Below are 69,753 nucleotides of genomic sequence, written 5' to 3'. Positions count from 1 at the left end.
AAGTTTCTTTTACGAAAGAGGGTGCCCTTGCATTTGGAGCATAGATGTTCAGGATTGAGAGTTCTTCTTGTTGTATTTTTCCTTTGACCAGCAAGAAGTGTCCCTCAGAGTCTCTTTTGATGACTTTGGGTTGAAAGTCAATTTTATCTGATATTAAAATGGCTACTCCAGCTTGTTTCCTGAGACCATTTGCTTGTAATATTGTCTTCCAGCCTTTTACTCTAAGGTAGTGTTTGTCTTTGACCCTGAAGTGTGATTCCTGTAAGCAGCAAAATGTAGGGTCCTGTTTACATATCCAGTCAGTTAGTCTATGTCTTTTTATTGGGGCATTGAGGCTATTGATGTTAAGAGATATTAAGGAATAGTGTTTGTTACTTCCTGTCATTTTTGACGTTATTTTTTAAATTTGATTGGTTAACTTCTTTTGGGTTTGATGAAAGGTTACTATCTTGCTTTTTCCAGGGTGAAGTTGCCCTCCTTGTATTGGTGTTTTCCTCCTATTATCCTTTGTAGGGATGGGTTTGTGGATAGATATTGGGTAAACTTGGTTTTGTCATGGAATATCTTAGTTTCTCCATCTACGGTGATTGATAGTTTTGCTGGATATAGTAGTTTTGGCTGGCATTTGTGTTCTCTTAGAGTCTGCATGAGATCTGCCCAGGATCTTCTAGCCTTCATAGTCTCAGGTGAAAAGTCTGCTGTGATTCTGATAGGTCTTCCTTTATATGTTACTTGGCCTTTTTCTCTTACTGCCTTTAATATTCTTTCTTTGTTTAGTACATTTGGTGTTTTGATTATTATGTGACGGGAAGTATTTCTGTTCTGGTCCAGTCGGTTTGGAGTTCTGTAAGCTTCTTGTATATTCATGGGCATCTCTCTCTTTAGGTTAGGGAAGGTTTCTTCCATAATTTTATTGAAGATATTTGCTGGCCCTTTAAGTTGTAAATCTTCACTCTCATCTATGCCTATAATCCTTAGGTTTGGTCTTCTCATTGTGTCCTGGATTTCCTGGATATTTTGGGTTACAAGCTTTTTGCATTTTGCATTTTCTTTAACTGTTGAATCCATGGTTTCTATGGTATCTTCAGCATCTGAGAGTCTGTCTTCTATCTCTTGTATTCTGTTGTTGATATTTGCATCTATGTCCCCTGATTTCTTCCCAAGGCTTTCTATCTCCAAAGTTGTCTCCCTTTGAGTTTTCTTAGTTGTTTCTACTTCTGATTTTAGATCCTGGATAGTTTTGCTTAGCTCCTTCACTTGCTTGTTTGTGCTTTCCTGTAATTCTTTGAGAGCTTTTTGTGTTTCCTCTTTCATGACCTCAGCCTGTTGACCAAAGTTCTCCTGTATTTCTTTAAGTGTTTTTTGTGTTTCCTCATTATTGGCTTTTGTATTCTCCTGGCTTTCTTTCAATGATTTTTGTGTTTCCCTTGCAAGGGCTTCTAACTTTTGATCCATTTTCTCCTGAATTTTTTTAAGTATGTCCTTCATGTGTTCCTGTACCAGCATCGTGACCAGTGATTTTAAATCCAAATCTTGTTTTACTGGTGTGATGGGGTATCCAGGACATGCTGGTAAAGGAGAGTTGGGTTCAGATGTTGCCATATTGCCTTGATTTCTGTTAGTGACATTCCTGAGTTTGCCTTTTGCCATCTACTTCTCACTGGTTTTAGTTGGTATTGTCAATGCTGGACTCACCAGTGCAAGCTGCCCCTTCCCAGGTGGCCTCTGGTGCACAGCTTACCTCCTGCACTGCCTGGAGACAGGGTACTGTTGCCCAGGCTGTTCAGATCCCAAAGCAGACACCTGAAGGCTCCCGCTGGGGCCTGCTGGATTCACTGGAGCACACCAACTTCTCCCTGCTGGACTCCCGGAAGCCCCTCTTGCCTCTTGCAGGACCTGGGCATGTGGTGTTGCCGCCCAGGCTGATCTGGATCCGGAAGCGGAGAGGTATAAGGGCTTTCTCCAGGGGCCTCAGGACTGGAACCTAAGCTCTGTGCCACAGGAGCAAGCTGTGCTGTGAGCTCCCAGACTGCCTCTGGGTGCACACCAGGTCTCCCGCACTTCCTGGAGACTCAGTGCTGTGGCCCAGGCTGTTCAGATCCCAAAGCAGGCACCTGAAGGTTCCTGCTGGGGCCCACTGGATTCACTAGAGCACACCGACTTCTCATCTCCTGAGTTTTTAATCTTAGCCATTCTGACTGGTGTAAGGTGAAATCTCAGGGTTGTTTTGATTTGCATTTCCTGTTGACTAATGAAGTTGAGCATTTTTTAAGATGTTTCTCTGCCACCCGAAGTTCTTCAGGTGAGAATTCTTTGTTTAACTCTGTACCCCATTTTTAATAGGGTTATTTGTTTTTGTGGGGTCTAACTTCTTGAGTTCTTTGTATATATTGGATATTAGCCCTCTCTCTGATGTAGGGTTGAAGATCTTGTCCCAATTTGTTGGTTGCTGATTTGTCCTTTTGATGGTGTCCTTTGCTTTACAGAAACTTTGTAATTTTATGAGGTCCCATTTGTCAGTTCTTGATCTTAGAGCATACGCTATTGGTGTTCTGTTCAGGAACTTTCCCCCGTACCGATGTCCTCAAGGGTCTTCCCCAGTTTCTTTTCTATTAGCTTCAGAGTGTCTGGCTTTATGTAGAGGTCCTTGATCCACTTGGAGTTGAGCTTAGTACAAGAAGACAAGGATGGATCAATTCGCATTCTCCTGCATACTGACCTCCAGTTGAACCAGCACCATTTGTTGAAAAAGTTATCTTTTTTCCATTGGATGTTGTCAGCCCCTTTGTCTAGGATCAAGTGGCCATAGGTGTGTGGGTTCATTTCTGGATCTTCAATCCTGTTCCATTGATCTGCCTGCCTGTCACTGTACCAATACCATGCAGTTTTTAACACTATTCCTCTGTAGTATTGCTTGAGGTCAGGGATACTGATTTCCCCAGAATTTCTTTTGTTTTTGAGAATAGTTTTAGCTATCCTGGGTTTTTTGTTATTCCAGATGAATTTGAGAATTGCTCTAACTCTATGAAGAACTGAGTTGGGATTTTGATGGGTATTGCATTGAATTTGTATATTGCTTTTGGCAAAATGGCCATTTTAACTATATTCATCCTGCCGATCCATGAGCATGGGAGGTTTTTCCATTTTTTGAGGTCTTCTTCCATTTCCTTCTTCAGAGTCTTGAAGTTTTTGTCATACAGATCTCATTATGCCTGGTTGGGAGCCATCATGTGGTTGCTAGAATTTGAACTAAGCACCTTCAGAAGAGCAGTCAGTGCTCTTAACCACTGAGCCATCTCTCCAGCCCAACGGATTGCTATTTTAAAACAAATTCCAAATTGCATTTTTTCTTGAAGAATATCTCAGTGGCTTGAGCCCTGTGCATTTTAACATAACTCTGCCAAAAAATCCTGATTTGTTAGTGTTTTTAATTGGGAATGAATTTAATCTATAATCTAAATTGTGAAGAATAGATACATATAAAATATTGAGTTCTCCAACTATTAATGAAAATCCTATAGTTTTATTCAAGGTAGATCTCTCTTATTTAGAATTTTAATAAGATTTGATTATTTCCCTTAATTTGTTAGATGTTAATTTTGTAGGAATTTTTCTTACTTTCGAAGCCATTAAATAAATTCTCTTTTTATTTTATATCTATTCTGTGTAGAAAGTTATTTTTTGACCTCCTTGTGTTGTTGAATTGCTCTAGCTAGAACTTCAAGGACCATATTAAATAAATATGGAGAGAGAGGGCAGCCTTGTCTAGTCCCTGATTTTAGTGGGATTGCTTCAAGTTTCTGTCCATTTAGTTTGATGTTGGCTACTGGTTTTCTGTATATTGCTTTTATTATGTTTAGGTATGGGCCTTGAATTCCTGTTCTTTCCAAAACCTTTAACATGAATGGATGCTGAATTTTATCAAATGCTTTTTCAGCATCTAATGAAATGACCACGTGGTTTTTTCTTTGAATTTGCTTATATACTGGAATACATTGATGAATTTCTGTATATTTAACCATCCCCACATCCCTGGGATGAAGCCTTCTTGATCGTGGCGAATGATTGTTTTGATGTGTTCTTAGATTCATTTGGCAAGAATTTTACTGAGGATTTTCGCATCAATATTCATAAGGGAAATTGGTCTAAGGTTCTCTTTTTGTGATGGATCTTTGTGTAGTTTTGGTATCAGCAAAATTGTGGCTTCATAGAATGAGTTGGGTAATGATCCTTTTGTTTCTATTTTGTGGAATAGTTTGAAGAGTATTGGCATTAGGTCTTCTTTGAATGTCTAATAGAATTCTGCACTAAAGCCATCTGGTCCTGTGATTTTTTTGGTTAGGAGACTGTCAATGACCACTTCTATTTCTTTATGGGTTATGGATCCATTTAGATGGTCTATCTGATCCTGATTAAATTTAGTAATTGGTATCTGTCTAGAAAATTATCCATTTCATCCAGATTTTCCAGTTTTCTTGAGTATAGGCTTTTGTACTAGGATATGATAATTTGTTGGATTTCCTCAGTTTCTGTTATTATATCTCTCTTTTCATTTCTGATTTTGTTAATTTGGGTACTGTCTCTGTACCCTCTGGTTAGTCTGGCTAAAGGTTTATCTATCTTGTTGATTTTCTCAGAGAACCAGCTCTTACTTTTGTTGATTGTTTGTATAGTTCTTTTTGGTTCAACTTGGTTGATTTCAGCCCTGAGTTTCATGATTTCCTGCCTTCTACTCCTCTTGGGTGTATTAGCTTCTTTTTGTTCTAAAGCTTTCAGGTGTTCTGTTAATCTGCTAGTGTATATGCTCTCTCCATCATCTTTTTGTAGATATTCAGAGCTATGAGTTTTCCTCTTAGCACTGCTTTCATTGTGTCCCATAAATTTGGGTATGTTGTGCCTTCATTTTCATTAAGTTCTAAAAAGTCTTTGATTTCTTTCCTTATTTCTTCCTTGACCAAGGTATCATTGAGTAGAGAATTGTTAAGCTTCCATGTGTATGTGGGCTTTTTGTTGTTTTTGTTGCTATTGAAAACGACCCTTATTCCATAGTGATCGTATAGGAGGCATGGAATTAGTTCAATCATCTTATATCTGTTGAGCTCTGTTTTGTGACCAATTATATGGTCAGTTTTAGAGAAGGTATTATGCAGTGCTGAGAAGAAGGTATATACTTTTGATTTAGGATGAAATCAAACTATCACTATTTGCAGATGAGATGATAGTTAGTATACTTAGGTGACCCAAAAAACTCCACCAGAGAACTCCTACAGCTGATAAACAGCTTCAGCAAGGTGGCTGGTTATAAAATTAACTCAAGCAAATCAGTAGCCTTCCTATACTCAAAGGATAAACAGACTGAGAAAGAAATTAGGGAAATGACACCCTTCACAATAGCCACAAACAATATAAAGTATCTTGGTGTGACTCTAACCAAACAAGTGAAAGATCTCTATGACAGGAACTTCAAGTCTTTGAAGAAAGAAATTTAAGAAGACCTCAGAAGAGGATTGTCAGGATTAATATAGTAAAAATGGCCATCTTGCCAAAAGCAATCTACAGATTCAATGCAATCCCCATCAAAATCCCAACTCAATTCTTCATAGACTTAGAAAGAGCAATTCTCAAATTCATCTGGAATAACAAAAAAACAAGGATAGCTAAAACTGTTCTCAACAGTAAAAGAGATCAGTATTCCCGACCTCAAGCAGTACTACAGAGCAATTGTGATAAAAACTGCATGGTATTGGTACAGTGACAGGCAAGTAGATCAATGGAATAGAATTGAAGATCTGGAAAAGAACCCACAGAATTATGGTCACTTGATCTTTGATAAAGGAGCAGAAAACATCCAGTGGAAAAAAGATAGCCTCTTCAACAAATGGTGCTGGAGGTCAACATGCAAAAGAATGCGAATTGATCCATTCTTATCTCCTTGAACTAAGCTCAAGTCCAAGTGGATCAAGAACCTCAACATAAGACCAGACACACTGAAACTAATAAAAGAAACTGGGGAAAACTCTTGAGGACATGGGCACAGGGGAAATTTTCCTCAACAGAACACCTATAGCTTATGCTCTAAGATCAAGAATTGACAAATGGGACCTCATAAAGCTACAAAGTTTCTACAAAGTTTACAAAGGCAAAGGACATTGTCAAAAGGACAAAATGGCAACCAACAAATCGGGAAAAGATCTTTACCAACACTACATCTGACAGAGGGCTAATATCCAAGATATACAAAGAACTCAAGAAGGTAGACTCCAGAGAGCCAAATATCCCCCTTAAAAATGGGGTACAGAGATAAACAAAGAATTTTCACCTGAGGAATATCGAATGGCTGAGAAGCACCTAAAGAAATGTTCAACATCCATATTCATCAGGGAAATGCAAATCAAAACAACCCTGAGATTTCACCTCACACCAGTCAGAATAGCTAAGATCAAAAGGTCAAGAGAAAACAAGTGCTGGTGAGGATATAGAGAAAGAAGAACACTCCTCCACTGCTGGTGGGGTTGCAAGATGGTGCAACCACTTTGGAAATCAGTCTGGCAGTTCCTCAGAAAATTGGGAATGATACTTCCAGAGGACCCTTGCTATACTACTCCTGGGCATATACCCAGAGAATTCCACAGCATGTAAGAAAGATATATGCTCCACTATGTTCATAGCAGCCCTATTTATAATAGCCAGAAGCTGGAAAGAACCCAGATGTTCTTCAACCGAGGAATGGATACAGAAAATGTGGTATATAGACACAATGGAATACTATTCAGCCATTAGAAACAATGAATTCATGAAATTCTTAGACAAATGGATGGAACTGGAGAACATCATCCTAAGTGAGGTAACCCAGTCTCAAAAGAACACTCATGCTATGCACTCACTGATAAATGGATATTAGCCTAGAAGCTTGGAATACCCAAGACACAATTCACATATCAAATGATGCCCAAGAAGAAGAAAGGAGTGGCCCCTGGTCCTGGAAAAGCTCAGTGCAGCAGTGTAGGGGAATACCAGAACAGGGAAGTGGAAAGGGGTGGGTTGGGGAACAGGGAGAGGGAAGAGGGCTTATGGGACTTACAGGGAGGGGGAATCCAGGAAAGGGAAAATCACTTGAAATGTAAATAAAGAATATATCAGATAAAAAAAGTTAAAAAAAAAACAAATCCAAAAAATTAATTAATTAAATTAAAAAAAGAAAGTTTTTTTTTTAAATAAGTGATGAGTTATTTTCTTTTTGTGCTACTAGGATTGTATCCAGAGTCTTTCACATCTGAGGCAAATGCTGTACAATTGAGACTGGTAATCTTATTATTGATCTCACAGAGAAAATCGTCAATAAATCATGATTTGGTTTGATGCTTATATAGATTACATCATATATCACCATATTTTAAAGGTTAGTGGTAACTTCTATGTTTAAATGATGGAGGTAACCCAGACTCAAAAGGTGAATCATGGTATGCACTCACTAATAAGTGGATATTAACCTAGAAACCTAGATTACCCAAAACATAATCCACACATCAAATGAGGTACAAGAAGAAAGGAAGAGTGGCCCCTTGTTCTGGAAAGACTCAATGAAGCAGTATTCAGCAAAACCAGAACGGGGAAGTGGGAAGGGGTGGGTGGGAGGACAGGGGGAGAGAAGGGGGCTTACGGGACTCTTTGGGAGTGGGGAGATCATTTGAAATGTAAATAAAAAATATATCGAATAAAAAAAAAGATTCAAAAAAAATCAATAAAAAAAAATGATGATAGAAAAGCTTGAACCAAGTTAAAGCTCTTCCAACAGCAACTTTTTCAAATAGGTGAATTCAAGATCAGATAGGCCAATTATCATTATAGAATGAAAAATTGCAGAAATCGGGATTCTGTTGAGAGGTAGTATAATAGTTCATATCTATGCCTTTCTCCAAACATTTGCTCATTTTGGTGCACACTAGCAGCTAAACATTCCACTTAGGGCCTGCTATCAAAAAGCAGAGAAAATAGATCTTTGGGACAGTATGCGCCAGAATATAATATTAACATTGATATTTTCCCCAAGGGGCTAGATTTTCAACAAGAAAAAACAGTTGGAGAAGAAAATGCAGTTGGAAAGAAAAGAAGTTGGGCTTCTACTTTAACACATTTGTTAAATTTTAATGGAAAAATAATCTTTTAAGGGAAAAAAGAATATTATTAATAAATAAAAATGATTGTATGCTCCTTTCTTGCCTCATCATTGTCTTCCTTTTTAGCCCATTCAGACTTACAGTATAAAAAAACCACAGTAAAATTTCCCAGTAGCATGTAATAGTACAAGAAATGGTTTTCAGTCCCTGATAAATAGGAATCAGTCCCCAAGAATACACAGATTCAGACATGTAAAATACTCAATGTTCTGATATAGCATTGAAAATAAAATAGACATAGAGCTTCACAAAAAGGAACCTATTCTGATCTCAAGACTAGACTGAGATAAAATCCCTATTCTTAGTAGCTAGTAATGGTTCACTAAGAGCATCCACCTCTGTATGTGTCACAGCTCCCTAGTGGAGGAGCTAGAGAAAGGACCAAAGAAGCTGAAGGAGCTTGCAGTCCAATAGGAGGAACAACAATATGAATCAACCAGTACCCCCAAGAGCTCCCAGGGACTAAACCACCAACCAAAGAGTGCACATGGTAGGATCCATGGCTCCAGCTACATATGCAGCATAGTATGGCCTTGTTGTACATCATAGGGAGGAGAGGCCTTTGGTCCTGAGAAGGCTCAGTGCCCCAATATAAGGGAATACCAGTACAGGGAAGTGGGAGTGGATGGGTTGGTGAGCAGGGGGAGGGAGAATAGGATAGGGGATATTTGGAGAGGAAACTAGGAAAGGGGATAAAATTTGAAATCTAAATAAGGAAACTATCTAATAAAAAACAAAAAATAAAAATGCTTTATGTATCATAAAAAACATCCTTATAAGGAAAAAAGAAAAAAACAATAAACAAAAATTAATCTCTAGTAATAGACAACATGAGTACCCATAAAGAAAAATAACATCATATGGAGACTTCTTCAGTTTTATATCTCATATTTGGCATCCAAGCAAAAAGTTTTAGAGATGTCAAGATGCAGGGTTAAATCACCCTTAGTTCATTAAAATGAAAAATTTAAAAATAGAAATAGACTCAGGTTGTGTTGGTATGGGGTAAGAATTATAATAATTCTATAGTAATTAACAGGTTAAAATGAAGGAAAAGAGAGAATAAGTTATAAAATGTTCACATAATTGAAATACATGAAAAAGAAATTAGCATAACTAAATTAAGACCAAAGTGTAGAAAACTTTCTGACTTTATGATGTCTTACTAAAAGGCAATCATATTGGATTTTACTAACTTTCCTTTAGAATTATTATAACATTATTCTTCTCTTTAATTCTTTTTCTGTGTTTTGTTTTGTTTTGCTTTGCTTTGCTTTGCTTTGCTTTGTTTTGTTTTGCTTTGTTTTGTTTTATTTTAGACAGACTCTTGCTATGTAACCCAGGCCAGCCTGGAGCTCTGCCTCTGCCTCCTGAGTGCTGGGATTATAGTAATGTACTACAGTGTTTAGTCACTTTAATTGCTTAATATATTTAATTTATTGATATTAATATTTATATGCATTTCTAAGATAAATTCGTTCATTTAGTCACTTTACTTACTACATTTTTGCCACTTTTTTGAATAATTTTTGTGTCTATGCTTATGAGTGAAATTGGCTGTTTTGCTATCAGAGTTGTATTTGCTTCATAATTGAGAAAAAGTATGTTTACTTGAGTCTGTGAAGGCTTGAAATAAATTTTTGCTGAATATATTACCTCCACACCTCTCCTTAATCTTCTCTCCCTTACCTTCACTCTTCTTTTGAAGTCTAATCTTTATTCAGAAACAAAAAGCTACTTTGTCTCTTCTATGAGGACTAATTTTTCTTGACAATTCCTAATAATGCACTGGACCTATTCTAAATTTTATTTATAGTTAATCTGTATTTTATCTTGCCTTCTAATTTGATCAAGATGATTATTAATAAAGACAAAATAAATAATTGAAATGTGATAGTGTGTCAGTAATAATGACATATGACTGTAATTCCAGCACTTGGGGGATGAGAGTAGGAGAATCCCTGCTGAATTATGAGTCAGCCTGAATTACTGAGTTCAAGGCCAGCCTGGACTACAAACTGAGCTCAAGATGAGTCTGGACTACACAGTAAGTATGTATCTCAACAAAAGGTGATAAGATCTACCAAGATAAGACTAATAGATTTAATAACTTTGAAGTTTTTAGAACATATCGAATAAGTACTTTGTGCCAAAATTTAAGTGGAACCGTGTGTATTATGCTGTGTCCTCCTTAAAAGTTCACCTCCTAATTTGGGACACTAACACAGCGGCAGAATATTGAGTTAGCATGCAGGAGTCTCTGAATTAAATTCTCTCAGAAAAAGCAAAGTTCATCTCTCACTCAAATAAAAGAGATGGGAGTGGTATCTCATACTTAGAAACACTTAGTAATTGTCAACCTTGAGAGGTTAGGGAAATATTTATAGGAAGGAAAACATAGGAGTTATTCAAACAAAGGGAACTGTTACAAAATGAAACAAGTATAGACAAAGTCTAATAAATCTAAGAAAAATTAATAAACATCAGTCATCATGCAATCACAATCAAAATGTCAGTAGGTAGGCTCTTGGGTTAAGAATGGGAAATTTCCTGTAGGTTGTGACAGATGAAGTATCTGAATTTTATTTTTAAAACATAAACCAATGAAAAGTTTCATGTATTTAAAAATGAAGGATTAAATTTATACTTCAGACATATAATTTGAGCTTTTGTGAAAGAAATAATTCTGATAGGGCACTTTCTGGCTATTAAGACCATAGAAAATGGGTGTAATGACTATTCCTGGTTATCAGCTTGACTATATCTGGAATGAACTACAATCCAGAATTGGAGAGCTTACCCTTTGAGCCAGATCAGGAGGCATAGTGACCAGGAAAAGTTTAGACCCAGTATATGCCTTTAATCCCAGGAGACTGAAGTAAGATCTCTGAGTTCAAGGTCAACCTAGGACAAAGCAAGTCCCAGATCTGGATACATGACTTTAATCTGTGCCACACCTTCTGCTAGAGGCCTACATAAGGACAATGGAAGAAGGAAAATTCACTCTTTTCTTTTTTTCTTTAACTGCTTGCACTTACTTGTCAGCCCATCTGATGGAACCTACTTCTACAGAAGACCACCTGAAACAACTAATCTCTTGGGACTGAGCAACTTCTAGATTCTTGAACTTCCCATTCACAGCTGATCATTGTTGGATTAATTGGACTACATACTGTAAGTCATCACAATAAATTCCCTCAATATAGAGAGACAGTCTATGAGTCCTGTGACTCTAGAGAACCCTGACTAATACAATAGGCTATTAAAAGACTATGGAAGGACTAAGATGATGAGATAGATGAATTTAGTAATACTTGGTAGGTAAAGCCTTAGAACTCCATAACATTTTTATTGGGAGTGAAGAACGAAAGAGAGGTGAGAACAAAGTTCAGGTACTAGGCAGGAAAATTTACTAGTAATGTCACCACTAAGTGTTAGTTTGAACAAAGAGGAAAACATGATTCTTCTCTTTATATGCCTCAGAAAATGCAATAGATATTTTTCCTATAGAGCACCATTAAAATAACTTAAAGCAAGTCGGAGAACCCTACAGAATATTTCTAAAGCAAAAAACAATTCTTGGGCTGGAGAGATGGCTCAGCAGTTAAGAGCACTGACTGTTCTTCTGAAGGTCCTGAGTTCAATTCACAGCAACCACATGATGGCTCACAACCATCTGTGATGGGATCTGATGCCCTCCCTCTTCTGGGGTGTCTGAAGATAGCTACAGTCTACTTACATATAGTAAATAAATAAATAAATCTTAAAAAAAAAACAAAAAAACCAATTCTTTTCTATCCTCAGGAGTTCTATAAATTAGGCATTATATTATATATGTGCTTATTTTCTACTTCATAGAATGTAGTTATAATATAGACAAGTATACCATCTTTTCTAGACAAAATAAGCATGAGATAGTTAGCAGTCTTTCATATGGCAAGCAATGATCTCAACTTCCTAGTAGTCATATGCCCATTGTGTAATCCTGTCTTGAGTGGAAATTGAACTTTTGACCCAGAATAACTGATGGAATCATTTCTAGGTTAAGTTATTAAAGTGTTGTTGTTTCTATTTTGGATGCTACATATCATTTTATGTCTTACCAATCTCATTATGCATGAAACTACCCATATAAAGTTATGTGAGGCCATTATATGAGGCTCATTACAACTATATGAGAACATGACAATGGGTTAATTTCCCAATGAGACAGGAGATGACTCAAGACATGACTGACCACTTAATCACTATATGCAAGAATCAACTATCTATAATCATTTTTTCTAAGCTGATTCCACACTCCTGACTACTTAAAACCATCAGATAATAGATGTTTGTTCTGACTAAATATAGTAGCACTCACCTGTAACTCTAATATTCAGAAGTTAAAAGCGGATGATCTTGAGTTTGGTGCCAACTTTGGTCATATAGCAAGTTCCAAGACAACCTGGGCTGTATAGCAAAACTGTCTTTAAATCAATCAATAAATAAAACCAATATGTAGGTTCTTAGCCACTACATTTTGAACTAATTTTGTCACACAGAAATGGCTAACTAATACATTTAGCTTGCTAGCAGAAATACCAGAATGAGTGAAATGTTTGATGAATAGTGATCATAAACTATTTTATTTATTAACAGGTTAAAATGGTAAATTAACAGAACCATATTTAATAGAGAAATAACAACATAAACATGGATATGATTATCAGCTAACACACCAGAGATATTAATACTTCTGGGTTGTTCTATGACAATGTCATTCAAGGCCACCAGATTGGTTGATGATAGGATGTGAATAACTAGACTTTTCTAGATGGATGGATGGATGGATGAATGGATGGATGGAACAAAATCAATAAGACATTTTCCAGAGATAAAAGATCTTTGTATGATTCCTATTACCAAGGATTGTGCTCAAAAGGGAACTGGGTGTGTCAATTATCTAATAAATAGGACTCCAGTTTTTCCTTCAGCTTGTCTCTTAAGTGACTTTGTAGAGTGAACATAGCAATATTTAGAGGCTAGAGATTGATTTGACAATTGTTAGGAGTCTAACATTTAAACTTGGACCTCTTTTTTATAGTACTTGGGGCTAAACTCAAGGGTTCACATGTGCTAGGACAGTACTCAGAGATATATCCATACCAGCAGCTAGCAGTGGATCTCAAACCACCAGTGCTACAGTGTCTCTTAAAAAGAAAGTCACCCAGGTATGTTTCACCATCTTTAAGGGATATGGTTACTGCTATCAGTTGGTTAATGTTTGTCTTCTGCTTGAAAAGGGAAATTCATGACGAATATTCTCTTCCCTGGATGTATATAAGGCAGAGATCCAATAAAAAAGGAATAAGAGGAAGCCAAAATGCCAGTCAGGCAGGTAATTGTTTAAGTCCTCCCAGAATGGGAGTTTGGCTTTCTAGAGAGAAATAAGTCACTTAAGCAGGGGGTAGGTGCAAGTCACAGCCCTAAAGCTTGGCTGGTTTTGTCAATCTGGCAGTTCAGTGTCAGTGCAAAGGACATCCCCAGCACCTGAGAAGAGAATTGAGAAAATGTGAAGTCTTCATAAGAGAAAACATTTCTCCCACAGTTCTGGAGTTTGCTAACACAGAAAAGCAAGATTTCCATCACACAGTGAATACTCTCCAAACACGACTCTCCACTACAGAATTTCTCTCTTTAAGTTTAAGAAGAACATTAGAGAGAAAATGGGGACAAATTGTATTCTGATAGAAAAGTAGCTCTTTCCAATGGTTTCCCCCTTTCTAGCCCCCCACTCCCCGAAAGTCCCATAAGCCCCCTTCTCTCCCCCATCCTCCCACCCACCCCTCCCCACTTTCCTGTTCTGGTTTTGCCCTATACTGCTTCACTGAGTCTTTCCAGAACAAGGGGCCACTCCTCCATTCTTCTTGTACTTCATTTGATGTGTGGATTATGTTTTGGGTATTCCAGTTTTCTAGGTTAATATCCACTTATTAGTGAGTGCATACCATGATTCATCTTTTGAAACCATTGGAAATGTAAATAAAAAATTATATCAAATAAAAAAAAAGAAAAGTAGCTCTTAAAACATTTTTTATCTAAGAAGTTGGAAACTCAGCTATATAGTCAAGTTTCCCTCAGGGAACAGTACAAGAAAAATAGGTCAATTCTGCCAAAGCCTTATGTTTCCTTTGCTTTTATCTTCCTTTTATTTCTTTATATTATTACGTCTTAAGTAATATAGAATATGCCCAATATTGGGTAGAAAATAATGTTATAAATATCACACATCAAAATAAGACAAAATTAACCTTTCACTAGTCAAACCAGGTGCAAGCACAAAGGAAAAATAATTCTAATTTCCATATCACTTCCTGCTTAACACAGAAGGCCAAGATGTTAAGTGAGCTCTTTTATGCTAATCACTTCCAGACCAGCTAAGTTAGTGACTCAAGTGGGTTTCCACTTGGCAGTCTTCATTTGTCTGTGACTCATTCATATGTCTAAGAGATACAGTGACTTGATTTCATGTGTGTGTGTGTGTGTGTGTGTGTGTGTGTGTGTGGTGTGTAGATGTGGGGGGGATGTGGGGAGGGTATATTCCTATAACAAATTTTTTCTGGATCCATTAAGTTGAATTGATAATATAATTATTTGTTCCTTGGCTAGAGGAACTCATAAATAATGTATTTGTTGCCTCATTCTGCTTCCCTAGTACTTTTCTAAGATTGTGTGATTTACCTCATTTAATCCTTATAGGGATCCTGGGATTAAGCTCTTACCTGTATCACACATACACAGATGGTAATGATTCCAATATACAAGAAATTGGAGTGAAACCACGATTGTGCTTTATTATAGCAACCCTGGGTGGGGGGAGGAATTACAGGCATTAATGACACCATTCAATATGTTAACATTATCAAGATGCAGATGTTATATTTTTATTTGCCTGCTTGTTTGAAGAAACAGACATAAAGTAAAGAACATTAAGTCAGTGACATTTCTCCTGATATTATCAATTTACTTGTACCTAACACAGAACTCTTACCTCCTAAGTTAAACTAGCCCTCAGAGTTAAGTCAGAAATACATCTCCTTACATCCTTTGAACAAGCAGTGCTGATCTTAGATTAATATATAGGATTATAGGTGTTGTTATCTTTGAATCAAGATATATCTCAATATAACTTCAATAACCATATCATAAGCCTATAAAATTCCAGATTTGCTACTGTTGGTTGCTATGTTGCCCCAGCCACTACCAACACTACCCCAACCCTGTGGACCTAGATACCTGTATAGATTTTACAAACTCATGGAAAGGTAACGTGGGTTCAAGACAAGATCTTAGTTTACTTAGTTTACTTGTTTTACTTGAAGATAACTGTTTTCTTCTACATGAAAAGAGATCAAAATTAAGAGTCAAGGTGGTTTCTAAAACACTTTTTCCCAAACTCTCATTCTCCCACTTGTATTTAACTCATTTCACAAAAGGAATAGATCTGCCTTCTCCAAAAGAGAAGACAAGTAAGTACCTGACAAGCTAGTCTACACAATTTCTGTAAATTATGCTTTAAACAAGAGAAGAACTACCTTTTGTTCAAGATAGATACATCTCTTGGCTATTTTTATACAAACTACCTACCACACACACTCAGTTAATAGTGTAACAAAAGATTCTTCATAGTGTCTCTTAACTGGATTAACCTGTTCCTAGGTTTGGAAACTTCAATAGTTATTGGGGAATGTTTCCCTGATCTTTCTTGTTGGTGGTGGTGATGCTGGTGGTGCTGGTGGTACTGGTGGTATTCAAAGTTCTCTGTTTCTTGGCAGAAGGTTTGAGTGCTTTCTGGAACAATTTCTTATGTAATTGAAAGTTTGAAAAAAAAAAAAGACAATAACAGGAAAATTGTCAGCAAAATTACCTGAACATCTGCACCTGATGGGCACGAAGATGGTGGACCACTGGTCCAATCACTTGAGCCATTTACACCACAACACTGCAGCTGGAAGAAAGTTCCCCAAACATAATGATTAGAAAATCAACAGAAAAACAAAACAAAAAAATAGTCATTATAAGAGTATGCTTATCATTCAGCTCTGATGCCAGAGAAGAAAATTCAGAATTAGTATACTGCTACCTATTCTTTGGAACTAGATGTTCATAAGTCTGCTATACCATTTTATTCACAGAAGACCTCTAGAAACTTTAGAGGACATCCTCCATTTATATATTTTACCTACCAAGTCCTTTATACCTAATTAACTAGAATTAACCTAACAAAGAACTAAACCTAATTACATTCATTCTTAAGATTATTGAATAACAGAATAATTAAATTCCTGCTCAGATGAGAAAATAAGAAGTACCAGGTATGGTGGTATTACATATGAAATAAACATATGATCCAGCTATACCACTCTTGGACATAACACTCAAAAGATGCTATATCCTACTAAAGAGATAGTGGCTCATCTATTTTTATTGCTATTCTATTCACAGTAGCCAGAAAACATAAAAAGCTAAATGTTCAACATCCTAAGTCATCGGGAAATGCAAATCAAAACAACCCTGAGATTCCATCTCATACCATTCAGAATGGCTAAGATCAAAAGGTCAGGAGACAGCAGGTGCCAGAGAGGTTGTAGAGAAAAGGAACACTCCTCCACTGCTGGTAGGATTGGAAACTAGTACAACCACTCTGGAAATCAGTTTGGTGGTTCCTCAGAAAACTGGGCATAATACTACCAGAGGACCCTGCTATACCTCTCCTGGGCATATACCCAAGAGATTATCCAACATATATCAAGAAAATCTGCTTCATAGTGCTGGAAAAGTTCTCTGCAAGCTACCAGAGGAGAAAACTAATCCATAGAATTGTGGGCCACGAGAGCTCTAATAAAGATCACTCTAGGTATAGATTACCACTAGAGCTATCATGATGCAAATGTTGTGGGTATAAACTAATAACTTTCTACTTGGATTTAAGGCATATTATATAAGTTAGGACACATACCTGCAATCATTTTGGGGGCCATGAATCTATGACTAAGTAGGTTATATAGTCCCCTAGGGAAAATGTTCTAGTATTATTATGCTAAATGGACATAATATCAGATCAGTTTCTAATGACTTGTTACTGTATCCAGAATGAATGTAACATTAAACCATCAACAAGGACATTTCTTTTAGTAGACTGTGATTAATATAAAGACCCACAACTGGTCAAAGATCAGAGAACAAGAGACAATGGGGTACTCATTCCCAAACTAGACATCTATATTACACCATCTTCTCCCAAGGTTGAGGGATTCATGTGGAAGAGTGGGCAGAAAGGTGTAAGAGTCGGAAGTGGTACATGGCTATAAGGAAACAGTATTTTGTGAACGCAATAGTGTACTTTCACATAGGAACTCACAGCAATTGTGTCAGTGTTCGCAAAACTAGAACAATCATGAAGAGTAGAATGGGCAGGAAGTCCAATCCCTAGCTGGAGTTATTGGTAAGTGATTGCTGCTGGAAGAAAGAGTTCCTGCTTTCTTTAAAGGTATAACCACAGGCAGGTGAAATACACCCTAGGTATGATCTTACTGAAAAGTACATAAGCATCATTAACTGAGCTCAGTTTATAAATAAAATGAGGATACAAGTTTGAATGAGTATAGAATTGGAGTGGATTTGGGAGGAGTTGAGGAGTGAATATATTCAGAATACATTGAAGTTCTCAATAAAAACACTATTTTAAAAGAAAAGAGGAAAGGAGAGAGTGAGGCTTTATCAAGCCTCTAGATTTACAGTACTTCTGGGAAACAAATTTCCTGACATCAAAATACCTGTGTAAATAAACCAGCCAGATACAGAAAGTGATAGAATCTGTAGAACATAAAACCTAGTTTTTGTTAACATACACATAATATAAAGTGGGATACTGCTCAAAAATAAAAAACACTTGAGACATGTTATCCAAATATAATATTTGGACCTTTTAGATCTTAATTTGTTCAAATCAATTGAATTTTTAGAGAAAATTAGAATAATTGGAATACAGAGTGTTACTGATACTTGAGGATTTATTTGTAGAACTGTGTGTGTGTGTGTGTGTGTGTGTGTGTGTGTGACTGTATGCTCATTACATGTATTTGGGAGCATGTGGAAGCCAGAAGAGGGCCAGATCATTTGAAATTGCAGTTCCAGGAAGTAATGAGCAACCATGTATGTGCTGTAACAAAACCCAGATCTTCTAGCAAAGCAGTAAGGGATCTTAACCACTGACCCAAACTCTTTAGTGATATTTACTGGGTGAGATGATAGAAGGTTCAGTATTTGATTTGCTTTAGAATATTTTAGGAAAAAATGTTTAGGGGTAAATAAAATGACAGTGACTAAGTCAATGTGAAGCTGGTGACATATATCAGACTAATTTTGTTTTATTTTTTGCTTTGTTGTGTGTTTGAACTTTAAAAGGGACTTGTAATCTGAATTGAAACAAATGAGTAATTTGAAATCTAGAGCAGTTGTAACTTTTCCAAGTCTTCCATTCTTGTTCTATATTGTAATTGCCTATGTTTTTTATTATCTACGCTATATTAATCCATCATGGGAAATATTGATACACTTTGGAACATAGATCCTGCCTGTGCTTTGCTCTTCAGCACATGTTTGTTCCCTAACATTCCAAGGCAAGAATTCTGAGTTAGTATATGTTCATGGGTATGGGTGAAGCCTGGGGCTTCTGTTAGGGCTAATGCAATGATTTTATATGAGTTGGTAAAGAATGAAATAGAATGCCGAAATGTTTGTGCCAATTGGATTAACTCCTGCACCCTGCCTCTGAGAGCAAATACATTACTTTGGACTTTAGAACTGAAGATCTTAGAATCTGAAACCTTTAGGAAAGAGATACTTGTTTCCAGGGTCTACTCTGGATTCAGTCTGACTCATTTGAGCAAGATTTTTATGTACTTACTTGTGACTGGATGAAGTCCCATGCCATCATGGTGCTGTTGTCAGAGTGATAATGTTGAATGCTGTCATTCAGACCCTCAGACACTAATGTGTTGAGCTGTGGCAAATCATGTTGCACAAGAGAAGACATAGTAAAAACAAGATGAATTCAAAAAATAAAAAATTTATAGTGGACCAAATTGATGCCACATCCCCATTAAGGAGTTAGAGCTATGAAAGTGGGGTGTGGGAGACTATATAGGAAGAGAAGCTGAAGGTAAGATGGTATCTAATGAAGATATACATGATGGACTTTTATCCTTCCAGAACTATAGTTTTACAAAAATAAAGTTAAACAGCCAGAGCCAAGGTCATACCTTACTGAAAAGACTGGCAGGAACAGGGAAAAGTGGGCAAGAAGAAGACAAGCTTACCTCATCTTCTCTCTACTACTCTTTAAAGGCGTCATTCAAATATGATCTTCATGACATTTTTTCTCTCAATTACAGTTGATCTTTCATTCTCATTTATATAACTTAGTATATATAGAAGTTGGTTTTACTAACTTCTCCACCATGTATTCCCCTTCTCAACAATAAGAAAGTAGGTCTTGTTTTCATAACTTACCTTTTGTTCATACACAAACATCAGGATGGCTAAGGTCACCTCAGCAAGGAGAATAATCAGCAGCAGAACAAAGAACTGTGGTAAAGTAGAAGAAATTATCAGAACTTGGATTCTGCTTCTGATCTACCTCTCTCTGTTTGGCAGCAAACAGGTCTACAAATGTGTGTGTGTGTGTGTGTGTGTGTGTGTGTGTGTGTGTGTGTGCGCGCTGCGGCGCGAAACTGTACATGCATATGCACACACAATCATGTCTGGGAACTGAATTCCTCCTATCTCCTCAGAGCTTCTTAAGTCCTCTCTTGCTTGAAGAGGAATATGTGTTCTTTTACTACAGCTGGACTCCATAGAGAAGACAAGGTATCCTCTAACTTTGTTCTAACATTGTTGAATCAATGTTTTAGTCTTAGCCCAGTGAAACAGTAGAGCAAAAAACCAGGAAAGTAAAGTATGTGTTTGGGTCCTGGTTCCATACATTAGATCAAGTCTAGCTCAAGATAGAAGGTAGATGATAGTATAGTTTAGAAAAACATTTGTACAGAGGAAGGAAAGAGGGAACCTAATTACAGTTCTAAGTCATTTTGTCTCCAAATTTAGAAATTTAATACTTGCATGACATTTATACACACAAAAGCTTTCACAATTCCACTGATCTTCATCTTTTTAAAAATTTGAACACCAATTTTGACTGCTTAAGTCATTTGTTCTATCTCTTATATCTCCTAACATTTGCTATGTATCTGAAAACTATTTGATAATAGAGACCTCTTTTTGAAATTATTTTTTATTACTATTGTTAATCTTGGCTCTTGTTTAAGTGTTGATATACAAAAGAAAATTGATCATATGACTTAAGAGATAAGCAAAGTGGAAACGCATAAGGATGGAGGCACTGCCTAAATTGGGTAACTGATACTATGAAGGTTATGTTGTACATGAATTCAGGAAGAGTTATATACCATTGAGGGGGGTCACCATGGTAAACTACTGATTATATTCTTCATCAGGTAACTACTAAGTGTCAGATCCTGAAGTATGTCCTTATATGAGAATTTATGCAGAAAGATAACTAATTTTAATCATACATCAAGGAAAAATACTATATAGTGAAATGATATGGTGGTGACAAGAGACATTATTGATAATGTGAAAGGGATACAAATCATAAAAGTAATTTCTTCTGCATATCCTTGGGAACCACTAAGAATATCTTGGATGGTAAGAGATGTTATGAGAATTAGCTTTAATTATCAACTGACAACCTAGAATCAACTGGTAATTTCTTAGTTAATTGAGGATTTGTCTAGATTAGTTTGCTCTGTGGGTATATCTGTAGGGAATGGTTTTAATTGTTAATTAAAGTGGGAAGATCAATCCTGACTCTTGGTAGCACCATTTCATTGGCTAGACCTGAACTGTATAAGAATAAATAAAGCTACCTGAGAACACACAGCAAGTAATCAAGTATTCATATATTTTTTCTCTATTTGCTCTTGACTGTACATGTAATACTTTAAGTTCCTTTCAAGAAATAATGGACTGTACACCTTGAATTAATAAGATCAAATACTTTTCTATTGTAAGTTTTTTTCAATGTTTTTTATCACAGCAACATAAAGAAAATAAAGTAATAAATTGGTACCAAGAAAGTTTTACTGTGATAAACCTGGTGATGTTACTTTTCTGAGGAATAAGGAAAATATTTGAACTTTGAGCTAAAAAAATTCCATTGAGTGATATGTGTTGAGATTAATGGACTATTCATGTGGGATGTTTAAAAAGGAATTACTAATAGTGAAGTTATAGATCATGGTCTTAGTCATTAACTGGCCTAGGGGATACTATGTAACATTGTGGCTCAGAACCTATTTGTGATGCTCATGCTGGAACAGTAGAAAGTTATGATTTATCAGTGATCGGCAGCATTAAAGTAAACCCTCCTGTACTTCACTGACATGATACAATCAAGTTAGGGGGACATTTTAGTGCAGTATTTTACCCAGTAATCTATGTACACTGCTTATGTGGGGACTAAAAAAATCAGCTATGGTCGTCAAAGAGATCAGTATCACTGAAGTGAGCTCCCTGCGTTTCATTAGGACAACAGAAATTGTTTCCTCAGACTCATCACACAGAAGCTGATGTATCTCTGGCTCACTAGGAAAAGCTACATCTTGAGCTTACAGCAGAATCTGGAAATGTAACAGTCATTCCTGTGGTATTAATTTTGAAGGCATGAAGTAGTCATGGAGAGCATCTGAGTATTGGAACTTTGTTGTAGGTTTGGATCCTTTGTAGAGAGGCCCTGAGAAGCCACTAGTGGAGGTGATGCCTTAGCTTCAATGGAGACCCCACAGCACTGGAAATGCCAATGTTTACCAAGGAGAGCTACCATTGTAGAGTGGAACTGGCCTGTTCCCAAGAGTTGGTCTGTGTGTACTAGAGGAAACATTACTGAAAGAGTGGGGATTACCCAAGTTGTTTAGAGCACAGCTTCTCAACATGGGAGCTTCAAGACTTGGTCTATACACTGCTGAGTTTTCTGTTTGTTTGTTTGTTTGTTTGTTTGTTTTGGGGGGTTAATATAATTATGTTATTTTCACTTTCACTTTCTCCCTCCAAACTCTCCTATAAACCTTTTCTTGCTCTTTTTCTAATCCATAGCCTTTTAAAAAACTAATTGTTGATATATTCACATATACAACCTACCTCTGGTTTTTTGTTTGTTTGGGCATGGTTGTTTTTTACTTCTATTTCAGAATAGCAATGCTTACATATGTAATTTTTTTATTTTACAGGAGCTCACATTAAAATATCTTAGAGTTTGAAGTCTTGAAAATTTTGTAATGTGTTGGGGAATTTCTAGACTTGAACTACATTTTATATTGTGATATTAACATGGGACAAAGGATAGAAAGTTATGGCTCAAAGTGATGTATTCATGTATCTTAAATTGACAAGGGATTGGCTGTATTGGTTAGTTTTTATTATAAACTTGACACAAGCTAGAATTAAATGAAAATAAAACTTTACTTAAGAAATTATCTAAGTCCAGTAAGCCTGTGGGGATGCGGTTTAGGGATTGGTTTTATGTTGGCTGGTATGGGAAGGCCCAAGCCACTGTGGTTGCATTTTTCATAGGTTGTCATCTGAGTTGCAAATGAATGAAAAGAATCAATATGTAATCTGTGTGTTTATTGCCCCTCTGCTCTTTTTTTTTTTTTTCAAAAACAGAGTTCCTTTGTGTAACCCTGGCTGTTCTGTAGACCTTTCTCGGTAGACTAGGTTGGCCCCAAACTCAGAGATCCACTTGCCTCTGACTCCTGATTGCTGGAACTAAAGGCATGTGCCACCACTGCCTGCCTCTCTGCTCTTGACTGTGGATGTTTCCCAAAGTAATAAAACATGAAAAATATTACCCAAGACTTGATCTATCATCTGCCAAACTCAGAACATCATAGCTGCTACAATGACTCACCGACATAAGCAGGCATTTATTCTCCTTGATTGAGCCCATGCAACCCAAGAAGGCAACTACCATGATAATGGAGCCCACAATGACCAGGACGTTGCCAAGTGTCAGGAAGGGGAGGTTACGGAAGAGTACTCCATAGGTATTTTGGACCAGGAAGTGGATCCCAAAGCCCAAAATGCAACAGCCACAGACCTGAAAGGAAAAAAATCCATTGCATTCTAAGATTAATATTGCTCTTAAGTATCTATTTATATTCTCACCTTCTTGAGCTCAGAGTTACCTGATTTTGCTGACTCAAGACTCATGAGCTCACCTCTTTACTAAGTTCCCCCACTATCATAAGAGAAAGGAAATACCAATTTCTTCATATAGAATCACACTGATATCTTTTACTACACACTTTCAGATACCAAGAAAAGTTAATCTACTACCTTCACTATACAAAAGCTTAACTTAATACTTTAGATGTTCTATCTCTTATCCACTCATTTGTCCACACAGGGCCTTTCCTTTGGAGAATATTACCATATAGAAGAGTCACTGTCTTTGAGGAAGATCCTCTTGATAGGAAGACTACAAAAGAAGCCAAACTTATAATGATATTTACCTCTTCTATTCATGTTAAATTATCAAGCATGAGAATATGTATGTCTGCAAACTTTACATTTTTATTAGTCCATATTAATTGTACAAAAAGCTCTCATTATGTTTCTACACATCCAGCATTTAATGTACTTTAAACATGTTCACTGCTCTCTTAAACTTTATCTGCTTTCTCTTTTGAATTTCCCATTTCTAATACTCCCCCTTTTAGTTAAACACTTCATACTTTTCTTAGCTTCCACAATGGAAAGAAGATGAAGTACTTTTCTAAGTAGGAATGACTTATTTCAAAGTAATCTCAAGTTTCATCTATTTTTCTGCATTTCATCTATTTCATTCTTCATTGTGACTAAGAAAAGATCTATTATGTATATATACTACATTTAGACATGTACTTGTATACAGTCACCCGTTGATGGATATCTAGTCTATGTCACTAATTTAGCTATTGATAATGGTGCAGAGAAAGCACAGATGGAGATCTGTCTTTGCTGTAAGGTGATTATGATTCTTTTGGAAGCAAAATGAGAAGTAAAATGCCTAGATCATATGCCTAGATCATATGGAAGTTAAAAAAAAAGAAAAGAACAAAAAGTCCAATCAACAAATGAACAATGGAAATAAGTAGACAATTTTAAAAGAATAAAGTGAAAATGGTCAATAATTAAATGAAAAAATATTTAACATCTCTAGCTACATCAAAACTACTTGGAGACTCTATTCCATCCCATCAGAATGACTGTCATAAAGAAAATTATCAATAAGAAATGCTGACCAGGATGACTGAAAAAAAGGAACCATTTCACACTGTTGTTGAGAATATAATTAGCCTAGGTCCTACAGAAGTCAGCATAGATGATTTTTTTAAATTTAGAAATAGAACTTCAGTGTGAATACTCTGTCAATATTTTCCATGCCTCTGGGATGAGGAGAATGTACAATTTAACACCCAAATTGTAGTCTATTTGGTTTACAGATGCCAGCTATTTGCAACGCATCCCTAAAGCCCCAGAGAGACAGGGCACCTTCATTATTAATTGCAATGATATTTTTCAATTTTGTAGGTTTATGGTGGGTGACACACAATGGCAGGAAGGGAGGAAATTATTACTGATTTGTGCCTAGGTAAAGTGTTCTAGATATCTAGGTATAGACATGCACAGTTCACATTCTCTACTATACTCTTCCTTAAGAAGAAAGGGCAGCTTACCTGGAATGAAGGAGTGTTATTTCAGATATGTTTAAAGGAGGTACTTACCCAAAAAAGCAAGTTAAAGAAAAACAGAACATATTTCAGCAATTTCAGGCTGCTCATACCCATGCTGTGATAGTATGCCCTAAAAAAAAAAAAAAAAAAAAAAAAAAAAAGAAGAAGAAGAAAAGAAATTTTAGATTAATTTGGTATTATAAGATAGGACTACAGACTCCAAAATGAGAGTGTTCAGAGTCCAAGGATCATCACCAACATCTTGTGTTTAAGCTTTATCTATCATTTGGAAAAATTTTCCCAAACCCCCAATTTTACATGTTGAAAATTGAAGCCCCATTTGAAAAGCCATCATCTTGAAAGCTAGATTGTTTTCCAATTCAGCAGTCCACGTTTGGTGCTATACTAGGCCCCATCACCTGTAGTGGGTACTAATTAATTAATAAAGAATACCACCCTGCCAAGCCTCTGCACCAAGTCCCAGCGGGTCCAACACCCACTCCTTCCAAGTATCCAGTAAAGCATGACTCTTTAACTTAAATAGTTAACCAAATATTTTTATGTATATAAAACTCCCTGTTACATAATGCCAAATTATAAATAAAGTCTTATCCCAATATTTCTAAACTCTCCAAAACACCAGAAATAAGTCTGAAGCCATCTGGATATCTGCACTTCCCTCTCTGCTCTGTCTCCCAGCCTCCTCTCTTTCTCCTCCCTTCACTTCTCTTAGCTCCTCCTCCTCCTCCTCTTTCTCCTCCAGTCACTGGCCCCTCACTGCCTCAATGTGAATGGATAGGGAATAACTTGCAACAATGACCCAACAATAGAGTCAGTCTAACAAAAAGATGAGCCACAGGGGACACAAACTAAGCTAGTGCTTTTGGTCCTGTGTGACATCAATGACTAATGTCTGGCTACTCAAGAAAACAGCCTTTGAGGTCAAGATTGGCTGATCAAACTGGGCAGAAGGCCAGTGAACTGATCAGACACTTCCTTAACTGTCTTGAGATTCGTTACACACCACATATGTTATTATTGTTTTGTTTTTGTGACCGTATTTTAATTACATTTATATCTCTTCCCTGCCTTCCCTCTAAACCCTCTCATATACCCTTCCACACTTTCCTTGTAATTTATGGCCTCTTTTTTCATAATTGAATTTTTTTTATTGAATGGTCCATAAAGCCACTCCATATGAAATTGTGAAGAGATATACCTATGCTTCATTGATCCTTTTATATATAACCATCTATATTTCTGTTCTAAATATGACCATGACTAAGGATTAGACATTTTCCAGTAGATGTCAGTGTTATAGCAGAAATTAAATGCACAAATATATATTGAGGAAGTTAAAAGAGACCAGATTATGAGCACAGTCTTTTAAATGGCACTTTCATTTTAGCAAAGATACCACTCTGTGAATGTGTATGATTATATATATATATATATATATATATATATATATATATATATATATATATATATATATATATATATTCACCAGAGGAGTACAGCAGGTGTTCAGCTCTATCATTCTTTGATTTATGCCAATGCACAGGACACTACATACATAGGAGGTAACAAGAAAGACAAATGCAGTGTGCATGTGTGTGCATGAGAGAGAGAGAGAGAGAGAGAGAGAGAGAGGGAGAGAGAGAGAGAGAGAGAGAGAGAGAGAGAGAGAGAGAGAGAGAGAGAGAGAGAATGGGGAAAATAGAGGAAGGAAGGAAGGAAAGAAGGAAGGAAGGAAGGAAGGAAGGAAGGAAGGAAGGAAGGAAGGAAGGAAGGAAGGAAGGAAGGGAGGGAGGGAGGGAGGGAAAAGAAGAGAGAGTGAAAGAGAGAGGGAAGAATGAGAATTATATCTAGACAATGCCCATCTAGAGAAACCATGTTAATATTTGATTTCAAGATGTGCATATAACGGCACATTGTTGTGGGAAATATTAAAAATGAACCCTGCCAATTCTCAGTGGTAGTGCTGGACTATACTCCTGCACTCCTGCCACCACCAGAGACTCTCTGGAGCAGACTCAGCCACTCTCTAGAGCTAACCCTTGCAGCATCTAGCTCAACACTTCTATACACTACACCACACACTTATCCCACGGTCTGTTAGCTCATCATCCAATAACCCAGTAAAGCATGACTCTCAATCTTAATTAGTTAGCCAATTAGATTTGTGTATATTATAGACATAATTACAAGATGCCAATACAGTAATTCTAGAGTCAATTAAAATTGATAAAGCTTTATCTCAATATTTCTAATCTTATGAAATTACACAGAAAAATGTCTGCAGCCATCCTGGTTCTTCTCTCTTCCTTCTCCATGTGCCCTGTCCCCACAACCCCTAGCTCTGCCCCCCTATTTTCCTGTCCAATCACAGACCCTCTCTGTACTGATGAAATTGAACAGGAAAATTCCTGTAACACTTCACTCCTTCTGCTTAATTAAAAAAAAAGACTTTTTTCAAAAATAAAATTTAAGCTTCTGTCCAACTAAAAGACTCTTTTATCTCAGATATATATTGAACACAATTATAACCATTTTGTAATTTATAAAATGCAAGAGACCTAACACCCAGTCCAACGTATTTGTCAATAAAATTAAACACCATCCTCTATCCTAAAAGACTATGGTTCTGTACCTGACTTATGTCCTGGCTTGAGACTGAATGTCATATGAAAACCATCTTTTTAAATCTGTTCCTTTCAAAGTAAAAAACCTGGGTTGGCTAGGAGACTATGTAGTTTTCAACCCCATCAGAAATTGAAGAATGACTGATGATATTAATTGAAAATATAGGAAGCCTAACACAGCTTCCAAAACTAAACCAATTGATAGAGACCACTAAACACCTGGAAAGTCCTTTAAATTAAAACTTTGGAGCATTAGTCTTTAGCCTTCTGGCCCATGAACATCTGGCAGACATTAGAGAAACTTTCCTACTCTGTCTCAGCAGATTTAAACTGTCCTAAGTCTGTATTTGTGTCTATTTTTTGTACAGTATTATGTCTGTAGATTAAAAAAGGCAATATATGAATAAGAACAGACTTATCAAAAAACAGTCAATCCAGGATAAATTAAGAAACTTTTTTAAAGTATTAAAACACCCAAAAAAATCATCTCAGGATTTTATATTCAATAATTATTGACAAAAAAGAAAAAATGAAGAATATAAAATATATATGAGATTTATGCATGACATTCAAGATGTAACTGTAACATGTACAAAAGCTATGGGAATTTCTATCTAGCAGATCCACACTATGAGAAATAGAGAAAATTTCCAGGCAAATTGTTAGAGCGGAGGTAAGACAACATGACTTTCATGGAAAATTGACCATGTTTTCTTGTTAGCTGTTGTTTGGATGTTAAATTGTCCCAAAGGACTCATATGTTAAATGAAAACTTGGTCTCCAGCTAATAGTGCTATCAACGATGATTCATATTTTGGGAGATGGAGCCTGTTTGAAAGATTTAGGCCATTGGGCACATTCCATTCCAGAGTGTATCTTTTTATATGTCTCCTTCTCTCCTCCTCTCTTTTCTTTATTCCTTTCCCTCTCTCTTGCTCAAACATTGAGTAAAGAGTTTTGCTCTCTTCTGTGCTTTCACTACAATGTTTGAGGCTTAGAACACACCCAAAAAATGAGGACCAGTAACCTCACCTTTAAAACTATGACTCAAAGTGAAATTTTCCTCTTTTCAGTTGATTTCCTTGGTTGTATTTTTTATGTTTGTTTGTTTGATTAATTGGTTGATTGGGTGATTGATCATCCAGAAAAAAACTAAACAGAGAAAAATTCTGTTATATATGTTATTATAAATATAGTTTTGTATATTTGTATAATATATTATACAGATATAGTCACAGAATATTTCACCCAAACACAAAAGAATATAACCTCTTCTCTGCATATCATGGAATCTTCTGCAAAATTGATCATGTACACAAACACAAAGCAAGTCTTATCAGTCTTAGAGCGGATTTAAATTCCCTAAATCCTATCAGCCAACCATAGATTAAAGCTATATATCAACAGCAACATAAACAACAGAAAACTTATGAAATCATGGAGACTGAACAAACCTCTACTGAATAAAAAAAACATGTCAAGACGGAAATAAATTAAAGACTTTTCAATGAATATGAATACACAAGATACACAAACTTATGGGATACAATGAAAACAGTGCTAAGAGGAAAGTTCATAGCCCTAAATGCCTACATTAGGACAGACAAAAGCAAAACAAAACAAATAAAACAGGAGAGATATCATACTAGTAACTTAACAGCATACCTGAAAGTTCTAGAACTAAAAGAAATAAGCTCACCCAAGAGTAGTAAAGGCAAGAACCAGCAGTCTCAATTAGTCTGGACCCCTGAGATCTCTCAAACACTGGACCACCAAACAGGCAACATAAACCAGCTGATATGAGGCCCCCAACACACATACAGTAGAGAACTGCTGGGTCTGTGTTCCTTCAGAGATGACGCACCAAACCCTCAAGAGACTGGAGGCCCCAGGGAGTTTAGAGGTCAGGTGGGGTTGGGGACATCCATGTGGAAACAGGGGGTGGGGAGGAGGTATAGGATGTGGAACAGTTATAGGGTGGGGGGAATAAATATGGGGTGTTAAATAAATGAATAAATAAATGTGGAATGTAAAAAAGACTAAATAAAAATTTTTAAAAAGAAAATATTTAAATAAAAAGTAATCAAAGATGGTACTAAGTATAATTCTAAATCAATGGAGTTAAGTCAAAGGGAGGATGAAGGGAGATCAAAAAGAAAATTTTATATATATTTATTTTTATTTCAAATGATAATGCACCTTCCTAAAAGTTTTCAAAGCAATTACAGAGCTCCTCAGATTTGAAGATTTTTCCAAAGTAAATGTTGTAACAGCACCTTTAAGAAACATTAGGTAAGGTTTAGGGTAAAAAAAAAAATAGAGAAAATAATTATGAAATTACACACACACACACAAACTTATACAAAATAAATTATATTACAATATATAGTTTTATATCTGCATCATACATGCATCATAGGACATTGTATACATGTCATAAACATACCATGCAAAAGCAGCTATCTACTTAAAATAAACCCATGGTGATTTTTGACTAGGCTTCATTCAGCCTCATATTGCTTTTGCTGTCAATAGTGTGTATGTTCTGGCTGTGAGCCCAGGCTTCTCACACAATAACCAAACTGAAAAGCACAAGACCATCTAGTAACGTCTCAGGTATGGGATACATGAAAACTATCTGCCAACTTATTCATTCAGTAATAGAACTCAAGGTATGACACTTTATGTAATGGAGCCATGGACAATCTTGTAAATGTGAAAATAAGCACCAACTTGTAATATGATGGGTGCCTGGCCTAGTTACATAAATGAGAATTTGTTTATTCTAACTGGAGAATAAGAATAGTTCACATTTATAAGATGATTTTATATTTTAAAATATACATATTATATACAAGTTAAATCATTTAAAATGTGTATCTTGTCTCCTCTCACAGTGAAAACCATCAAATAAAGATTTATTTGAGCTTTAGAAAAAGAAAATATTCTTTAAAATACACGGTAACAAAAAAATCTAACTACAGGACACATAGAGAATATCCAAACTAACAACATTAGAAATAAAAGGGAGAACTTAACAATATACACCAAGAAAATCCAGAGAATCCTAAGGACATACTTTAAAATCCTGTACCTCACAGGGTTTAAAATTATTTATTTAAATATTATTATTAAATTAAATAATAAACATTATTTTTAAAAAATATATTAATAAAATAACTCCTAATAATATTCTACTATACTCATAGATCAGTGCCTCATTCAGTCATCATCAGAGTAGCTACTTCCATCTGGAGACAGATGCAGAGACCCATCCACAAACATTATACAAAAGGAGAATCTAAATGGGAGGATGGAAGGTCTCCATAAAATACATCCCCCTAGAACTCAGGGCATCCTGTGGAGGAGAAGGCATGTAAGGCTGTAAGAGGCATAGGGAGTAATGTATACCAGGAGAACAAGGACCTATGAATCAATTAAGCATGATGTATATGAGCTCACAGAGACTAAAACAGCAAGCACAGGGCATACATGGATCTACACCAGGTCCTCTGTGCATATGTTATAGCTAGTAGCTTAGTATATTTCTGGGACTCCTGACTCCTAGAATAACTGGGTCTCAGACTTTTGATACCTGCTCTTGGGATGCTTCTTTCTGTTGAGTCACCATGTCTAACTTCAATATAATAGTTTTGTTTCATCTCATTATATTTTGTTATGTGTGGATGTTATTACTTAGAAGGCCATTGTTTTCTAACGAGAGTCAGAAATAGAGTGGATCCAGAGAGAAAGGGAGGTGGGGGAAACTGGAAAGAATAGAGGGGGGGGAAACTATAATTTGTCAAAGAATGTATCTTCAATAAAAGAAAAATGAATGAAAAATTGTTAGTATTTTATATACAAGCAATGATAAGAAATAAACTTTTGAGGCTATTATAAAGAACAGCATCAACTATGAAAGATACAGAGCTAAATGGGGATAAACCTAACAAATGTTATACAAGAGTTATACAACAAAAACTAAAAAAGTGTTTCTGAATTTGAAAAATATATGAGAAATGGAAAGTTATACTATGTCGATGGATCTATTTTAACAATATTGCTAAAATGTCAGTTATTCACATGTTATATGTAAGTTGCTTATACTCTTAATCCATAATCTCATGGCAGATTTATATGTATACACTAATAAATTCTGGGATCCTTTAGGAATTCAAAGTGTTTAAAATAATAAAATGAATTTTATAAAGAACAATGTTTAAGGCCAGATACTATCTACTTATGTTGCTTTATATAAAGCTATAACATTAAAATTATCTAGTCTTAATGTCAAGCAACATACTGAAACTAAGTAGAATTCACATATTTGTAGCAAACAGATTTACAATCAATCTGTAAACTCAATACAGTAGGGAATAAAGAATATTCTTTTCAACAAACAACACTGGAACGATTGAATGTCAATATTTATTTTAAAATCTTGACTCTAAAGATCTTACTATATCAAAAGTATTTGCTGGGAAGTGGTAGCACATGCCTTTAATACCAGCACTTGGGACGCAGAGGCAGGCAGATTTCTGAGTTCAAGGCCAGCCTGGGCTACAGAGTGAGTTCCAGGACAGCCAGGGCTACACAGAGAAACCATGTCTCATAAAAGAAAACAAAAATATTTATAAACTAATATTGAATCTTAATAAAAAACTTCAAAGCACAAAACAATGTCAGAGATGATACTATCCATTATGCTTAGTAACATAGTTATGCTTAGATAAAACACCAAAAGCACAGTCCAAAAATTGGTATACTGGGAAAGAGGGAACAGAAATTACAGACAGGGAAAGAACATTTACAAATCACATGAGTTATATTTTAGTCCAAGTTCATGACCCCTGTATTTCCTACTATTCAAGAAGTGGGAAGCTAAGGCAGAAATATCTCTTCAGACAAGGAGTTCAGTGTCAGTCTAGAGCAGTAGTTTTCAACCTTCCTAATGCTGCAACCTTGTGCTATAATTCCTCAAGTTGTGGTAACCCCAACCATAAAGCTATTTTAATTGATACCCCATACCTTTAATTTCGCTACTATTATGAATCACAATTTAAATATCTGTGTTTTCCACTGATCTTAGGAAATCCCTGTGAAAGTGTCATTCAACCTCCCAAGGGGGTCATAACCCACAGGTTGACAACAGTTGATATAATTGATACAGTAAAATCTTATATTGAAAAAAAAGAAAGTAAATGTTTTTACTCAGAGTTTATAAAGTGCTTTTAAACCTAATACTAAAAAGTAAACAACCCAATTTAAAATGGACAAACATCTCAATAGATGTTTTATTCTAAAGAATATGTGGGTGGAAAATGAGATCAAATATTTATTTCTCTTGCCAGTCAGGAAATGAAAATTAAATGATAATATCATTACTATACATTTTCTAATAAGGCTAATATAGTTTTAAAAAATAAGTATAACAAGTCTTGGTGAAAATATAGAACCAATTCTCATATGCTATTGTTCATGTTGAAAATCAAATTGCTGGTTATGTAAAATGTTAAATATTTATGATCAAGGAATTCATTCTGCTTCTAGGCATTTTCTCAAGAAAAACAAATAAAAGCACATACAAAGAATTATACAAGAATGTTCACAACAGCTCGGTTTGTTAATAGTTCCAAAGTGGAAACAAATTCCCTTTAACATATTAATGCACAAGTGAACTTACTATAACTAGATACCAGAATACTTCTCAGCAATAAAGTGGAATGAACGATCTATGATATGCTACAGAATTGGAATGGAGAATGTGCAGTAGAGGAGCGTAGAAAGGGGCAAGTAACATTAAAGACTTTTGAAAAATACAAAAACATCTACTGTAGATATGTATATAGAGAGAGTTAAAAAGGGATTTAGTTACCCTATAAAAGGGCAACAATGCCCTACTAGATACCAGAGACTAACAAAAAGCTAAGTTGCATATATGAGTTATTTTCTTTGGGGTTGTTGGCCACTGATGTCAGATAGACCCTCAAATATTATAGTCTATTACTGTTGTTCTTAGTTACCCCTCAGAACTTGTCAATAAGACCCTATTGCTGAAGACACCACACACTTGAGTCACACAGAACATAGTGAAATCACGTGGGCATGAATCTCAAAATGAATCTCTACTATTAGTTAACTTCCATAGTACTAGAAGGTTTTGGGCAAGCTTCTGGAGAAGGAACTCAGCCATTAATCATACACAGCTATGAACCCTGTGAGCTAAATAATGATTGGCTCAAAAGACATTAGTATGGTGCAATAGTGACTTGAACATCTTGTGAGTAACCAACCACTTTCTTGTTGGATTTAAATCTTGTTCCACAAGATGAAACCCATACCCAGTAACATCACCAGACTAAGAATCTATGTCTAGACAATTCATAGACACTACAGATGTATCTATTACTATCCTGATCAATATACATAGTATTAAACTAATTCCTAATGATTTATCATTATGACCATAAACTATTGTATCTCTCAGACTGCATCTAAGAAGTTTCTGTTTGCAGTAGACAGTGATTAACACAGTTTCCCACAACTAGTCAAGGTACAAAGAATAAGAAATTGAAGAATGCTTATCACTAAAGACAGAACTGCCACTCTCCCAAAGCTCATGGGTCATTTCAGAAGAGGGTTCATAAAGAAGTAAAGCCTGATTTGGCAGATGATTACAGGAAAACATTTCCTAGACACAGCAGGGTCATCACACATATGGATCCACACTGGTTTTGACAGCATGTACGAAACCAAGGTGCATTCAAACCTAATCCAGATCAAATCTCAACATGGAAAGGGGATCTGGGCACACTATCCTCCCACAAGCTGTGGCATTATTGGCAATTGTTAACTTCTGTGAGCAACAGTTTAAGAGTATAGGCCCTTATAAGTCAACCACTTCCAGTGGAAGGTCTTTCGCATCCAAGAATATTTGGGCAGCACAAATTAGCCTTTAATAATGAACACTGGATGGGTAGGGAAGGGGGTGAATCAGGGAAGAGTTGGGGAAAGTAATGAATATTTTTAAAATGATGTATGAAGCTTTCAAAGAACTAATTAAAATGTAAACGAATAAGTATGGTGAGTAACAAAAGATATACACATATAAAATACATACTACATGATTCCAGGTACATAACTTTTCAGAAAATGAAAAATATATATAGAAGTAGAAATCAGACCAGAGATTGCATGAGATAAACATGGCATAGGATTAAGAAGTGAGTATAGTGAAAGATGTGTGAAAGGGATTACAAAAGATAGTGAGGAATTTTTAAGAATGTGGGATATGATATTTTCTTGACTGAAGCAATGTATTTATGCAGGTAACTATATGTAAAAAGCCCATCCTGATGACTTGAGACTCATAATATATAATATATATTTACGTAAAAGTTTAGCAATCAGCTTTGAGTGTTTGTTTTAAAAACTCCTTTCTTTCTTTTGCTCATGTGATTCTTTATTGAAATCTGTCTTTCTGTCCTCAACATTTATTCTTACTAGTTAATAACCATTCTTTTACTCAGCTTATATCATCTTTCCTCAAAACCTTCCCTGATGACTTCTAATTTTTCCTGTCTAGCTCTTGATCCTCGAAAGGAGTGATCTAATTCTGTGAATTTCTTCCCTTGTACAAAAATCTCTCTATTACAAGTGTCTTTTTTTTTCACTAGAAAACTGTGAAGTTTTGAGAGTAGGCATACTTCATTCATCTTTGAATTACTAATGCCTAGCACAGCACCTAATTACACTAAAAATTAATAAGACTGCTAAACAAGTAGGTGGACTTCATTTGTTAGCTCCAAATATTCTAATATAGTGGAATGAACAAGATTGATCAGGAACCTTGGTATTTTTTGTTGTTGTTAATAAATTATGTTTTAAGCATAGGAGACTAAGTTCTTCATCAACTAACAGAAGGTCACCAAGTAAACTGCCTCCTAGAGCTAAACAAGTTCCAGCATCCTTGAGTCCTGTTACAGTTTTTCCAGACTTATAAAAACCAATTCTCCACAGAGCCTCAATGACCAAGGTGCTCAGAAACCTGGGTGAGTCAACATTGACTCTGTCCTTCACAGAAATAAAAAGGCTATTGTTTCTTTCTTTTCTGATCTTCTATATGCTCAGACTCATATAAAATTGAATTATAAAATCTGCTCAGTTGGTGAATCTAGCTAATACTTTTGCAAAATGCTACAATGGCCCTATTTTCATACTAGCTGAGACAAAATTTCACCTTCTATTTCTTCACCCTTAACAGCCAGTTTTGAAACCTCCAACTCTTCTGTCTAACACTCAGAGGAACTCATATCTACCTAACTGTTAGAATCTGCTACTTCCTCCCCATGACTCACAGGGTTATGTTTTTATGAAGAAAGCTCCTGACGTCAATTTCCAGAAACCCTCCAAAACTAAACCACAGTGATCTGGGGCCAGGGTGGGAACCAGAACCAAACACTAATTACTCCAAGTAAAGATCTTGGGCTAGTGAACTATCTTGTAGGTTCCTAGTTTGATCTCTTTCTTTTGATCTGCAATTGCAACACCAATGAGATCAAGTTTTGAGATGGTTCTGGTTAGACAGAAACTTCTAAACATCCTACCAGTTTTCCAGCTTTGTCTTTATCTAATTCAGTCTCAGAGGTCAATCTGTAACACCAGCAAAGAGTTTTACTTTCACATAAAACATATATGAGATATTAACAAGTTCTTCTTGAACAAAACCAAATACAAGACAGGAAAGAATGCAAGAAATCCATGGTCAGAACATTTCAAAAGTAAATTACATCAATTTAGGTGCTATGTAAGCTTCCAAAGGAGGGAAGCAACCAGCGGCCCTACACAGATATGATACCCATGAACCCCAACTTTGGCCATAATTACATGATAATGCTAAGCATATGGTAATAACTACATAAATTATGAATAACCAGCAGGTACCTCATTGTACTTGCAATCCACTCAATAAGAAGAAAATACAAGAAACCTAACCAGTGACAAGGGCTAGTGAATTGTGGATCATAGAGGAGTATCAACACCTCCACTTTACTAAATAAAAATAATCCTAACTACATTCTAAATATTTATTCTTATGCCTACAGATCAGTGTGGTCCTTACCCCACATCAAGGAAACTTTGGTTTTCAATAGACAAAACCATCCAATCAAAATGAAGAGTTCTGAAATCCAACCCCAATTGATACACCTATGAAACAACTCTCATACTTAAGATTCAGAGAACATTGTGTAGAAGAGGGAAGAAAGATTGTAAGATCCAGGAGATCAGGGAGTTCATTGTGTGTCCAAGGAATGTCTGGAACTACACACATCAAGTCTCAACAACATGACTAATTAATCATGACAAGAACAATAGACACTCTAATGTGGACTGGAGAAAAGGTATTTTTTGTGCACCTTTAAATAATTTGTTGTAAACTAATATTCATTGTGGATCTATAAAAAAAGTACACTTACAAAATTATGTAATTTTATACTAAAAATTTCTTATTCATAATACTGTACCATTATATTGGGATCTATTTATTCAGCACATATTAACTTGGCAGGTTGTGGGAGAACATATCTCTTGTTGATATGCTCCACAGATACATTTAGACTTGTGACTGCCTGTCAGCCTAATGTCAGCTTCAGCTTCAGCAAAGCATAGAGCTTTGGTGGACTTGCTGCTTTGCAGATTGGATCAAATGAAGTCAGATTGCAGGTAATCACTGGCTTAACATTGCTTCCAGGTGTGGAAAAACTATACGTGAGCAATGTAACTCAGTGAAGATGACTCACTGAGTTCAATGAGTACAGATCATGTTCTGATTTAAAAAAAAAAAAAAAAAACTTTAGAATCAGGTTTAGTTTAAGTTCCAGCTCTGCCCCTTAAAATTACAGCCTTGGACAACTTCCTTAAGCTGTGAAACTTTTAGTTTCCTCATCTTTAAACTAGGCTAATAACAGCGCCCTCTTATTGTTCCAAGGAATAAATGTGGTAGAATTTCCTGAATGGCTCAGTGCCAGAGGTTCAGTGAACACCAACTGAAAGACAAAGCCATTTCTGAAAGTGGCCCTGAGCTCCTGAGAGGTTCTCAAGATTAAAATGTACCATGGGCTGAAAAGGCTTTAATCACCTTTTTTCTCATTTTGTTTTTTGGCAATACTTCTTTAAACATTTTGTTTGCCATTTATTTCTATTTTTTTAATTTACTTTTTATTAGATATATTCTTTATTTATATTTCAAATGATTTCCACTTTCCTGGATACCCTCTCCCCAAAAGTCCCATAAGCCTTCTTCCCTCCCCCTGTTCCCCAATCAACCACCTCCCGCTTCCCTGTCCTGGTATTCCCCTACACTGCTGCATTGAGCCTTTCTAGGACCAGGGGCCTCTCCTTACTTCCTTCTTGGGCATCATTTGATATGTGAATTGTGTCTTGGGTATTCCAAGCTTCTGGACTAATATCCACTTGTCAGTGGGTGCATACCATGTGTGCTCTTTTGTGATTGGGTTACCTCACTTAGGATGATATTTTCCAGTTCTACCCATTTGCCTAATAATTTCATGAATTCATTTTTTTAATAGCTGAGTAGTGTTCCATAGTGTAAATATAGCACATTTTCTGTATCCATTCTTCTGTTGAAGGACATCTGGGTTCTTTCCAGCTTCTGGCTATTATAAATAGTGCTGCTATGAATATAGTGGAGCATGTGTCCTTATTGCATGCTTGGGAACCCTCTGGGTATATGCCCAGGAGTGGTATAAAGGGGTCCTCTGGTAGTACCATGCAGATTTATAAGAAAAAGTTTGTGAAAAGGAAAATAATGAAGAGAAAAAGAAAAGAAAAGAAAAGAAAAGAAAAGAAAAGAAAAGAAAAGAAAGGAAAGGAAAGGAAAGAAAAGAAAAGAAAAGAAAAGAAAAGAAAAGAAAGGAAAGGAAAAGAAAGGAAAAGAAAGAGGAGAGTGAAGACAGATAAACCCAAATGATGGTAAGGGCTCATTTTTCCCATCTGGGAGCTCAGCTAGATGTTACTAGTAGCTTACTAGTAGGGGTAAAGATCTTTATAATAAGGCTATTACTTAAACTAGGAGCTGTTACCTGAAGCTCTCACACAGTCCATCCAGTAGGCATCATACCTTTTTTATTATCCTAAAATGATAAAGAACTTTGCAGTAAATTATATTATTCTACTTGGTGAGAATGGACGGTCAGTAGAGAAGATTTGCATCTATACCCCAACATAGAGATGAATGGCTTATATTGTAAGTTCTTACCTACTGGCTTTATAAATACATACCTTATTCTTTATCAAAAGCTTTCTTCTCAAATCAAATATCCAGCCTCCCTCTCATCCAGGAGCAGTAACCCTGGAGGCCCGATCTAGACAGGTATCTGGTTTCTATAGATTGTTTTGATTCAACACATATACCTGAAGTGGTAGCTAGTCCTGAAACCATCCTGAAGGCAAGGTCCTAGTACAAAGAGCAACATCCTAAGGGCAGATGCCTGGTCTACAGAGCAACCTACGCACAGTGGATGTTTGTTGTTATATAAAGTGCTATAGGCTGATTATGGACAAAAGCCAAACCACTATAACCAAATCAACATACTGGTCATTGTATAGAAACTGGAAGGAGGGGAATGGCTACAACTTCATAAAAACCTCTATCTTTCCTTCTGATCACAGGAAACACCCAAGTTAGAAGGGATCTGTGCCCTAACTCAGAGCCACATTCAATCAAAAGTATCTAAGTCTCAGGCTCTGCTCTTTGATACACCCAACACTTGTCTGTTGAGTAAACTTGCCATATACTTTCAGTTGCCCAGTAGAAGAAAGGGCTTGGTGCTTCCTGTGACCATGTGACTAGTCTCTCTTGCTTAATTTCATTTCTACCATGGAAGGAAATGGGGGAGTAATACTTCTTTGAGTACATATACAGTGTCTTTTAACTGGAAATGCTAATGTTTCCAGTCTCTATAATAAATTTGTAGCAGTCTCCTCTCTCAGGGAGTCTTTGGAAAACTCCTGAACTCCTGTATGTTGCGTACATTCTCCCTACTTTATAGAAAAGAGCATATTCTTTTATGTTATGTGTGTCCTAATATCTGCCCTCCATGGTAATCTTTTTGGGACTGGCAACCACATCCGTTAACTTTGTGTTTCTAGCACCTAAGCGCAGTGCCTGGCTATTGGTACACTGCTGGGTAGGAGGGAATGAGGAAGCAAAGCACTAGTCTGAGGCTTCTAAGCAGTCAAAGTCCATAGAAGGTGTCAAAGAAACAGAGGTTTTCCTTTATATCTTTGCCTCTTGCTAACAAACTGAAATCCTTTGAGTGGTAGTGAGGTAGCTGTGTTGGCCTGGGCTGTGAATCACTTCCCATGAGCATAAAGATAAGCAGCCATCATATCTAAAAGCAAAAGAACTTTAACTGGCCCACACAGGAAACCACATTTCAGTTCAGCCTCTGCTCTTAATCAACCAGTTTCAAAGCAGTGAAGATTTGGATCGAGATTGAGAAAACAAAAAACAAAAAACAAAAAACGTTTCTCACAGAGCAGATAAAATTCTTCTTTGGCTCAATCTCAAGGACAAAACCATTACTGGGCAAATTCTCCGTTCTCCTTCCTTTCTACTCTGTATCAACCACATACTGTCAGAAATCAAGGGGTGCCTAAGCCAGGGTTTTTAACTTAGTTCTCATAGTTCACTATTTCTTCTTTTTATTAAATATGTTCTTTATTTACATTTCAAATGTCCCCTTTCCTGGTTTCCACCCCGATAACCCCTTAACCTATGCCCCAGTATAGGTCACTATTTCTAAACATAATGCTTCTTATGCCTTCTGAAGGAGGCTCCGATAAGCTGCAACTATCTCCCAATCATCTCCCTTGAATTTTAGGTGAGTAAATTTGGAGATGGATACTTTACTTTCTCCCCTTTAGATTATAATCAAATGAGCTTTTCACAGTTCTTGGACCGAGAAAGACCTCATGCAGGCATTTTGTATTGACCAGAGCTTAACTATTATTTTGATGAATATTTACACCCTAGAACGGCTTGTAAGTAGGAAACTATATCAAGTTATGCATGTTTCCTTTCGGCTGCACATTTTATATGAGATTTGTCAATGTTTAACCTTTGTATATCACAGATCATTTAATGTGAAGAAAGAAGCCTTCAGATCACAATGTTTATCTTCCTCTTTGAAAGCTCCCAAACTAAGCATCCCTAGAGGGTACATAGGAATGAAATCTCGAAGTACATTGCAGAACACCTATGTTGAAGTTTTTTGTACCTATCTTATACCAAAACATGACGACGGCCGCAGCTCTAATTTTCCTTTTAAAATGTTTTCAAAGACAACGCATCTTCTGGTTACTAATCTAAATAATTCTAGCTATGATTTTACTCCTCACTTTAAAATGAATCTTCAAGGTTTCTAAAGAACAAACAACATAGAAGATCTCCCCAATTTCATCTCATCTCACCTAGAAAACTTCAAGCATTAGAAACCACCATATACAATAAGCAATTCAAGTGGCATAACAATGTAAGCTCATGGATGCCCAGGTCCAAAGAGATATCAGAAAATAAAACACCAATTAAATCAAAGTATTTCTAGCCCAATTGCCTAAGGGAAGTGCTGGTCTAAATGTTTGTAAACACCAGACATTTTAACGTTACTAAAAGGATGTGTGGAGACTCTCAAAATGCTGTGTGCCTCATTAGCAGGTTCAGAGCTGTTAAAAGTCATAAGTCTTACCTTTTGAAGGCAGAGTCCCTCAGTTCTTCAGGTAGAATTCACTGATTATCTTTTAGGTGGCCAGCACAGCCTGTAAGCCAGAAGTCTATGTCTATTTGTGTAAAAGGAGAAGTGAAGAGATAAAAAAAAATACAATCATGCTGTGACGACAGGAAACCCAAGCGAGAAGAGTGAGGAAGTGAGACTGAGTGTTCTCTCTTAGGTTCAAATAGTCAACTGTTCCTTAGTGGGGTTTTAGAGGCTTCCACTCACAGCCTATTCTAAGCTGGTTTTTGCAAGCTATAAAGAAGGTCTGATACACCAATCTGAGTCCTGAGTAATTTGAACTCAAATTACTGAGTCTACAGTAATTTGGGTGATAGTTCCTTGCCATAGAAAAGTGCTTCTCAATTAAAGCAGCAACTACAAATTACCCATGGGTTTATTTCTGTGTATGTGTCCCCACCATTTGACCACAAATTATACTACTAAATCATATTGACAAAGACAGCCCAGTACTAGAACTAAAACGTACTTGCAAACCAATAGACCATAGTAGAGGAGACAGAGTTAAACTTGTGTAGGATTAGATACCTACTTTTTGACAAAAGTATATCAAAACATGTACTAGAAAAACTAAAATGCAGCTGGAGAGATGGCTCAGTGGTTAAGAGCACTGACTGCTCTTCTAGAGGTCCTGAGTTCAATTCCCAGCAACCACATGGTGACTCACAACTATCTAGAATTGGCTCCATTGCCCTCTTCTACTGTGTCTGAAGACAGCTACAATGTATTCATGTGCATAAAATAAGTAAATATTTTTAAAAAGAAAAACTAAAATGAATTAAATAAGAGCTGGAAAATTTAGATAGCTACTAACAGAAAAATTAAATTATTTTTTTTTTACTCTTCACAAAAATAAATTCAAAGTGACTCAAAGACCTTAATTTAAAATTTAAAATGCTAAAAAACTACTATGGAAAACCTTCAAACATTGGTATAAGCAAAGTATTTTGGAATAGAATTCCAATAGAACAGGGAATACACCCATGAGTTTAAAACATGGGATTAAAGAAAATTGATCTACATAGTCTCTCAGAAAGTAAATAGATAGAATACAGAAGAGAGCCCTGTATGTCCAAGGACTTTGATATTTAGAAATACAAAGAGTTGTGCAAATTATGCAGCAAAAAGGGGGAAAACTTTCAAACTGCTATTGATAAATAGGTCAATAAACTTAACAAACAGTTCTCCAAAGAAGAAAAACAGATGGAAAACAAATATTTTTTAAATGTTGAGCATTCTCAGCCAGCAAAAAATGCAAATTAAAACTAATTTAAAGCCTGGTTCTCTGGCTTTTACAATTTTTTAATCCCCTTGTCCATGATTTTTTTATTGTTTTATTTATTTACATTCCAAATGTCACACTTCCTGGTTCCCTCTCCAAGAATTCTTCACCCCATACCCCCTCCCTTTTGCCTCTGAAAGGATGCTCCCCCACCCACCCACCTGCTTCCCCCTCACTTCCTCATCCCCAACTCATCCCCCACACCCCTCTTCCCTGGGGCATCAAGTCTATACAGGATTAGGCACATCCTTCACTGAGTGCCTAATGTGCACTATGTGCAGGGGGCCATGGACCAGCCCATGTATGCACTTTGGTCGGTGGATTAGTCTCTGGGAGCTCCCTGGGGTCCTCGTTAGTTGATACTTTTGGTCTTCCTATGAGGTTGCCATCCCTTTCAGCTCCTTCAATCTTTCCCACAACTATTCCATAGGCAGTCCCTGACCTCAGTACAATGGTTATCTCTAAGTATCTGCATCTGTCTCAGTCAGCTGCTAGTACAGCCTCTCAGAGGACAGACATGTTAGGATCCTTTCTGCAAGCATAATATGGCATCAGTAATAGTATCATGGTTTGGTGCCCACCCATGGTATGGATCCCAAGTTGGGCTGGTCACTGGATGGCCTTTCCTACGATCTCTGCTACATTTTTGTCCCTGCATTTCCTTCAGACAGGAACAAGCCCAGGTCAAATTTTTTAAGGTAGTTTGGTGACTCGTCACTCCACTGGAAGACCTGTCTATCTGCTAGAGGTGGTCTCTTTGCTGTTGGGCATTTTGGCTAAAGTCATTCCCATTAAGACCTGGCAGGCTCTCACATCCCAAGTCTCTGAATTTTCTAGAAGTTCACCCAGCCTCCCACCCCCAGCAGCTGCATATTTCCATTAATTCTCCTGGCATCTTAATTTATTTATTTATTTATTTATTCACTTACATCCCAATATCAGCCCTCCCTCTTCTCCCAGTTGCCTATCACAACTCCTTCCTCATTACCCCTTCTCCTCTTTCACTGAGGCCAGACAAGGCAGCAAGGCAGCCCAGTTAGAGGAATTATATCCACAGTCAGGCAACATATTCAGGGACAGCCCCTGCTCCAGGTGTTGGGGGACCTGTGTGAAGACTAAGTTGCACATCTACTACACATGTGCCAAAGGCGTAGGTCCAGTCCATACTCACTCTTTGGTTGGCAGTTGAGTCTCTGGGATACCCAAGGGTCCAAGTTAGTTGACTCTGTTGATCTTCCTGTGTGTTCCTTAGCCTCTTTTGGTCCTCAATCCTTCCCCTGACTCTTCCACAATACTTACCAGGCTCCATCAAATATTTGGGTATGGGTCTCTGCATCTGTTTCACTGACGCCTCTCAGAGGACAGTTGTTAGAATTCTATCTGAAAGCATAACAGTATCATTAATAGTGTCATGGATTGTTTCTTGCCCATGGGATGGACCAGTCATTGATTAGTCATTCCCTCCATCTCTGCTCTGTCTTTGTCCCTGAACATCTTGTAGGCAGGACACATTTTAGGGCAAAGGTTTTGTGGGTGTGTCACTGGCCTTATCCCTCCACTGGAAGTCCTACCTGGCTACAAGATGCATATTCCTCACTTGATTGATGTTTTCTGAACCTTAGGTGTGATGTCTTGTATATGCTTGGCCCAGGGAGTGGCACTATTAGGAGCTGTGGCCTTGTTGGAATAGGTCTGTCACTGTGGGCATGGGCTTAGGACGCTCATCCTAGCTACCTGGAATTCAGTATTTTCCTGGCAGCCTCCAGATGAAGATGTAGAACTCTTAGCTCCTCCTGTACCATGCCTGCCTGGATGCCCCATCTTGATGATAAAGGACTGAACCTCTGAATCTGTAAGCAATCCCCAGTTAAATGTCCTCTGAATCTGTAAGCAATCCCCAGTTAAATGTCCTTGTAACAGTTGCCTTGGTCATGGTGTTTGTTCACAACAGTATAAAACAATAACTAAGACATAAGGTATGGGAGATTTATCCATTGAAGATGGGCCATCCCTGTGATTAGATATTCTTCCATTTTGACTAGTTGTAGCTTTCTGAAATGATCTCTGTTTGCTTTGTTGAGAAGTTACTTTGATGTGGATTGAGACCTACACTTACCTGTGAACATAAGGATAAGTATTTAGAGTACAATAGGAGCCATATTGGTTTGGTAAAGTGGAAGTAGTAGATTCTCTACTAACATGCATGACTTCACTTGCCCCTGGTAATAGGGTAGCTTTCCAGGACCAAGCACAGTTTTCATCCAATTGAATAGGCCTTAAATCCAATTAGATAGCTACTAATTACCACCAAAATATAAGCATCGCTATTGAATCTTTAGGGATATCATGTCATGATGGTCACTATTTTGCTTCATATGCAGCACATCTCTCTATATAGGACTATTGGTTGTGTGCCTTCCTTGGCAGACTGTACAGCATCTTCTTTTATTTTAATTAATTATTTTTATACAATCCATATTTTATTCCCTACCCCACCAATCTATCTACCCTCTGACTGTTCCATGTCTCCCCTCCCTCCTGTCTCCAGCTGGATGTCCCCACCCCCCACCTCACCTAACATCCAAACTCCCCAGAGCCTCCAGTCTCCTGAGGGTTAGGTGCATCATCTCTGAATGAACACAGACCCAGCAGTTCTCTACTGTATGTATGTTAGGGGCTTCATCTCAGCCGGTGTGTGCTGATTGGTGGTCCAGTGTTTGAGAGATCCCGGGGGTCCAGATTAATTGAGACTGCTGATCCTCCTATAGGGTCACCCTCAGCTTCATTCAGCCTTCCCTAATTCAACAACAGGGGTCAGTTGTTTAGTTGGATGTAAATATCTGCATCTGACTCTTTCAGCTGCTGGTTGGGTCTTTTTGTAGTGATGTCATGATAGGTCCCTTTTTGTGAGGACTCCAAAGCCTCAGTATTAGTGTCAGGCCTTGGGACCTCCCCTTGAACTAGATCACACTTTGGGCCTGGCACTGCATCTTCTGATATCACAAAAGCTAGTCTTCAAATGGGAGGCTTTGAAGTCAAATCTAGCTCAAATCCAAGAAGGACTGGGTCTGAAAGACATCATGTTTCAACAACAAGATTTTAAGTTGAACTTCTGGGAGGTCATTGTGCTGGCTAGTTCTATGTCAACTTGCCACAAGCTAAGTGATATGAGACAAGGAAATCCTAACTGGAAGATATGATTTTTCTACAATATATATCAAATTTATGGTATAAATTCACTTCTCAGGATAATGTTAGAAAACTCCATCCCTATTCAGATTGCTTGACCTAAATTTTAGAATTTTAAACACTTATATTCTATAACATATAAATCATCATGATCAAATTTTTTGAAGAGAAAAGATGAGTTATGGAATCTTAGATCTAAGAATATGCTACAGTAGAAACAGCATTGGGCTGGAAAACAGAAAATATCCACAAACATCATCTAGAAAGTCACTTTCTTATTAGGGTTACTATTGTGGTGATGAAACACCATAACTAAAAGAAACTTGGGAGGAAAGAATTTGTTTTGTTCACAGTTCTATAGAACATTTCTTTATCAAAATCATTGAGGGTAGGAATTCACCCAGGGAAGAAGGCTGAAGTCAGAAGCTGATGCAGAGGACACTGCTGCTACCTAGTTTGCTCCACATGACTTGCTCAGTTTGCTTTTTTTTTTTTTTTCTAGAACTTAGGACCACAATTCACAGGATGATACCACCTACAATGGGTTGGAACCCTCACTAATTAAGAAAATGTCCTTCAGGCTTGCATATAGATAAATCTTATGGATTCATTTTCTTAGTTGAGGTTCCCTCTACTTTGATGAATTTAGCTGTGACAAGTTGACATAAAACTATCTAGCATGTCACTTAGCATCTTTGAGTCTTGATAAAAATTTATGTACCATGGGAATAACTTCTGAGCCAAATGAGGAGTATAGAAAAGTTTTATAAAATTGTAAGTATGATAAATGTTACTTATTTTTCTCAATAAAGTTCTTAGATAACACTACCCAATCTTCCTGAATTATTTTGCATTCAGAGCCTAAGATATAAAACAGTAAGAAACAGGTCCTTGATCTCAGCTATTTGCAAACCCAGCAGCTATCATAATTTTTTTTGGATTTGTTTTTTTTTTTTTTTTTTTTTTTGAGACTGGGTTTCTCTGTGTAGCCCTGGCTGTCCTGGAGCTTACTCTATAGACCAGGCTGGCCTCGAACTCAGAAATCCACCTGCCTCTCCTCGCAGAGTGCTGGGATTACAGGCATGCGCCACCACCTCCCAGCAGCAGCTATCATAATTTTGCACTCTTATTCCTTAGGAAGACAGGCAGAGCCCAGAATGTACAAGAAGTGGCCCCTTTGTCCTATGGACTCTGTATTTCAATAGGATAGTGTGACTCTGTCTTATTAAGTTTCCATCTTCTTTGAACTCATATACATGAGAATAGTTAAGAGCTATCAAACCTGATGACAATATAACCCAGATTTTCATGTTTTGTTGCCTAACCTCAAAAAAAGAAGTGGGATAGCACTGTCAAAAAGACAACTAATTCCTGTGACAGTAGCCATAGCTATGATATATCCTTCTTGACCCCTGTCCTGACCTGTGTCCTGACCTGATGGCAACCATCATTGACCATACATTGAAACTGCAGTTCATCCATTAACAACAGACTAGCCAGCTCTGGGAACATAGTCATGAACATACAGAACATCAGGCAGCATCCTCTCTCTTGTCATGAGAAAGAATGTGTCTATAAATGGCATAGGCTTCATTGTGGTCACTTTATGACAGACTTTTGCCAATTTTTAATCTCATTTTGAGAATGAACTAGATATAGACTTCTAGAAGCTTAAAAGACTTCAATCTTAATTGCACATGCCTTGGCTATTATGAGTAATGCTAAAATAAACACTTGTGCATGCGTCTCTTCAATGTAAAGGCTTTATCCCCTCTAGATTATATGCCCAGAAATGAGACAATTAGCTCAAATATATGATACTTCTGTTTTCAGTTCTTTAAGGAACTTCCACATTACATATTTTACACAGTGGCTGTGCCTATTTACATTCTTCACCAATAGCTGATGAGGTCCCCTTTCTCTGCATCCTCTTTTAAAAACGGGCTTTTTCTAAATTTAATCATTCTGGCTACAGTAAAATGAGATCCAACCATGGTGCTAACTTCTGTTTCCTTGATTTGTAACATTGAACATTATTTTATATACTTTTCCATTCATATGTCTTCCATTTCCAAATAGCTTTTCAGGTTATCCATTTTTCAGATATTTTAAGTTTTTACTTTGTCTTGCTTAATTTTTAACTTGAGTTTTTAGTTCTGTTTGTTTTGTTTTGCTTTGCTTTGCTTTGCTTTGCTCTGCTCTGCTCTGCTCTGCTCTGCTCTGCTCTGCTCTGCTCTGCTCTGCTCTGCTCTGCTCTGCTCTGCTCTGCTCTGCTTTGCTTTGCTTTGCTTTGCTTTTTGGACAAGCTCTGGCTGTGTAGTCTTGGATAGCATGGAGCTTTCCATGTACCCTGAATTGGCTTGAAACTTGTTGCAATCATATTACCTGTGCCTTCAGAACTCTGGAGATATGCAGATGTGCCACTATACCTAGCTCTCCTTTCAATGTTTTCTTTTATTTTTATTTTATATTTGAGATAATAAAACTGGATTAATAACACTGGATTGTTTCTTTTGCTCTTCAGATGATTATTATTTTGATATAATTTTTTTTCTGTTTTTGCTTTTGCAGACTATGCTTTTAGGCTCTTATGTAAAATAATCATGGCCTATACTATCTTGAAGGCTTTCTCCAGGATTTTCTTCTAGTAGTTTCCCGATATTCTTACATCTATGTCTTTGATCTAATTGAGCTGTTTCTTTTTTTTATGACTTTCTTTTTTATATATTTTTATTAGTTTTTTAATTTACATTTCAAATGCTTCCCTGTATCCTCCTTTCCCCTCCAAAAACCCCCTATCTCATCCCCCTATCCCCTGCTCACTATGCCTCTCACTCTCGCTTCCCTGTCCTGGCATTACCCTACACTGGGGCTTCAAGCCTTCACAGGACCAAGGGCTTCTCCTCTCACTCATGTCCAACAAGTCCATCCTCTGCTACATATGCAGCTGGAGCCATGGGTCCCTCCATGTGTACTCTTTGGTTGGTGGTTTAGACCCTGGGAGCTCTGGAGGTACTTATTGGTTCATATTGTTGTTCCTCCTGTGGGGGCTGCCACCCCCTCAGCTCCTTGGGTCCTGTCTTTAGTTCCTCCATTAAGGTCCCTGTGCTCAGCCTAATGGATAGCTGTGAGCATCCCCTGTATTTGTCAGGCACTGGCAGAGCTTTTCGGGAAACAGATACATTAGGCTCCTGTCAGCATGCACTTCTTGGCATCCACAACAGTATCTGGGTTTGGCGACTGTATATGGGATGGCTCCACAGGTGGGCAGTCTCTAGACAGCCTTTCCTTCAGTCTCTGCTCCACACTGTGTCTCTGTATCTAGTCCCATAGGCATTTTGGTCCCCCTTCTAAGAAGGACTAAAGTATCTAAACTTTGGTCTTCCTTCTTCTTAAGCTTCATGTGGTCTGTGAATTGTATCTTGGGTATTCTAAGCTTCTGGGCTAAGATGCACTTGTCAGTGAGTGCATACAATGTGTGTTCTTTTGTGATTGGGTTATCTCACTCAAGATGATATTTTCTAGTTCCACCTAGTTGCCTAAGAATTTCATAAAGTCATTATTTTTAATAGCTGAGGAGTACTCTGTTGTATAAATGTACCACGTTTTCTGTATCCATTCCTCTATTGAGGGACATCTGGGTTCTTTCCAGCTTCTATTATAAATAAGGCTTCTATGAACATAGTGGATCATGTGTCCTTATTACATGTTGGATCATCTTCTGGGTATATGCCCAGGAGTGGTATAGCTGGGTCCTCAGGTAGTACTATGTCCAATTTTCTGAGGAACCATCAAACTGATTCTGAGAGTGGTTGTACCAGCTTGGAATCTCACCAGCAAGGTCCTAAAAGAGGAAGAAATGTCTGGTTTTGCTCTTTTGCTTATAAATACCCAATTTCCCCAACATCACTTATTGAAAAAGTTGTCTTTCCTCCAATCCAGTGAAATGCTTATGAGTGTATGACTTTTAAAAAAAACATGGCATTCTTCAAATAAAATAGCAGTCAGTCATAAAAATTATTAAATCCTGTCATTTAAAGCAACATGGTTGCAGTTTCTGCCTATGCCCAGAGCTGATCCTGTGCCACAGCTCTCCATATACAAATACCTCCAGGACAAAGCTTGTCTTCCAAGAATGCTGACATACTGATGAGCACAGGTAAGACTTCTGTTCAAATTCCTGGCCCAAGAGGGACACACCTAGAGCCAGCAGGACACAGAAACCAATGAACAGCCAGGGACAGAAGTCTTCTGGTTTCTGTCTTCAACCCAGAGCTGACCCTGTGTACCACAGCTCTCCCAGGAGTACTGACACAGAGGCTTGCAGGAGGGACAAACCACAGTCTTGAAAGCAACAATCACTATTCCTTAATATCTTTTAACATCAATGGACTCAATTCCCCAATTAAAAAGACATAGACTGCAGTGTTGAAACCTCCCTAAACAATGCCACAAACAAGAACCAAGTGTTCAAATGCCCAAGATTGTAGGGGACAGTTCTTATTCAAAGCATCATAGAGAGAATATAAAATTGTATAGAGAGTACTAAAATATACCTTAAAGCAAGGAAAAAGTTATAGAATTCTGTACAAAGATGGGATGACATTAATTTGCAACAACATATATAATGTATAAAGAGCCAGAGAACAGGAGTTTATTGGCTTCCAATAAAGTGGTATCATAAGTATTTAAAGAGATGGGAGATGGGCATACTAATTATCTGATTTGATCATATTCATTTTATACTAGTCAGATTATGACTTTTGCCAATAAATACATATAATTGCTATGTATTAATTTAAAGCAATTACTTTTTTGTTTTTGTTTTTTCAAGACAGGGTTTCTCTGTGTAGCCCTGGCTGTCCTGGAACTCACTCTGTAGACCAGCCTGGCCTCGAACTCAGAAATCCACCTCCTCTGCCTCCCAAGTGCTGGGATTAAAGGCATGAGCCTCCACCGCCCAACTTAAAGCAATTACTTTTAAACTACATCAGGAGTGGCTGTGATTTACTTGATCTACAGAAACTTGTAATCTGAACAATATCTCTCCCTAAATAGTTTGTTTTTCTCTTTTTATCCAGATCAAACCATTTGTACTCAACCTTACTGAGTTTAAATTAAACCCAATATGTTTCCTGGGATTTTACATATAAAAAATAAGGATGGGATGGAGAGATGGATCAGCAATTAAGAGCATTGACTGCTCTTTCGGAGGTCATGAGTTCAATTCACAGCAACTACATAGTGGCTCACAACCATGGAATCCAATGCTCTTTTCTGTCATGTCTGAAGACAGCTACAGTGTATGCATATCAAATGAATAAATGAATGAATGAGTGAGTGAATGAATCTTAGAAAAATTGCCATTCAAAAAGAAGTAAGAAAGAAAAAAGGGAGGCTATAAGGAAAGGATAGTTCAGGCAAACATAAATGTGTGTGTGAGTGTGTGTGCCTTTATGGGAGCCTAGTTTTTATTCAAATGAAATTTTGAATGGAACAATAATAAATAAGATAATGGAGAAGCAGATCATCTCAGAGAATATACAGGAGGTGGGAGTCAACAGACTACTTATCCTCCTTCCTGTTTTTTATTGACTTTCACATGTTTCCCAACTCAAAGGCTAAAAATTCATTGGTCTAGCAGTCAGTGGTTCTCAACCTCCTAATACTGCCACCCGTTACTACAATTCCTCATGTTGTAGTGACCCCAACCATAAAATTATTTTTGTTGGTACTTCATAACTGTAATTTTTCTGTTATAAATGATAACCTAATTTTTTGAGATAGTGGATTGCCTATGGGGTTACAACTTATAGGTTGAGAATCAATGATCTAGGTAGTCATATTTTTTCAACTCTTTGCAACAGGATTTATTTAGAGTTGTGGTGCCAGGAACATGGCATTTCTGATTCAATAGATCCAAAAACTTGGACAGAGCTCCACACTTAATGTTTTATCTTATTTTACTGTCGAGATAGAAATAGGACGCCAACTATAAACAAATATCTTCCCTTCCCTATGTGAGAAGTCAAGAGCTGTGGTTTTCAACAGAAGGAATCCTAAGGAAGTATTTCCCCTGATGACAGTGGTTTACTGACCACAAAAACCTTGAGGCTTTGTGAACTAATTCCAGGATATGAGCTTGGAGGAGTATTATGGGCTGGTAGGGAATGTCTGACTATACTACCTCTTCACTGACTGCAACAAATTTGATCCCAGAGGTTGATGCAATACAAACAGAAGTTATTTATATACCCTTGGGCAAAAGGAGAAGCCACTGAGTTGGTAGTATGTTATTTCAAATAAATAATTGGACTCAGAAGTTCTGGATTCCAGCTGTTGCTCCATAATTATATAATAAAGTTTATAAGATCCTCCAAGGGGTTATCTCTTTATCTGCCAAAAATACAGAATATATTAACTATATATTTTACTGAATCTCAATAACAATAAATGAGCAATTATCACCTATAGCATCTGTATTAGTGAGGATTCTCTAAAGTCACAGAACGTATGGAATGTCTCTCTATATTAAGGGAATTTATTTGAATGACTTACAGTCTGTAGTCTAACTAACACAACAAAAGGGAGCTTGTGAATGGAAAGTCCAAGAATCTAGTATTTGTTCAGTCCCATGAAGCTAGTTGTTTAAGCTGGTCTTCTGTAGAAGTAGGTTCCAACAGAACTTGTGCTGGCAAGTAAAGGCAAGCAGTCAAAGAAGAGTAAATCTTCCTTCTTCCGATGTCCTTACATAGACCTCCAGCAGAAGGTGTGACCCAGATCAAAAGTATGAGCCACCACACATGGATCTGGAACTTGCTTTGTACCAGGTTAATCTTGAACTCAAAGATCTGCTTGCCTCAGTATCAGGGGAATAAAGGCGTGTGCTAACTTGCCTGGGACTAGACTTTTTATGGCCACTATGCTTCAAGATCTATTTGTCAAGATCCAGGTAGGAAACCTGTGTCTTCCAGACTCAAGATCTAGATCACAGGTAAGCCCTCCATTTCTACTGTAGTTCATTCTGGATGTAGTCAAGTTGGCAACCAGGAATAGCCATCACAATATACAAAGTCAATAGCTACAGAATGAAAGTTTCTTTCTAGGACTTGGGTGGAAGGTGGAACCTGGAAGAATTACTGAGCTCTTCATCTTCTAGACACTATTCGTGTCTTAGTTTTTTTTTTTTTTTTATATTCCTGTAAAAAAAAATAACATGACCAAGGCAACTTAGGAAAGCATTTCATTTGGAAGTCTTAATGGTTTCTGAGGGTTAGAGTTCCTGAAAATCATGACAGAAAGAAAGGCAGCAATCAGGCAGGCATGGTCCTGGAGCATTAGCTGAGGTTTATACTTGATCTATGAGCCTAAGACAGAAAAGGCTAACAGGGAATGCTGTGGGACATCAAAGCCCAGTCCTGGAGACACACCTCCTTCAACAAGTTTATATCTCCTAATCCTTCCTATATTGTTCCACCAACTGGGGAGCCAAGCATTAAAATATATGAACCTATGGTGACATTCTCAAAATACTATAACTTGTGAGCCAATCTATATGCTGCATATGACTTCATTCAAATAGGTGAAGGATAAATATAGTGTTTCTTTCTTCACAAAGAAGAAATGCTATGATTCATGAGTTTGGTAACTTATCCAAGGGCACAGTGTTAAAAGGGGAAAGAGGTAAAGCTTGAATTTAAAGCTTGCCCAGGATGTAGAAAATTACTTCTATCACTCCATTCCTCTAAACACACTATTGGCAATTTGTTATAGTTGAGCAACCTGCAGATAATTGAAAGCTGACAACCTTTACTTCTACTTGGAATACATTATAATATCAGCAATATTCTTCTAAACTTGGGTGAGACTCAAGAAAAGGGTAATTTTGTCTGAAACAAAAGCAAAATGTACATATGTTTTAATGAAGTATAAATGTGGTATTACACACACAGCTCAGTTCTTGACTAACCTCCATGAATGGTGAAAATAATCTCTTAGCTCAACTGGTTAAGCAGAGAAACGGCAAGACCACATATTCCTATTCTCAGAACAAGTGATGCATACTTTTCAAGAAACAGACAGTATCTGAGTATGCAGTGCTGCCGTCAGCTTTTCTTCTCTGAAGCTGACTCAGAACTAAGAACTTGGAACTAAGCTGATTTTGAATTAAGAACAAGCACATATCCATCACAGCCTATGTTGTAAGTGCTGAAAGCATGCCCAGCAGGAAGGGAGAGTCTCACAGAAGGCCAGGCAACAGGGAGTGGCATTAAGTGAATGCAATGTCTTCACATTTGATTGGATTTACTGCTGTAGTGACAGAGGAGACAGCACTGGAGCTATAGCTATAGTTTTTAATTGACTACATTTCTATAAATCTTCATTTTCCTACTTCTAAATCCTAAGTATAAAAGATTATAAGATTTTTTTCAATCTTTATCATATTGGTTTTATGGTAAATTAATCAGGGTAAATATTATACAATTATAAGTGTATAATTAATTAAACATTTTTAATTTTCTTACAATGGTACCTGTAAATGCTTTCAAGAAACCCTAAATATAAACAATGAGGTATTCAGATCAGACATTATTGTTCAACTATAGAAAAAATATTGTGTAATGAAAGTTATGTATGTTCCAAATGATTTTAGTTTCTAAAATTCATGTATATGTTTTTAATACTGTACTCTTTAATAACAGGTTGTCCTAAAAGTTCTGAGTTTTTAGTCCTAATCTTGAGACCTTCCTAGAGGGGCTTTATATATATATAAATGTGTGTGTGTGTGTGTATTATATGTGTTTGCCTGTCTTTTCCTACAAAAGTCTTTATCCCTCATTCCACAAAAATCTCCCTACATTTATTTTTTATTTTTCCTTTTATTGAAAATAGATTCTTTTCTCATATAATATATTTTGACTATAATGTACCCTCCTTCTATCCCTTCCAGTTCATTCCAACCTCTTCTCCCCTCTGGATCCACTTGCTTTCGGTCTCTTATTATTAGAAAAGAACATGCTTCTAGGGGATAATAATTAAACATGATAAAATATAAGATGAAAGAAAAACTACCATATGGAAGTTTTAGCAACCAAAGGGAGGAAAAGTATCCCAAGGTCAGGCACAAGAGTCAAAGTTCTCACGGTCAGGATTCCCATAAGGAAACTAAGCTAATAGCTGTAACATATAAGGAAAGCACCAGATGTAGACCCATGGATGTCCTGTGCTTGCTGCTTCAGTCTCTATGTGAGCTCATATGTGCCTTGTTTATTTGATTTAAAAAGTCATGTTCTTCTGGTGTTCTCTGTCTCCTCTGACCCTTACAGTCTTTACATCTCCTCGTCCATGGAATTTTTCAAGCTCTTAGGGGAGGGATTTGATGGAGATCTCAAAATTTACACTTTCTGCTTAATGTCTATTTATGGGTCTCTGCATTTCTTCCTGTCTTCTACTGGAAAAAGTCTCTTTAATGATGACTGAATAATGCACAGATCTATGTGAATAGAATATACTAGGAGTCACTTTATTGTCAATATTTTAAACTAGTATTATTTTGTTTTACCCTAGGTCTCTGGGCTATCTTGTCTCTGATTCTTGGTTACCCAAGCAATGTCAAGTATGGGTTCCATCACGTGGAGTGGGCCTTAAGTCAAGTCAGACATTGGTTGGCTACTCCCACAAGTTCTGTGCCACCATTGCCCTAGCATATTTTGCAGGCAGAACAGATTGTAATTTAGAGGTGTTGTGGTTGATTTGGTGTCTACATTTCTCTCTTGGTATCCTGCAGAGTACCTTCCCACACTGAAGTGACTAGAACATAGGTATGAGAGTTCCATGTAGGTACCAACTCAACTTCACCATACTAAATGAGTTGTGTGGGTGTTGTGCTTGACAATAGGGCCCCACTGTCAGATTGTGGATAGCAAGTCTTTGTTTTAACCTCAGCCTGGGTTGTTTGTGGATTTCTATGAGATCCCATTTAGCCAACAACCCAACCAAGTCCTGCCACTGAAAACATTACCTGGAAACAAGAGATGACTAGTTGAGACTTTATATCCTTCATTACTAGGAGTCCTCATTAAGATTGCATTCATATATTCCATGAAGTTTCCACTGCACTAGGTTTCTACACCACTACCCAGATGCCCCCAATTCTAGCCTTCTCTCCCCACATTTTCTCTCCCCACCCCATCTTCCCTTCTACCTGATCCTCACTCTCCTGTTACACACCCCCATTTGCAAGTAAAATCTATTATATTTCCCACTCCCAGGGAGATCCATATGTCCACAGAACTTTCCTTTTTAACCTAACCTCTCTGGGTCTACAGATTGTAGCTTAGTTATCATTTACTTGACAGCTAATATCCACATACCAGCAAATACATACCATGTTTATCTTTCTTGGTCTAGGTTATCTCACTAGGGATGATTTCTTTTATACTTCCATCTACTTGCCTATAAATTTCATGATCTTTTTAACAGCTGAGTAATACTCCATATTTCCTTTATGCTGATTATAAGATATTTTTCATAGACCAAAGATATTCCAGAAAAAGACACAGAAGCTCTGTACTCCTGATATGCAAATAACATCTTAAATAAATTTATTTTATGGATATTTTTGGTTCAGCACAAAACAGAAAGTACAAATTCCCACATATCCTCTGTTCCTACACACCCAGTATTCTCAATGCCCAAATTCCATACCCAAGGGGTCAAATTGTTAAACCAGTGTGACATCACATTCACCTAATGACCAATTGTGGTTCACTGTAGATACTGTATTTTCTTTGATTTCAACAAATATGTAATGACGCATAGTCACATAGTAAGTTCCTTCTCCTATAATTGTTTTATACTCTACCTATCCATGCTTCTTCCCCCTAATGCTTGGCAACTAACTACTTCTCCTCTTACTATCTCCATGATTTTCTCTTTTCAAGAAAGCTGTATGCTTGGAAACATAAAGAATGTGAAATTTTTAGTGGCATTAGTGATATTCGTTTGATATTTCTCTGTATCTTTTCATCCTTTGGTGATTTAGCTCCTTTTATAGCATTAAATAGCTTCCTGTTTTCTAGACATATCCATTCATATGCTGAAGGACATCTTACATGCTTCCAATTTAGGACAACTATAAATAAAGCAGATATAATAATCTGTGTAGAGTTTTCTTTTATGGAAATAAGCTTTCACTGAATTTGAGGAAAGAACAAAGGATATAATTGCTCAATAATATTGAAAAAGTATGTTCAGTTTTGTAAGAAACTGCCACTGCAAGACTATCTTTTAAAGTGACTAAGAATGTTGAATGTCTACCAGAAATTAGAGGGTTTCCACATTATCATCAATATTTGGTGCTGTCCATATTCTAGATTTTTGGCCCTTCTAAAAGTGAATTGGCCATCATATCAATACAATTTTGTATTTATACTCACAATTTTATACTGAGTACTTGACTAATGATTTTCTTCAATTTTCTTCTTATTAAGCAGTAAGTTTGATGATAGAAAAGAATGTCTCTTTGACGTTTATCATCTGTTTTCATCCCTTATGTCTAGCAACGTACCTTGAGCATAATAGACCTTTAATGAATATTTGAAGAAATTAGTCAAAATCCTATCACTCCATCTTGATTATGGGCTTTTATAATTTTAAGGCTCTATCATGTTTTAGGATGATAGGACAGGATTTCACCTACTTAGACCATGATGTGGAATACTAGGCCCCAAACTGTCAGAACTCAGAAGCATATACAGCCATCAGAGACAGCTGCAATATTGTACTTTTCTTTTTCATGTCATATGAGAAAGTCTGACTTCTTATTCAAGCATTTCTTCAAAGCTTCATGTATGTCTCTGTTTCTCAGGCTATAGATAATTGGATTAAACATAGGTGTCAGGATAGTATAGAGCAGAGAGAACCCTTTGCGTAAATATTGGGAAGAGTTGGCTGAGGGCACAAGATATGTGGCAATCAGTGTTCCATAAAATACTGTGACAACAGTGAGATGGGATGAACAGGTGGAGAAAGCCTTTTTCCTGCCTGTTCCAGATGGTATTCTTAAGATGGCAATGAGGATGCAAGAGTAGGAAATTGTGATAAGGAAAAATGGGACCAGAGTGACTGCAGAAGAGGTGGCAAAGGCAATAGCCTCAGTCAGTGAAGTATCCATGCAGGAGAGGTGGATCAAGGGGGCAAAGTCACAAAAGAAATGATCAATTTCATTAGGGCCACAGAAGTTTTGTTTACACAACAGGACCATGGTGATGGCTGTGAGGAAGAAGCAGCAGAACCAAGACCCAGTAGCCAACCTAAAGCAGAGAGAACCCGTCATCAGGATGGGGTATCGGAGAGGCTGGCAGATAGCAAGGTAGCGGTCATAGGACATCACAGCAAGCAAGAGGCACTCTGTTGCAGCAAGGGATCCAAAGAAGTAGAATTGTGCCAAGCAACCAACCACGGAGATAGTCTTCTGGTCAGCTATAATAATCAGCAACATCTTGGGGACAATGTTGGAGGTATAGCAGACCTCCAGAAAGGACAGGTTCACTAAGAAGAAGTACATGGGAGTGTGAAGAGCATGGTTGCACAGCACTAGGAGAACAATAAGGATATTTCCAGAAATGGTTAGGATGTAGAAAATGCAAAACATTACAAAGAGGGAAATATTTAGCTGTAAGATGGAAGAGAATCCTCGAAGAACAAACTCCACTATCATTGTTTGATTTTCCCAGGATAAGGTCCTCATACTTTGGTTTCTGTGAAGGACACAATGATAAAAACACACATAATATAGCTGTTTCTACTTTATGCAAGAACATGAACAGAATGGTTTTTGTTCTGTACTTTATCTACTCTCTGTTCTGTGGGTGAAGAAGAGAATAGGGTTTCTTTAACTCACATGAATAAAAATAATTTAAAATAATAACTGGTAGCTTTATTCTTTCCTTTTCCCCTACTTGGAATCGTCACTTCATCAGGAGCAGAAACATATGAGCTAGAAGAATATACCGATGGAGGAAAAACTGCATGTTGTACACTCTTGCTGAGTGTACAATAATACACCTTGTGAATTATAGACAGGAAGGAAAATCTAAAAGGAACTGCAGTAGAGAAAACTAGGTGGAGGTTTGTGAAACGACAGGGACAACAAGGAGAGACGAGGATGCAAGACAGAATCCCTCCCATTTCAAACAGTGACAGTGATTGTCATTTAAGAAATTTAAAGAGATCTCTTTTACTATCAATTTTATTTTCCTCTCCATGAGTTGTGGGGTGTGGGTTATTTCTGAATTGTTTTCATGGCATTTTAAAGAGGTCATATGAATAGGGGGTTTGAGATTCTCTGATTCAGAGGTCACAGGCTCTGAAGGCATAACCAGCCTCACAGTTTCAAACAGATAATATAAAGGCAAATTAAAAGATTTTTATCTAAGACTTTGATAAGTCGTACCCATTTGGGTACAACCGTGCAAGGAGTAGATAGAGTACAAAATAAGCTATTCTGCTCATGTTCTATCCAGTACCAGAGAATGCAACCAACGATGTGTATGATGTGTATAGTTTGGGGACTGCGGGGTGAGTTAAGTAACCCTGGCTCTCCTTGTCAGTTGCATTTTGATGAAAGCCGCTCACTAACAACAGAGCACCAAGTAAATACAGAAGCACTCCCAGCTCCTGCAATGGTTCTGCATAGTCTAAGGCTGAACCCACTGTACTAATTTCAAGATCTGAATCCTGTATGAAATTTCTTATGGTAATTATGGAGAAACTAAATGGTTGAGGAAGGCAAGTTATGATGAGAAAAATCTATGTATAGGCACATAAAGCACCATGTGGGTGTAACAAAGGGGTCGTTACCATGAGTAATCAAAAAGCCTTAAACAAAGCCATGGATTCTGCTTCATGAGTCTGACTTCAAATTTGGTCTAGCTTCTCCAAGTTTCAGGTTTTTTATTGTAAATGGAATAAATATTTGAAGAAGAATGTAAAAATATAAAAATCATATAAATAAAAATATTGGAAAATCATTGACTGTGCAGGGTTTTGGGTAATATTTAAGTTCACTAAGGAATAATCTGCCTCAAAAAGACCCCTGACATCAAATATTAATCTCTCTTGCATTTCCCTGAACCATGTGCCATCAAGAAATTTTGTGTTAAAAATTGATCCCTCTTGCTCTGTATCACACCTAACAACCTTTTGTTAATATACAGATCCTATTTCTATACAGCTGTAGAAAACTAAAGACCATCCTATGGGACATGAATTCCAACTTACCAATGGTTTTATAAAACTAACCTGCAATCTGTGAGTTCTAACACTCACAGGATGCCTAATATCTAATGATTCAGACTCTGAGCTCATTGAGTGTAGTATGGGGAAGCTGTAAAGAAGTGACTTCTCATCATTGATAAGTGGATATTAGCCCTGAAGCTCTGAATACTGAAGATACAATTAGCATATCAAATGATTCCCATGAAGAAGGAAGAAGAGGGCCCTAATCCTGGAAAGGCTTGATCCAGCATAGTAGGGGAATATCAGGACAGAGAAAAGGGAGGAGAAAAGACAGGAGAATGGATGGAGAGAAGAGGACTTATGGAACATATGGGGGGGACTGGGAAGGGGGAAGGCTTCTAGAATGTAAACAAAGAATATAGAAAATAAATTTAAAAAATTTAAAAAAAAAATAAGTGACTTCTCAGCTGGGCAGTGGTGGTTCATGCCTTTAATCCTAGCACTTTGGAGACAAAGGCAGGCAGATTTCTGAGTTTAATGCCAGCCTGGTCTACAGAGTGAGTTTCAGGACATCTAGGACTATTCAGAGAAAACCTGTCTCGAAAAAACAAACAAACAAAAAAAAGTGTCTTCTCTCTGCCTGCTTCAAAGCACACCTATGATGAGATCTTAGAAAAAGGTTCAATTGTGACACTGCACAACCAATATTGCTGCTAATAATGTCTGCTCCAGCTAATCTTTCAGGTGCTGAAAATCTAGGACTCATAAAATCATCTCTATAATTCATCACAACTGCAAGTACGTTACAGGTAGAGTCACACTTTATGTGAGAACACAGAGATCTTGCATATTTAGCTATGCTCATCAGCCAAAATGAGACAGTGATGATCTTTGGACCTATTGTGGACCTCCATCCACTAACAACACTGACTGTCTGGGAGTGTAGCTACAAAGGCTTGTCTACATCATCAGACAAAGGTAAAACTAAAAATAGTTCCACAGGGCAGACATCCACCCACTTTTAAATATTGGGGTTGTGGTGGAGAGGAAGCCTACTTTAAGTATAGCTCCATTTTAAAAAAAGATATTGTCTTTATTCTATAGTGTCTCCTGAACTTGCTTTTGGATTACTTTTATATTCTTTCTTCATCTTAAAAATTTTAAGAAGAATTTTGGAGAAGTGCTCAGAAACTTACTCTTTCCTCTCTATCAAGTGATTTCCCCACTTACTCAGGATTGCTTCATACCCTGGATATAGTGCAGAGATTCCTGAAATGAACAGAAAGTTGAGTCAGAATAAATAGACCTGAGTTCAAATACAATAAAGCCAAATTAAGAACACAGGCTCTAAAACTAAATGGACTAGGTTCAAATCCTTCGCTCAATCACAAATGTATTTGATTGAGATCAAGCTTGATAACTTTAAGGAAAGAGGAACTCTATTTCCTCCCAATCTGTGTGGATGAGGTTTTCAAGGGCAACAAAGGTAGATGACCTAACCTCCCTACCCTAACTTACAACCACAATTGCCTCAGTTAAACTGAGGAAACCTTTAAAGGGGCTTTGTTGAAAAATCCAGAGGTATAGACTCTGATAAAGTCTTCTACATTAACTGTTCACATATACTTTTCATCTTATAACCACAAGAGTCTAATAAATTATTCAATGGGTGAGTGCAGGATGGTGTTACAATGTTGAGCCCAGAGAATGTATTCATAAAGGATACTATATCTCCATCCTTCCTTTCCATATTCCATTCTATATTCCATTTTCTCTCCCTCTCCTTTCCTTCCATATATTTTTCTCCCCACTTATCTCTCCTAAAAATATTTGCCCTGCACTACCTCCTTTCCTCTCAGTTCTGTCCAGAACAGGCACTGTTGTCATTAAGGTAGATGATAGACACCTTGTGGTTACATATTTTCTTCCATTAACCAGAGATGGTCCAACAAGAACAGCTTTTAAAGACAATTAAAAGAAACTAATTCAAGCAGGTGCCCACTACACAACTTAGACTGACCTGGAACTTTGCCTCCCTAATGAAGTTCTTATGTGCTGGGATTATAAATATGCACTATCATGTCTGGCTTAGAGTGAAGGTTTCTAACATTCTTTTGAAACTTGACTTTGTTATTGTTCTAACATAAAACATCTCATTTCTCCAAGAAGTATTCATACATAAATTTGTGCAGAAAAGAAAGGGCTTGTTACAACCAACTAAAAACACAAATACTTTGTGAACAGCAAGTTTTGTCACTTTCATTTGCAAGATTGAAAACAAAACAAAGAAGGATGTGAGGTGAATTTAGAGATCATCTATATGGAACCCATTCTCTGAACTGAAGGCCAGGGATATATATCATCAACGACCACTCAATCAATTCATTCAAAAATGGACCTAACAGTAAAGACTGAGCCCCCACTAGGTGTTGGTCAACTCATGTAAGCAATTTGTTAAACAGATAAGAATTTGATTTTGCCACTAACATAAACAGTTGATTAGGACATTAGTGAATTTTGTCCCAGTCCAATCTAGGTAAATATATACTAAAAACTGTGAAAGGGAATATATTACTAGAACAGATCATCTTTGCCTACCAGTGCCTTGGAGAGGTCCATTCCTACTTTGCAGAGCCAGGCCACGTAGAATAAAACATGTCCACTTACCCTGGATTTAGATAATGATATTAGATGTATGGAATTTTGCTTTTATCCAGAAATACACCTCCCTGAGCATTCATCAAAAACTAAAGGCTGTATTCCTATGAATTCAGGAGGCCAGTGGAATATTGACCCTGTTTCTCAATCTATTCCATTGTGTAAAGTTTAGTCCCTTTGTGAGAAAAACTATAACCTCCCCAATGAAATTAAACACAGAAATTTCCCAAATGGCTCACATGGGAAATGTCTGTTTATTTTGCAAAGTATCTGAAACCAAGGTATCTTCATCACACGGGAAATCTTTGCATTCTTTTGCCATAAGTTAAGCTTGTACTTGGAGAAAGTCTACAAGACCTTGGCCAAGACTTCTGTTTGAAAATGTGTGATTGCATTATGCTTTATCAGAATGGGTTAAGTTATCATTGAAAGAAATTTTCGATTTATTTCTATCCTCCAGAAGAAAGATGACATTGCATCTCCTTACTGTGGTAGATTTGTCAGGAAACTGAATTGTCTACACTAGTAAACATATATTATCAAAACATATAATGGGAAGACAATGCCCCCAACTAGACATGCTACCTAGTAAAACCCTAATTCCAGGAATGGGTGGCATCTTACTAAGTCATTGGCCAAAATGACCCCAAAATATTACAAGCTACTGATTATGCTATTGGATACTCTCTCCACAATTTGACAGTAATGTCTTATTACTGAAAACATCACTTATACCATTAAACATAAAGAATCTGAGCTACTGTTGAACTAGTTTAGCCACTACTTATTAGTGTTCATGGTACTGATAGGTTCTACACATGCTACAGAGGAAAAAAGTAGTCATCAATTTCAACCTGTTAAGACTAACTATAACTGTTGACCACTCAACAACACAGAGTAACATTAATCATAGAGACAAGATTTTTATACCAAGAAGCAAAATAAATAATCTAACTCCAGATGATTAGGTACAAATACACAAATATGAATAATCAAAATAAATCTCAACCAAATATTTGTACTCTCATTGTAATGTCTTCCAAGAAAATCATTTTAGATGACATATAAGACAATGATTTCAAAATAGCAATCATAAATGTAATCTAAGAATTCAAAAGGATATGAATACACACTTCGTGTTGAGGTATATTCCTTATATCCTGAGCAGAAATTAAAATTCTTCCAACAAAAACAAACCCAGGACCAGATCGTTTTAGCACAGAATTCTACCAGAATTTCAAAGAGTTAATGCCAATGTTCCTCAAATTATTCCACAAAATTGAGACAGAAAGAACATTGTCTAATTTGATTCACAAGGCCACAGCTATGTACAGAGTCAACAATGAAGGAGAATTACATACCAATTTCTTTTATGAACATAGATGTAAAAATTTTTCAATAAAATACTTACAAACATAGAGCAAGAACACATCTAAAAGATCATTTACCATGATCAAATAGGCTTCATACTAGATCTACACTGGGTCAACATACCAATGGTCAACGTACATAAATTCATAAATCGAATCCATCATATAAACAGACTAACAGACAAAAAATAGATGATATTCTCATTAGGTGCAGAAAACGCCTTTGATAAAATTTAGCATTCATTTATAATAAATGCATTGGAGAGATTACAGATACAAGAGATATGCCTCAACAAAACAAAGACAGCTTAAAGTAAGCCCATAGCTAACATCAGTTTACATGGGAGAAACTCAAATCAATTCCACTAAAATTAGAAACAAGAAAAGGTTTATCACTCTCTCCATAAACATTTATAGTATTTGAAATCTTAGGCAGAACAATAACAAAACTGAAGAAAATCAAGGGGATAGAAATTTGAAAGGAAGAAGTCAAGGTGATTTTATTTGCAAATAATAGGATAGTATACATAAGTGAATCTTAAACTGCACTAGTAAACTCAGCAAAACAGCTGGATATGATATCAACTCACAAAGTCACTAGTTGTACTACACAGTTGTAGTAGTAAAAACAACATGGCATAAAAAGAGACCTTTTAATCAGCTGAATCAAACTGAAGACCCATACATAAACCCATACACCTATGGGCACCAAAAATACAAAGACCTCTAAATCAACAAAATAGATACACCTGTAAACTTGTTCTGAGGCAGCTTGGCCAGCAAAGGTCTATACCAGTTGAGATCCTAGAGCTGAAAATAGAAGTAGACTCATGCCCCCTTACCTAACCCAGAAGCTACCTCCAGTTTATAAATATGGAAAGTGAAAATTTAGTTCCCTTTAAGGAGCCTCACTGGAGAAACAAAGTACTCTTGCGGTTAAGCTACATGGCCAGCAGTATATGGCAAACAGAAAATGAACGGAATAGCTCTTCGAAGGTAACTTGTCTCATAATGTCACATTAGGATTCTTCCTTTATTTTTAATTTTCTTTGAGTTTGTTTATGTCATGGATTACATTGATGGATTTCCATATATTGAACCATCCCTGAATTCCTAGGATAAAGCCTACTTGATCATGATGGATGATTGCTTTTATCTGTTCTTGGATTTGGTTTGTGAGAAATTTATTGTGTATTTTTGCATCAATATTCATAAGAGAAATTGGTGTGACATTTTCTTTCTTTGTTGGATCTTTTTTGTGGTTTAGGTATAAGCATAGTTGTGGCTTCACAGAAAAAATTGGGTAGTGTTCCTCCTGTTTCAATTTTGTGAAATAGTTTGAAGAGTATTAGTATTAGTTCTTCTTTGAAAGTCTAATAAAATTCTGCACTAAAACCATCTTATCCTGGACATTTATGGTTGGAAGACTTTCTATGACCTCTTCTATTTCTTTAGGGGTTATAGGACTATTTAGATGATCCTGATTTAATTTTGGTATTTGGTATCTGTCTAGGAAATTGTCCATTTCCTCCTTATTTTCCTGTTGTGTTGTGTATAGGCTTTTGTAGTAGGATCTGATGATTTTTTTGAATTTCCTCAGATTCTGTTGTTAGATCTCCCTTTTCATTTCTAATTTTGTTAATTTGGATACTGTCTCTGTGCCCTTTGGTTAGTCTGGCTAAGGGTTTATCTATCTTGTTGATTTTCTCAAAGGTTCCTGGTTTTGTTGATTCTTTGTATAGTTCTTTTTGTTTCTACTTGATTTATTTCAGCCCTGAGTTAGATTATTTCCTGCTGTCTACTACTCTTGGGTACATTTGCTTCTTTTTGTTCTAGAGCTTTCAGGTGTGCTGTCAAGTTGTTAGTGTATACTCTATCCAGTTTCATTTTGGAGGCACTTAAAGCTATGAGTTTTCCTCTTAGCACTACTTTCATTGTGTCCCAAAAGTTTTGGTATGATGTGCCTTCATTTTCATTAAATCCTAAAACATCTTTAATTTCTTCCTTTATTTCTTCCTTGACCAAGTTATCATTGTGTAGAGAGCATTGTTCAATTTCCATGTGTATGTGGAGTTTCCATTGTTTTTGTTGTTACTGAAAACCAGCCTTAGTCCATGATGATCTGATAGACTGCATTGGATAATTTCAATCTTCTTGTATCTGTTGAGGCCTATTTTGTGACTGATTATATGGTCAGTTTTGGAGAAGGTACCATGAGGTGCTGAGAAGAGGTATATTCTTTTGTTTTAGGATGAAATGTTCTAGGTATCTGTTAAATTCATTTGATTAATAACTTCTGCTAGTTTCAGTGTGTCTCTGTTTAGTTTCTGTTTCCATGATCTGTCCATTGCTGAGAGTGGAGTATTGAATTTTCCCATTATTATTGTGTGAGGTGCAATGTGTGCTTTGAGTTTTAGTAAAGTTTCTTTTATGAATGTGGGTACCCTTGCATTTGGAGCATAGATGTTCAGAATTGAGAGTTCTTCTTGGTAATTTTTTCCTTTGATGAGTATTATGTGTCCTTCCTTATCTTTTTTGATTATTTTTGGTTGCAAGTCAATTTTATTAAATATTAGAATGGCTACTCCAGCTTGTTTCTTGGGACCATTCAGTTGGAAAATTGTTTTCCAGCCTTTTACTTTGAGGTAGTGTCTGTCTTTGACACTGAGGTGCATTTCTTGTATGCAGCAAAAAGTTGGGCAGTGTTTACATATCCAGTCTATTAGTCTAGGTCAATATTGGGGAAGTGAGTCCATTGATGTTAAGAGATAAAAGTGATTATTGCTTCTTAATATTTTTGTTATTAGAGAAAGATTTATGCTTGTGTGGCTATCTTCTTGTAGGTTTGTTGGAAGAAGATTACTTTCTTGCTTTTTCTAGGGTGAAGTTTCCCTCCTTATGTTGGACTTTTCTATTTATTATCCTTTGTAGGGCTGGATTTTTGGAAAGATATTGTGTAAATTTGTTTTTGTTATGGAATATCTTGGTTTATCCATCTATGGCAATTGATAGTTTTGCTGGGTCTAGTAGCCTGGGCTGGCATTTGTGTTCTCTTAGGGTCTGTATGATATCTATCTGGGATCTTCTGGCTTTTATAGTCTCTGGTGGGAAGACTGGTGTAATTCTGACAGATCTGCTTTTATATGTTACTTGACCTTTTTTCCTTAATGCTTTTAATATTCTTTCTTTGATTTGTTCATTTGGTGTTTCAATTATTATTTGACAGGGGGAATGTCTTTTCTGTTCTAGTTTATTTGGAGTTCTGTAAGATTCTTGTATGTTCGTGGGCATCTCTTTCTTTAGGTTAGAGAAGTTTTCTTCTATAATTTTGTTGAAGATATTTACTGGCCCTTTAAGTTGGGAATCTTCACTTTATTATATACGTATTATCCTTAGACTTGATCTTCTCATTGTGTCCTGGATTTCATGGATGTTTTGGGTTAGGAGTTTTTTGCATTTTGCATTTTCTTTGACTGATGTTTCAATGTTTTCTATGGTATGTTCTGCACCTGAGATTCTCTCTTCTATCTCTTGTATTCTTTTGGTGATGCTTGCATCTATGACTCCTGATCTCTTTCCTAAGTTTTCTATCTCCAATGTTGTCTCCCTTTGTGATTTCTTTATTGTTTCTACTTCTGTTTTTAGATCCCCGGTGGTTTTGTTCAATTCCTTCTCCTGTTTGGTTGTGTTTTTCTGTAATTCTTTAAGGGATTTTTGTGTTTCCTCTTTAAGGGCTTCTAGTTATTTATCTCTGTTCTCCTGTGTTTTCTTAAGGGAGTTATTTATGTTCTTCTTAAATTCCTCTATCATCATCATGAGAAGTGATTTTGAATCTAAATCTTTCTTTCCCAGTGTGTTGGGGTATCCAGGACTTGCTATGGTGGGAGAATTTGGTTCTGATGATGTCAAGTAACCTTGGTTTCTGTTGCTTATGTTATTGTGATTGCCTCTCACCTTCTGGTTATCTCTAGTGCTACCTGCCTGTGATGTCTCTAGAGCCTGTCCCTCCTGTTATCTCAGTTTTGTCAGAACTCAGAGTCCAGCTCTCTCTGTGATCCTGTGATCCTGAGATCCTGGGTGTAAGAGTTCCTTGGAGTCAAGCTGCCTCTGGGATCCTGAAATTCTAGTGTTACCAAGCTCCTGAGATCCTGAGATCCTGTGATCCTATGATCCTATGATCCTATGATCCTGGATGTGTTAGAACATCTGGAAGTCAAGCTTCCTCTGGGTGTTGTGGGACTGGTTGTGGAACTTGCACTAAAGGTCTGCTCAGGGCACCAGCTCAGACCAGAAGGAACTCATGCCACTGACTGGACGGGGGTTCCTGTGTCCCTGTATCCCCAGGGATTCCAGTAACTCTCAGTGTTGGGGCAAATGTTGTGGACTCCTCACCTATGATCCTGGGAGTGTTAGAGCTCTTGGGAGTCCAGCTTCCTCTGGGTACTTTTAATTTTATCTTTTTGGATTTTACTTTTATTTTTATTTATACTTTTATTTCATTTTTCTCCTCTAGTTTACTTCTTCCAGGTTACTGTTGTTATGAGATTCCTCAATATGGAACAGGTCTCATTTCTTATGCCTTCTTTTGGACCCCTTTATCTTCTGTTTGTGCATTTTGTCAAATTCTGGTGTGTATTTTTTATATTATATTTCATTTATCATATTATATTCCCACAGAAACTTGCTTGTTTTCTAATGAGAGACAGAAAGGCAGAGGATCTTGATGGGAATAGCAATGGGGAGAAACTGGGAGGAAGAGAGGGAATGCAAACAATAATCAGGATATTATTTGAGAGAAAAATTAATTTTCCTCTTATTTGTGAAGTCCATTATTTGTTAGCCAGCTACTACTGAACATGAGGCCTGGCCCTAAATGGTTAATATACCCTGTGTCACTCCATTGTAGAAAACTGATTTTCCTTCTCCCATAAGGTTTAAGTTCAGTTCAGTTGTTAACCTTTACTGTAATGGCTAGGTTTAGATTAATTTATTGTTTTAAAAATATAACAAAATAAAATAAGATAAAACAAAAATTATCACAGTGATGTGGTTCAAGACAAGCCAACAAAAGGAAAATAGCCCAATAAAAGGCACAAGTGTCAGAGATGCACTTGTTTGAACACTCAGGAATCCCAAAAACACTAAACTCACAGCCACAATATAAACAAAGGCAGAGAACCTGGTGTAGACCTGAGCAGGCCCTGTGCATTCTGCTTCAGTCTCTGTGAGCTCTTATGATTTGCTCATGTTGACTTAGAGGCCCTTGTTTTTATGGAGTCCTCCATATCCTTGGCTCATAATTCTTGCTTCCTCTTCCATGGGATTCCCTGATCCCTGAGGGGAGAGATTTGATAAGAGATATCCCACTTAGGATAGAGTGTTCCAAAGTCTTTCACTTTCTGTGTAATATCTGGCTGTGGGTCTCTATTTTTTCTATCTGTAACAAGAGGAAACTTCTCTGGTAATAGCTGAACAAGGTACTGCTGGCCTATGAGTATAGCAGAATATAATTAGAACGTTTTTTCACTGCATTTTTTAT

At 36.9% G+C, this 69,753-nt stretch overlaps 2 protein-coding genes across 2 annotated transcripts; both read right to left on the bottom strand.

The window, feature by feature from the left end:
* Positions 1–12,786: 12,786 nt before the first annotated feature.
* On the bottom strand, positions 12,787–41,550 carry Cd53 (CD53 molecule). The gene is made up of 8 exons (XM_052179505.1): positions 41,430–41,550; positions 25,067–25,145; positions 23,209–23,397; positions 19,734–19,808; positions 19,129–19,224; positions 16,087–16,167; positions 14,942–15,025; positions 12,787–13,709 (listed from the first exon to the last, which is right to left on the bottom strand). The coding sequence occupies exons 2-8, from the start codon at positions 25,127–25,129 to the stop codon at positions 13,638–13,640; spliced, it is 660 nt and encodes a 219-aa protein (XP_052035465.1). The 5' UTR covers positions 25,130–25,145; positions 41,430–41,550; the 3' UTR covers positions 12,787–13,637.
* Positions 41,551–57,745: 16,195 nt separating this feature from the next.
* Positions 57,746–58,696, bottom strand: LOC127682141 (olfactory receptor 11A1-like). Its single transcript, XM_052178538.1, has one exon. The coding sequence runs from the start codon at positions 58,694–58,696 to the stop codon at positions 57,746–57,748; it is 951 nt and encodes a 316-aa protein (XP_052034498.1).
* Between the last annotated feature and the right edge of the window lie 11,057 nt (positions 58,697–69,753).

The sequence above is a fragment of the Apodemus sylvaticus genome, chromosome 4 (genome assembly GCF_947179515.1).
Source record: "Apodemus sylvaticus chromosome 4, mApoSyl1.1, whole genome shotgun sequence".
In the NCBI taxonomy this organism is placed as follows: Eukaryota; Metazoa; Chordata; class Mammalia; order Rodentia; family Muridae; genus Apodemus; species Apodemus sylvaticus.
Note: the sequence above shows the minus strand (reverse complement) of the source record. Positions and strands in the feature narration are given on the sequence as shown.

What these genes read in the sequence shown, in the direction of transcription:
- Cd53 (XM_052179505.1), bottom strand. Translation starts at nt 25,129, where the DNA reads ATGGGTATGAGCAGCCTGAAATTGCTGAAATATGTTCTGTTTTTCTTT. An exon ending in TCTTTAACTTGCTTTTTTGG is followed by an intron (nt 23,398 to 25,066) that starts GTAAGTACCTCC and finishes TTTTCCTTTCAG; the next exon opens with GTCTGTGGCTGTTGCATTTT. An exon ending in GGGACTTCATCCAGTCACAA is followed by an intron (nt 16,168 to 19,128) that starts GTAAGTACATAA and finishes ACTTTCTTCCAG; the next exon opens with CTGCAGTGTTGTGGTGTAAA.
- LOC127682141 (XM_052178538.1), bottom strand. Translation starts at nt 58,696, where the DNA reads ATGAGGACCTTATCCTGGGAAAATCAAACAATGATAGTGGAGTTTGTT.